The sequence below is a fragment of the Miscanthus floridulus genome, chromosome 1 (assembly GCF_019320115.1).
Source record: "Miscanthus floridulus cultivar M001 chromosome 1, ASM1932011v1, whole genome shotgun sequence".
NCBI classification, from domain to species: Eukaryota; Viridiplantae; Streptophyta; class Magnoliopsida; order Poales; family Poaceae; genus Miscanthus; species Miscanthus floridulus.
In genome coordinates, this window is record NC_089580.1 from 166,903,257 (window position 1) to 166,974,721 (window position 71,465).

At 45.3% G+C, this 71,465-nt stretch overlaps 4 protein-coding genes and 2 pseudogenes across 6 annotated transcripts; 5 read left to right on the plus strand and 1 right to left on the minus strand.

Moving 5' to 3' along the window:
- Positions 1-4,185: 4,185 nt before the first annotated feature.
- Positions 4,186-9,030, plus strand: LOC136500991 (cardiolipin synthase (CMP-forming), mitochondrial-like). The gene is made up of 7 exons (XM_066496484.1): positions 4,186-4,664; positions 6,171-6,268; positions 6,369-6,419; positions 6,538-6,651; positions 8,189-8,245; positions 8,327-8,412; positions 8,514-9,030. The coding sequence occupies exons 1-7, from the start codon at positions 4,226-4,228 to the stop codon at positions 8,632-8,634; spliced, it is 966 nt and encodes a 321-aa protein (XP_066352581.1). The 5' UTR covers positions 4,186-4,225; the 3' UTR covers positions 8,635-9,030.
- Positions 9,031-9,489: 459 nt separating this feature from the next.
- Positions 9,490-10,309, plus strand: LOC136547219 (pentatricopeptide repeat-containing protein At2g37310-like; annotated as a pseudogene).
- A 102-nt stretch (positions 10,310-10,411) lies between these two features.
- Positions 10,412-18,092, plus strand: LOC136547208 (uncharacterized). Its single transcript, XM_066539180.1, has 6 exons — positions 10,412-12,238; positions 12,370-12,718; positions 13,794-14,279; positions 14,503-14,650; positions 14,784-15,241; positions 17,549-18,092. The coding sequence occupies exons 3-6, from the start codon at positions 14,254-14,256 to the stop codon at positions 17,949-17,951; spliced, it is 1,035 nt and encodes a 344-aa protein (XP_066395277.1). The 5' UTR covers positions 10,412-12,238; positions 12,370-12,718; positions 13,794-14,253; the 3' UTR covers positions 17,952-18,092.
- A 752-nt stretch (positions 18,093-18,844) lies between these two features.
- LOC136501000 (protein MODIFIER OF SNC1 11-like) lies at positions 18,845-21,627 on the minus strand. Its single transcript, XM_066496491.1, has 6 exons — positions 21,276-21,627; positions 19,793-19,852; positions 19,570-19,695; positions 19,427-19,484; positions 19,247-19,300; positions 18,845-19,144 (listed from the first exon to the last, which is right to left on the minus strand). The coding sequence occupies exons 1-5, from the start codon at positions 21,506-21,508 to the stop codon at positions 19,271-19,273; spliced, it is 507 nt and encodes a 168-aa protein (XP_066352588.1). The 5' UTR covers positions 21,509-21,627; the 3' UTR covers positions 18,845-19,144; positions 19,247-19,270.
- Positions 21,628-59,588: 37,961 nt separating this feature from the next.
- On the plus strand, positions 59,589-62,678 carry LOC136501008 (ent-kaurenoic acid oxidase-like). Of its 3 annotated transcripts, none has more exons than XM_066496500.1 (8): positions 59,589-60,318; positions 60,426-60,575; positions 60,693-60,941; positions 61,221-61,304; positions 61,444-61,547; positions 61,626-61,746; positions 61,944-62,062; positions 62,265-62,678. In XM_066496500.1, exons 1-8 carry the CDS (start codon positions 59,713-59,715, stop codon positions 62,362-62,364), a joined length of 1,533 nt encoding a protein of 510 aa, XP_066352597.1. In that variant the 5' UTR covers positions 59,589-59,712; the 3' UTR covers positions 62,365-62,678. The 3 variants fall into 3 exon arrangements, 2 of the variants coding, with proteins under 2 accessions (XP_066352597.1, XP_066352604.1); XM_066496507.1 differs by having other exon boundaries at positions 61,444-61,522; positions 61,640-61,746; XR_010770151.1 differs by lacking the exon at positions 62,265-62,678 and having other exon boundaries at positions 61,640-61,746.
- Positions 62,679-65,840: 3,162 nt separating this feature from the next.
- Positions 65,841-69,741, plus strand: LOC136466781 (protein IN2-1-like; annotated as a pseudogene).
- Positions 69,742-71,465: the final 1,724 nt, after the last annotated feature.

Sequence of the window (71,465 nt, forward strand, 5' to 3'; positions counted from 1 at the left end):
ATTGAATCCTGGTGACAAGGCGTTGATGATTTTCTGCGCATGTACAAGAAAGAAACAAGCAAGCAAGAGCCGATATGCAAGTGACGTACATCTAGACGAGAAACATGTAGGCCTCGTACTCTAGAATCTACACGACTACACATGAGTAAAGAGAATGGCAAGAATAGCAAGGAAATGGCCCTGTTCGTTTGAACCTACGAGCCATATTATTTCATTAAAATTACAGTATTTTTTTCTCACAACAAATTAACATCTTTCAGTTAGCCGAACAGGATCAAAAGATCTCACACCATGTAATGATTATTTTAATAAAAAATATACCCAGGTTCAAAAAAAAAGAAGAAACGGACTTTGGATGGCCAAGTCTAACGATTGCATGTTGTTTGGTCGTTTGCGTGCACGTGGAAGGTCCCGACTCGGTTTAAATAACGTCGCAAAAAAAAAAAGACTCGGTTTAAATAAGCTTTTACCAAATTAGAGCCAATGTATATAGTTTATTTATGGCAGGAAATAGGAGTATTGGACACACCTTCGGTTCCACCGCACACGGAAATAGTTTGAGCACTGTATATACGGCTGCTATAAAACATGACTTCTGCCTTACGTTGTTAGGTTTTTCGGTATGTGACCTGGCCAAAAAAAAAAACTGTTAGCCTTTTGTATTTAGGTTAGAATTTCTATTCGCATTCTCATCGGATGGATCTATTTGGGTTAGGATTCTAACTATCCAAAACATATACTCAAGCGGTCGACACACGAATAGAAACAATTTTCACATTCACATATATATAATATATATATATATTTTTTTTTATTTGATTAAGATTCCTATTCAAATTACTCGGAATCGGAGAGATCTAATTGGATTATGATTCGTTAAAGGAAGGCCGGACGAAAAAAATGAGTGGAGAGAAATTTTGCCTCTTTAATATTAGGTATAGACTAGACTAGAAAATGCAGGGTGAAGAAAAGAAAATAGCTTTCATAGCTTGTAGTCCATTGTATTTTAAAAACAATAATAATATCTCCTTGCTACTGTGTATGTATGTATAATTAATACATCAAGAAGCTGAAACTGAAGTCGGCCAAAGCATCACCAAACGAGACTTTTTTTTTGTGTGTCACGATCCATGTATCAACATCCTGTTCGCATGATGTGGCTTATAAGCCAGCTGATATTGTTTTGTTGTGAGAGAAAAACACTATATCGATCATGCGAACAGGGCTGCTATCCAAGGCACTGCGATTTTGAGTCTTCCTTGTAAATTTCCATTGTTTCTCGTATTATGTTTGAGATTTTTCAAGTTAGTGAGATATTGTAAATTACCCACTAAAGAAAAATATAACTACTATATCGTTTGTTTTAGTTATTATCATGGCGTACTTTTGTTGTCTTGTCTTATCATCTCGTGCAATAGTACAACATATACGTCCTGTTCTGCGGTACTACTTTAGCTTTAGCAGTACTTTTTAATGAACGAATATTATTTTTCTCTCACCACGAATCAGCATAAGTATTAAGGAAACTGCAAATGGAGGCACAGTCGTCTGCTAGCATAGCTAGAAAATGTCAAGATCACCATCACCAAGAAGCCGAGAAAAGCGAGAGGAGCAAAACCTTGCCTTGTACAGCGGCGGACCCAGAAAATATTTCAGGGGGCTGAACAACACTGCTGTTCGATCTTAAGTCTTAGCTCCCTATACTATAGAATTTTGCCTAAAAATTCATAAGGGCTCCACAGGGAGTTCCACTGCTGCAATATGAGTAGGGGGGCTTGAGCCCCCGCCCCACCGCTGTGTCCGCCCCTGGCCGTGTAGGCGTGTACATGAGCTCCCATGACTTGTCACGTCTAGAAAAGTTTTCTATTGTACAGTACTATGTCCGTCCCTTAATAGCTATCGTTTTCGTTTTCTGAAAAACAACTTGACTGAATACATATATAAAATATTAATATTTATGATATAAAATTAATATCACTAGATAGATCGTTGAATATATTTTCATAATAAATTTATTTGGAGATACAAATAGTGCACATATTTATATAAATCTAGTTAAATTTACGGTACAGAGACCTACTCTTGAAGCCGTTAGTGCTGACTCAAGTTAATAAAATTTTGTCCGGAAGGAATTGCCGAATTGGCTAGCCTAAATCAGACATCACGTCGCAAGCACACACAGGTAGAGTAAACATTCGTCATATTCGTTTGGACTTATTTGACTGATAAGCCATGACTGAAAGTTCTATAGATTGATTTAGCGTGAGAAAAAATACTATTCATTAACTTAAAAAAAAAAGTACGGCCGACACATGCTCAGAATAGGGCGATCATGCAAACCAAGTCGTGCCGTCCGCGAACACGCGCACCTATGGAGTCGGTGGAGGTTAAAATAAGGGCTGTCATGTCGTCGTGTAACGGGCCACGTACCTCTCGCCGTCGACGTTCTGCCCAGGTCACTCCAACTGCACGACGTGGCCCACAGGCCACAACACAAGATACTTCCCCCGGTGCTAAGGATGGATCCGGATGTTCAGATATTCGAAACATCCGATATTCGTGTCTGTTTTATAGTAAATATGGTTATTCATATTCGTATTCAATTTAAATATGTATATGAAATGGATGTATCCGTATTCGGTTTTGAAGTTTATTCTCCATCCGATTCCATATCCGTATCCGACAAAAATATGAAATATCTGATAACATCTGTATCCGGGAAGTACAAATTATTTTAAAACCATTGAAATCTTACAATTATGACTAATTAACTATGTAAATGACAATAAATTCAATATAACAGATGATATTTATTATCATTTAAAAGTTATCTAAGGCTAATATAATTTTAATATTATTAACAATATATAAATCTCGAGTTAAATTAATTTTAACATGGCTAATCATATAATTAATATTTTATTTTATATTGTATCATTTTAAAATTTATTTTTATTTATCTAAATTCAATAATTAATGTATATAATCTTTAATTTTATTATATTTTATATATTTAATTATTAAAATATTGATTAAAATATTTTATTTTTAGTTGTTGTCTTTATCCACGGTGTTATATAGCTATATGTTAAATCCCTTCGTCCATAATGATTTTATTATACTATGAATCTATCAATAGGAAAATAGATACATGTGATCTTCAAAATCAAGTGGATATCCGAATCCGAATTCGAATTCAAGATATCTGTTTTGTATTAGTATCCGACAATATCCGTATCCATATTCGTATTTGAATTAAAATGTAGTAAATAGTACTATCCGAATCCGTATCCGTCCGGATAGTAAATAGTGCTATTCGAATCCGTATCTGTCCGGATCCGATCCAAATCCATCCTTGCTCCGGACGCCAAGCAGAAGCAGCAAAGGGTAGGGATGAAAACGGTACGGATATTTTCCGACCATATTTGAAACCGAATCCGTTTAGAGGGGTTGAGATATGTCCGTATCCGAGTTCGGATATCCAACATCCGATACCGTATCCGTATCTGAATACTCAAATCGCATATTTATGATGTCGATATCCAATCGTATCCTATCCGACATAGTTGACACTATATGTATTCGAATCCGAATCCGGACAAAAATATGAAAACAAATGTAATATCGGTGATATCGGTCCATATCCGATCCGTTTTCATCCTTAGCAAAGGGATAGAGGCAGCGACGAATCTAGACTAAACTGCTGCCGGGGTCGCATAGATTCATAAACTCAATTTGATGGGATCGTAGCTGGCCGGAATACACGGGTTTCACTGATTCGTACAAAGTTATCGGGGTCGCATGACCCCGACACATGCACTATGGCTTCGCCGCTGGATAGAGGTCCATATCTGATCCGTTTTCATCCTTAGCAAAGGAGAGAGCTGAGAGCCCAGAGCCCAGAGCCCAGATCCAGATCCCCGGCGGCCCCACGAGGCAAACGACCACGAGCACCTGCACCAGCACCCAAATGCTCGCTGCTCAGTGGGATCCAGCCGTCGGCCAGCCCACCGGCACCAATACCCGGACGAACCGAATCCGACGTATCGCCGTTCTCGCGCGACCCCCCCCGGATTTGGCCCTCCTCCCCTATCTCCCTCGTACACGACGAGACGAGGCCCCCCCGTCCCGACCCTCTACGCGCCTGCCTACGCACGCCTCCTTTCACCCCCCCAGCCCCAGCCCACCCACAAGAGTAGGAAAGTAGGAGGAATCAATCCGCCCCATGCCCACATCCGTCGCCACCCACGCATCCCTCCTCCTCAAAGCCGCAGCCGCCAAGCCCTTCTCCCCCCGCGCGGCGGCCCGGATCCCCGCCCCCGCCCCCGCCCCTTCTCCTCGCCCTCCCCCTCCGCCCGCCGGCCGCCGCCTGCCGACCACGGCGGCCGCTCTCGCCGCCGCAGCCCGCCGTTTCCGGTGGCCGTCGGCGGCGCGGGGGCTGTGCGCTTCGCCGCATTCCGGCGGCGAGGGGATGGGATCTGATGCGGGGGTCGGGGTCGGGGCCAGGAAGAGGCGGGTGCCGGCGGTGAACGGGCTCGCCAAGGACGTGCCGGTGGTGAACGGGATGACCAAGGAGGAACCCGCCACCGCGCCGCCCAGGCTGCTCACGCTGCCCACCGTGCTCACCATTGGCCGCGTCGCTGCCGTGCCGCTCCTGATCAGCAGTAAGCTAATCCTGTTTATTTTCTTTTACCCTTCTCTCTCTCTCTCTCTCTCTCTCTCTCTCTCTCTCTCTCTCTCTCTTTTCTGTTGGTCGGATCATGACGTCTTGAGGCGGGTGGATATGTTTCTTTCTTTTTGGCGCTTTTCGTTTGTATGTAGTAGGCTAGTAGCAATGGTGGAAGCCTGCCGGTGGTGATAAGGTCTTGGACTGAGTAGGAGAAAAACTATAACAAGTAAAGCTTAAAAGGCCACTTTCGTTGCAAGTTTGTTGCTGGAACAAATTCATCTAATTATTTATTCACTAAACAGAAACAGTGACAGATGCTGGAGGTGTTATATGAATGTTTTAACCTCCCTAATTCACTGTCTTAATCTTGAACTGCAAGTACATACGTGTAACCCGCACAAACAATTTATGTACGCCTTAACTACCTAGGAAAAGAGTTTATGATCCAAGTTGCAAATGACCTTGGGGGTTCTGGACTGTGGCACACAACTAAAGCCTTGGTGTTTCTGAAATTACACAATGGCCCACTCCTTAATAACCCCAACCTGCAGTACCTGGCCAGCACCTTCCACAACCTGCACATCAAACTGTATGAGGTGTTTGTGGAGGAAGAGATGCTGCCCAGATACTATAGTCTGTCCCTATACTGAGGTCTGTTGTAAGTTCTAACCTTAGGTCTTAGGATCAGAAAAACCATGGCTATGTGCTACAGCGCGTAAACGCCATGGATCTTTTATGCAGCTTGAACAGCAAAATTTGTGGTTACAGTAATTTTATCAATAAATTCATTGTGAAATGAGGCTGGTTGAAACATGTGTAGCCATTGCTAGTCTCCATAAGTCCAAGTGCCAAAACAATTACCCTTTCGTTTATCCTAACAGCCCAAAACTTTATTGAAATGACTTTGCACATGCATCTTTTTTTTTTTTGCTCTTGTTGATGCGCGGAGTCGGTGCAGCGATTAAATGGATTGACACGATACTTATCATTCATATAAAGTAAAGAAACATTACTTCACTATAGTTTGCTTTTGTATCCCAACAGCCCAAAGCTTTATTGAAATGACTTTGAACATGCATATTCTTTTAGCTCTTGTTGATGCGCGGATTCGGTGCATGGATTTGGATGGATATGATACTAATCATCCATATAAAGTAAAGAAACAATACGTGTTTGCTTACTGGAGTGTGAATTGTTTGCTATCCATAAAGGGTCCAAGAACTTCATTTTCATGCAGTTGGACTTGATCACGAACCTCGTTGAGCAACTTAGTCTTTTCTTCTGCTTGTGTAGCAGGATTAAACACCATGCACTATTGCTTCAAACAAAATATACTTCTGTTGGTTTCTGCTGGGCGCTGCTATTTATACACGCTTACAAGTTGTTTGGTTTGGTGCTTATGTTCAACCTAATAATATTTATTTGACTGCATTGTTTAATTGGTTTGTTTCTCTTATTTTTTTTAGCTTTAACCTTTTGTTATTATTTCTACCACCAACAGCTTTCTACATGGAGGGTCCATGGGCAGCTACAGCCACAACAGGCACCTTCCTTGCTGCTGCAGTCACTGATTGGCTAGATGGTTATATTGCTAGAAAGGTATGTCGAAAATATTATCTGAATAATATGCTAGACTGGGTTGCTGTTCCAGTGTTTTTTTACTCATTTTACGTTTCCTGATGATCTGGTTTATATACAGATGCAGCTAGGAACACCTTTTGGTGCATTTCTTGATCCTGTGGCTGACAAGGTTTCTTTCTCTCTCTGCTGCCCACCACTTTCTGGCATGTTTACAACTAAGACTATCAGTTCTCAAAAGATGAGCTATTCACAGGATCTAACTTAATTGCTCTAATTCTTTGTTGCAGCTTATGGTAGCCGCAACATTAGTTTTATTATGCACCAAACCTTTGGAAACATCACTGCTCAATGATGGGCCATGGCTTCTAACAGTCCCTTCCATTGCTATCATTGGGAGAGAGGTAGTTACTCTGCCAATCTGCATTGCCACTTCCAAAGCATTTAGTGAAACCATTTGTTAATTGTAATTTTTGTCTTGGCGGGGAATCATAGACCTGGAAATTTCAGAATGCTGTTGTGGTTTATGTTGATATATATGTTTATGAATTACTGTCTGCTTAGCTGACATTATCTCTATGTTCATCCCTCAATATTACAGTTACCATCCTGGTCATTAACTTGGTGCTTGTAGTATTGGGTGCATGCATTTATACATACAATCATACATGCTTATAACTTCACGGAATGGAAAAGTGTTTTGGAATCTTTACCACCTTTAGTGGAGCCGGTACAGCTTGCCTCTTAAGCAAGATGGAGTCATTTCATCATGCGGAGCCTCAGTTGAGTTAACTCTTTTGATACTCCAAGTGTTTTGAGAAGCTATATAAGGGGCCATTTATGAGTGTTCCCAGCTCCAGATTCTCCGTGGGAATCGCTCCTCGACACCTAGACACCCAACGGGTAAAACACAACTAGATTCTGGTGGGAATATGACAAGAATCGCTTCTCCATTTACATTGGGCGCTAAAAAAATGCTCCCCATTCAATCCCACGAAAATCACTCTAGAATTACTTCCCACCTGCTCCCCACCAGAATCACTCCATTAGAGAATCAGGGTGGAGCTCTACCAAACAGGCCCTATGTTGCCATAAAAGTTAAGCTAGGGAAATCATGAGATTGTCTGATAACCTTCCTATGAATGTGCTATCGTGAGTGGCTTTAGAGCATCTCTAGAAATCTCCTATCCATTTTCCCTTAAAACCTTCTATAGTGGGTATCTCTTTTAACATACATGGGATACGAGGGATGGGTTTTGCAGCAAATCCCTTTTAACATCATCCCTTTACCTCACATGTCAATTTATTTTTTCCTTACTCACCATTCTCCTTTTCCTCTCCCTCTCTTCTCTCTCACGGTCACCTGATCCCCTACCGAGAAACGCTCACACGCCTGGCACCGCGGCAGCATGGCACCCTATAATGTGGCCTGCTCGCCCACACTACTCTCTCTTCTCTCATGGTGTCACGTCACATAGCCTGGTGCGGTGGCATGTGCGGTCCTGGTGGCGTGGTGCAGGGGCATGTCCGTGATGAATGTGAACAGCTGTTGAGCACCTGGTGGGTTGAGTGAGGGAAGGAAAGGGGATGCAGAGCAGATCCCCTTTGCTTGAGGGAGGGAGAGTTTTTCTTAGTTGAGAACAAAATTTGGGAAAAGTGATTGTAAAGGGAAATTGCTGGACCCCCCCCCCCCCCCCCCCCCCTAGTTCCCTTTATCACCAGTTAAGGGAGAGAGGGGTCGCATTTTCTCAATCTGGTAGAGATGTTCTAGTTCGTAGACGTATCTGTTCATTTTCCTTGTATAAATGAATAAAAGTTGATTCTGCTGCTTTGTGGTATGAGTTATTTGCTGCTGCTATGTGCCTATGTGGTATGGGAGCGAGCTTGCTTGCCATGGGTTAAAAATCTGACATCACTTTTTCCCTGTCTGTTTGTATGTAGATTACAATGTCAGCCGTGAGAGAGTGGGCTGCATCTCAGAATAGCAAAGTTCTTGAGGTTCCTCTATCCTCTTACTCTTCTGTTCCATTGTATCGATAGAAGTTCAACAACTAAAGAAATTTCAACTTGCCACGACAGGCTGTTGCAGTTAACAACTTAGGGAAGTGGAAGACAGCAACACAGATGATAGCATTGACTCTGCTTCTCGCCAGCAGAGATCCAAGGTACATGAAATTTCATTTGTCCATGTTATTGTAGCTTTGCTATTGTTTCCTTTTTCCAACTGATACATGACATGGTTCGTGTTATGCACTCTGTTTTGCAGTCTACCTGCGCAAGGTGCTCTAGTTGCCCCTGGTGTTGCTCTACTTTACGTTTCCGCTGGACTCGCCATATGGTCCCTAGTGGTGTACATGAGAAAGATATGGCGGATACTTCTAAAATAGTATTAGCATATATATAGTGTAATAGAAGAAACAGAAGCAAGGCGAGGTTCCATTCGTGATCGTACAATTTTTGGAAGGCTGTTTAGTTGATTGGTGGCCTGGGCCCAAGCTGGTTGTGATCCTCATTCCTCAGTAACTTGTGCGTCATCTATTTTTGGTGGATTTGCCGCCAAATTTGCTGAAGCATGCCAGGATCCTATTAGATTCTTAGAAACAAGATATGATGTGATGTGTCCTGCGTGCGTAATGGGATATTAGTCTGCAATTGCAATGCAGAAGATTGTAACCTTATACAAACACAAAACCTGGAGGTTTGTGCGTGTGGAGTTCTACCATTGTAATCTACACATAATATCATATGCTAGGAGCATACAATTATTCTTTTCAGGGGTGACAGTTCCCGTCTCTAATGTGTACTCTCTCCGTCCAGAAAAAAACGTAATTCTAGCTTTGAACCTGGACATTCAATGTCTAGGTTTAAATATGTTTTTTTCTTGACGGAGGGAGTAGCTCGCTAGCTCTTTTGAATCTGTTTTGTTGACTGGCAATTGATACAGTTATTTGGCTGAAACCTTAACAGCCCGCAATCTAAATCTGGCGGTCAATCACTAGCTCTTTTGAATCTGTCTTGTTTACTGGCAATTGATGACTGAAACCTTAACAGCTCGCACATCTGGCGGTCAAAGACTGATTAAAATGTGACATTTTTTATTCATTAGAATTAGAAAGTGAACTGTTTCTTATAGAAATCTTATAAAAAAATCAGTTTCTTTAATTTATATGGAATTTATGTCATGAAAGGACTAGTCTAACCCACTCCCTGCCTTTAATCGAGTAGCCGTTCAGGAAGAGCGAATGAAGCTCCCGTCATGGCTCACCGCCGGACCCTCGGGCGTACGGCCACCTCATCCAGCTCTGCGCGGACACCGGCCACCTCGCCGCCGGCCAGCTCCACGCCCGCCTCGTCGCTCTCTCAGTTACGCCGTCCAACTTTCTCGCCTCCAAGCTCATCTCCCTCTACTCCCGCGCAGCCCGCCTTGACGACGCACGCAGGGTGTTCGACGCCATCCCGCGGCCCAGCGTCTTCGCCTGGAACGCCATCCTCATTGCACTCTCGCTCCACTCTCCCGATCCCTCCGCCGCGGTCCGCCTCTTCGCCGCCTCCGGCATCTCTCCCGACGAGATCACGCTCTCTGCGCTCCTCAAGTCGCTGGCCGAGTCCGAACCGAGGCTGTCTGCACTCGTCGCCGCGGAGTTTCACGCCGTCGCGGTCCAGCGCGGCTTCCGGGACGACTTGTTCGTGTCCAATGGTCTCATCACCGCGTACGCGAACGCCGGAGATTCGCGCTCTGCTCGGGCGGTGTTTGACGAAATGCTACGGCGAGACGTGGTGTCCTGGAACTCGTTGATATCGGCGTACGCTCGTGCAGGGTGGTACCGGGAGTGCCTGGAGCTGTTTCAGGAGTTAGCGCGTGTTCATGCTGGTGGCGGTGTTGGACCAAACAGTGTCACTGTGGCAAGCGTATTGCATGCCATTTGAACCAAATGCAAAGGTCTGGGGTCCATTGCTTAATGGAGCAGCAGAATTCGGTGATGTTGAGCTTGGTAGATTTGTATTCGATCAACTATTTATGATTGAGCCTAAGAACACCGGTAATTACATTGTGATGGCTAATTTGTACTCAAATGCTGGCAAATGGGAAGAAGCTGAGATCATAAGGAGCATGATGTGGGGAGTTGGGCTCGAGAAGGTTCCTGGGTGTAGTTGGAATTGAGGGGTTTCAATGGTCTGCATGTTTTGTTGCTGCATATACATCAAGCAAGCGAGCCATAAAAACAATGTGGTTGTTGATGGATTGATTGATCTGAATTGTGGAAAATAGCTTGTTCTCAACCAGTGCTAGACGAAGACAAGTTATATTGATGGCGTTCAAAAGATCTAATAGTTGAGATGTGATTATCATGCTTGAGAGCACACCTGATTTGTAGAGCTATTTGGACCACATCATTTCACTCTCAACTGTGTGGCCGGTCTTGATTTGAGTGATTAACTAACGTAGGCCCAATACGCATAAGAGTTCAAACCAATGAGAGCAACATTCCATGACCTTCTTATCTTTACAAGGTGATAGATACCGAAACCTGTGAATGTAAAAACTTTGGAAGCAGTAGCAATCTAATTTGGATTTTCAGGATCTGCAGGCATCAGCTGAATCCCAACCCTGGATGGAGCACCAAATAAGCTACATGCAGAAGGCTATTCACTGCATCAACATAAGTTGCTCTAGTGACAGATGCAATGAATGAAGTTTCTAATTTGCAACGTTATCCTGCTGTTTTCAATCTCTACAGTATGGGAACACCATAGCTTTTATGTAACGATGTAGAATACAATGCATATTTCTACAGTCTATCATGCTTTTCTGAGCATATTGTTCTCTCAATCAAATCAAATGCACAGACTACTTTGCTTGTCCCTTAGACCCCACCGTATTCTGGCATTAGAAGCAGAACTGCATGGAGCTAGTACAACAAGATCTGTCTTTTAGTGCCCTTGTGTGTGTGTGTGTGTGGATCAGGGTTCACATGCTTAGATCATTCTACTTCGCTACTTCCCAGCTCATGAACTCCAAAAAGGAAAAGCACACATGTAGTTCTCTGATTTTCACCATAACTTGTTCTGGCCTCACTGCTAGATATCCATGACTCTTATTTCGTTGTTCCCAGGTTCACATGCTCATCACAGGCTGCGCAGATGTGGCAATATGATAATGTTTCTGGTGGCGTCTTTGATGAGACGATGTGAAGCATTCAGCCTTACAATCTTGATGTGTGGTGGTCCAGCTCACCCTGGAGCCTTGGAGTTCAAGTGAAGCTAAGTCAGTATAACCACTGCATCTCTTTAATCATAGCATAGCAACTCTGCATTCCCATCTGAGCAGACGTATATGGAAAAAAGAAACATAGCTCCAAAGGTGGAATATTTCATAATTAGGATTTAGGATCACAGAGTGCCTAAAAATTCCGAATGAATTCGAAGAGTGCCTAGGCGCCGTCACAGGCTAGGCTACCACAAACAAAACACACAGCAAGACAGGCCAGGAGAAGCTTTTGTCACTCCATTTCCCTTTTGGCACGACCTCTGCTGTCAGTATATTTGTAGGAAAATGGTTGGGGTCGAAACCTGGCTAATTATGTCCAATTGTCCGTTCCTATGTCTGGATCCATATAGGTTTCAAAATGTTTTGAATAGATTGATAGTGTTATGCCTGCTGATACTGATGATACCTTTGTGCACGTGACACGCCTACTCGGCAGGTCACGGTGCTAACCAGCGGCAGAGGTGGACAAGGACGCGGTGTCGTCTGTGCATTGGCTTTGGCTGGCCTGCACGGACGCCGAGCACCAGCATGGGCTATGTGTGCTTGCATTCACTTGCCGGAGAAGCGCCGCGGCCATCATCGTTCGTCGCTCTCCCAGATCAGCAATGATGGTCGTCGGTACCGCGCGCTGTAATCATGTGGGAAAAAAAAAGACGTGGACCCCCAGTAGAAGGATACTTCTGCACTGCAGTACCTAGAAGTTACTGTTCCCAGTGGAACTGGTACAGTCCCCATCTCGTCATCTTTGTCATTCTACTTTGGTCCCTTTACACTTTCTTCTACCTGTTGCTTTTCAACGCATAGTTTTTTGACCGGTCGAAGCTCTAGTCTAACCATGGCTTCAACCTTCAAGAGACCCAAGACCTTGGCAGCAGCCCGAGGAGCGCGAGGACCCAATACTTTGGACCGTACGAGGCCTGGCATGATCCCAGGGGGAAATGTTGCAGCTTACTGTCGGTTCTCCTCGTGCCAATTATTCGCGCATTATTCATGATTTCTTGGTTGTTAAGCTCGTGGGTGAAGGAATTTTCGTACGGTACAAGAACGGCAGCAGCAGCTCATGCGGCACGAGGAGAATCTCAACTGTCAAGTAGGTTCACAAAAGGCTCACGCTTCACAGGGTTGGGCGGTGCCGAACGCCAATAATCCCTCCAGGCTCCAGCACCTCTCCAGCCAACTCCTCTCTGCATTTGACATGGCAGGTCAGTTCCGGTTAGTCTATATGCTTTGTTTCACCAAACTTTGCGTGCTTATACTGTTCGTTAGCACATTATTCTTTAGAGAAGAGAATATTTGATAGTATATTTGAGAATCCACATGAGAGCACGGACAGCTCAACTGTCATTGTTATCGCTGCGCCATCTTGTCGGTTCTCTCCCCGATTCAGGTCACTTCAGTTCGGTTCAAATCGCGGGAAGCAGCACAGGAAGCTCGTGAGGCAGCCCGACAAGGACGCTCGACGCCATTTTTGTCCTGGTATCATGGTACATGCTACGTGCACTCGTCTAGTGTACTGTATTTTTCTGTAAAAGAAAACAAATGAGAAGTCGATGGCTGCCAGGGATTCTTTTTCAGGCGCTGCTAAAAACCACGAGGAAAAGAAAATTCAGCAAGAGGACAGCAGGGCCGGGCGGCCGGCTGGGGTCGAAGTCGAACAGCAGCAAGCGGGTTGAATGAATGAATGAGCCAGACAGCCAGCAGGAGGATCGGGCTGTCACGTGGCTTCCCTTTCTGCCGTCCGCTGTCCTCCCTTGCTCACACACACGATGACAGGAACCAGGATTGCAGTTTGCAAGGCCCAAGGCGGTTGCCCCACATGTCCCCTGGGACCATCTCCTTTGTTAATAGCTGTATTAGCATTATTATTACGGGTAAATACAGCGTTGCTTTTAGTATCGTTAGCATTCTTATCTGTACCATCTACAGTGATATGCAGGATCAGTTTTTTTTTTGTTTAGGTTAGGGCTTGTGCCTTGCACTTGCAGCTGCCAAGGAGTATCAGCCTGTTCGGTTGGCTAGTTCGTATCATTGCTGGTTCGTGAAGAAGTACTGTTGGCTGGTTTATGTGAGAAAAAAATATTGTTCCGGCTGGAAATTTACGTCGTTTACGACAAGCCACCGCCAAACGAACAGGCTGTATATTTTTGAGCTCAACACACAGTCACAGATCCTCATGTGATGTGACTGCTACAACGTTGCATTTAGGACCTTGTTTGCATTCTGTCTTCTGTGACGGGGAGAAAAACCTCACGTATTCTCATATCCATAATTTTTCAGTGATGAAAAAAGAAACAAGAACAGAAAATGCGGTGCCTGCAGAATGTACTGCAGTGTAGTGAAAAGAGAGGGGATGTTTCCGGTGACGCCAGTAATGCACCTCACGGGTGGCGTTCACGGTCTCGCGGACAAAACCGGCGGCCCCTGTGGTCATCAAATCCCATGCTTCTTTTCGAGGCCTTGGCGCTGGTACCACTCCTCCGATCCAGACCCACTCCCACAGGGAGAGCGTGCTGTGTGCCTGTGGCTCACGCCCCGAACTGAGGCGTCGGACACCTTCCGCCTCAAGCCTCCTCCAGTTCAGCAGCCCGCTGCGCCGTCCCCTGCCCGCGAGCTCAAAAGTCAGAGCCGCACGCAAGAAGCGCCCAGGGCTGCCGCCAAACGCTGCAGATTAGTTCCCAGAGCCCGAGCACCATCCGGTATCATATCACACGCCAAGCTTGGGTAAAAGGATCGGAGAATGGCTGCGCAGGCGGTGCAATGCAGGTTGCCGAATTTCCCCGAGTTGGTTCATTCTTTCTTGCATTCGTGGATGGTTTCTTGGCTCCCAGCATCGTTTCTTTTCTTTTCTTTCTTTTGGAAACTCTAGCATCATTCCTTTTTCTTTTCTTTTCTTTCTTGCATTGAGCTGCATGTTGGTTGCTTCATGGGATCCTAGGATCAATCTCTGACCTGTCTGTGAATTTGTGTTTCGTTGCATTGATTGCAGGGTGAGCGGTGGGGGTGGGGATGGTGGTGGCGGTGGCGGTGGCGGTGGAGGTGGCATGAGGACGGTGGAGTGCCTGAGGGGGAGGCTTCTCGCAGAGAGGGTGGCATCCAAGGCTGCAAAGGAGGAGGCCGACCAACTGTCCAAAAGGGTACATTACATCTTATCCCATCTTCTGCAGCACATTCCGTACCGCTCCATCCTCTTTTAATTCCTATTGGCTCACATACTAATTGAACTCTCTTTCTCTTTTCTGTCGATTTCATGGTCGGTTTGGGTCACAGCTGGACGAGCTAGAGAAGAAGCTCGCCGACGAGGTCAAGGTGAGGAACAAGGCGGAGAGGAGGCTCAGGAGGGCCATCAAGAAGCTGGAATCCCTCAAGATTCTGGACGTCGAGCTCTCGGACGGCTCCATTGGGTCGCTCTCCTCCAATGGCCGCTCCGGTCACCAGGCGCCGGAGGTGGAGGTGGAGACGGTGGAGGAGAGGAACAGCCCTGGCTCGTTGACCACTGATGGTTCTGTGCCATCCGGTCCTTCCGGAGACGCCGACGCCGACGCCGACAGGGACATCGCCAGGGAATCATCGGAGGGATCATGCACTCAGGTGAATTCGTCCTCCCAGGACGGGAGCTGGTGCTTCGTTGTGTCAGAGCAATCCCGGCCTGGTTCTTGCACATGTCTTGCCGGAAACACCACCCACTGCAGTTCAGAGGGGAGTGGCGGTGACCATGATTCAGAGAGGTACGCGTGCAGATCGACTCAATGCCAACCGGTAGTTAATTTTCTTGTTGATAAAAAAACACTTTCTTAATTTAAGGATTTGTTTTTGTTTTCATCATAGTTACTGGATTTTAGCTTTCTTATTACTATCTTTGTCCAGAAGAATTGCATTCTTCCAGACTTCCAGCGAGAATTATGTCAGCATTCCTCCTCTTAAATGTTTGCCTTTTTGGAGCTCCTGGATGCTAGCTCCAATAGGCATCTTTCACCATGCTAGGTACAGAGGAAACAATTAGTGCTTCCCTTTGCCTTAGAACAGAATGATTGCCTTTTAGTATAGCATGCCTGCATGGGAGGTGGACTGACATTGCACATGCTAGGGCACCCGCAATAATCAGAACTGCTTACTATTGCTCTAAACTAATTTCTTGAATAGTACTGACTTTTAGCATATAGTTTTTAACATGGATTAAGTCCATTTTTGGCAACTCAACTATTGGGTTCGTCTAATTTTGACAATCAACTATAAAAACGTCTAATGCTAGTACCCCAACTATCAAAACCGTCCACTTTTAACACCTGGACACGGGTGAGGTTGTTTTGTCCCACGTAGAGCGGTTTTGATCACGCCACGCTGGCATTGACCTCCATCTTAGTGACATGTGGGGTCCACACGTCATCAACTCAACCCCTCTCTCTCCATCCACACGCCCATGCCTCCTCTCTCCGCGCGCGGCGGGGCGAGCCCTGCTCCCTCGGGGGCGCTACTCCCTCCGACGCGGCGGTGCTGGCCTCGGCATTGACCGTGCCACGCTGGCCCCTCTCTTTCCTCCCGTCACCGGCAGCGAGCAGGCTACTGCGGCAGCGTGCAAGCAGCATGGCGGTACGCGAGCAAGCTGCTGCGGCGGCGCGCGAGCAGGGCGGTGGCGCTCGAGCAAGTGGCGGCGGCGGCGGCGCGCAAGCAGGCTACGGCGGCTGCCGCCTACCTGCGCCGCAGCCGAGCTCGCCACGGACACCGCCTCCATGCGCCGCAGCCGAGCGCGCCGGTTCCGCCTCCAAAATTGGTCACCTACACTCGACCTCTCTTCAATTCCTCTTACACGTAGCCTCCCGAGGTTCCTAGCTACCTTGTGGACGCGGTCGCACCGGCTTTCGTGCATCAGAGAGCTCTCCCTGGCTATCTGACGCGGCGGAACCGCGACAACGGCGTCGCGTGCACGCGCAGATGATGGCTCGGTATGGGCGAGACGGGGCGCAGCGTTGTGCCCAACCAGGCACGCAGTGGCGGCAGGGCTCTCAGCCATGGCGCGGACGTGGCAGACACACAGCTCGGCGTGGTAGAGCCAGCGTGCAGCAGAGGCACGCCTGGCAGCGGGTCAGCCGCCCAGCCGTCGAGCGTTGCGACGACAAGGGCACGGTCGGGTGTGGCAGTGAGGTGGCAGCGCGGGCGCAGCAGGTCAGCAGGACCGGCTAGGGCAGCGACCGGAGAAGCGGCGACGACAGGGAGAGGCTAGAGCGGCTCAGCCACGGCACGGGCGCGACAGTGGGTCGACCAGGCGAACTGCTATGATAGCGCGGCGAGGCAGCATGGTGCAGGGCGAGCAGGCGCTCGGCCCTCGACGACCAGACGCGGTGACAGCGGACACCGGCCGAAACAGAGTGCTGCACGATTTTTGGCGTGCGCGTTTCTTAGATTTCACTGTGACACTCTGGCCCGTTCAAGTTAGTAGCCCCAAGCTTGCACTTAGAACTACAACCTTTATTTAGGCACTTTCCAGTGTCGAGCAACTGGCAGGGAAGAATAGAGGCCTCAACATCGGTTTATCAGGCTGTGCAGCGTGGAGAGGGATGCGTAGTCAAAACCGCTCAACGTCGTCAAAACAGTCTTGCCACCGCCCAGGTGCTAAAAGTGAACAACACAATAGTTGAAGTGTCAAAAATGGACTTAATCCTTTTAACATAGATGACCCCACATGACATTCACACATAACCTTGAAATATGTGTAAGAACTTAGTTCTTGATTAAGAGCTAGTTTTTTCTTTCTTTTCTATTAAAATATGACAAAAATACTTAGAGCTAACTTAAAAGCCCATTGCTGGAGCTGACCTGATAACTTCCTTTATCACACCGGACACCGGTGGATGCTACATAGCTTCCCAAACGAATGAAAGATTGTGCATTTGCAAAGCGCATGACCACAAGTGACAACAAACGATAATAAGCAAATCTACTCCAATTTTCGCCTGCTATATTTGCGGTTTAGTATTTTTTTTCCTCACACGTACTAGTACTGCATATATGACTCGTGTGATGTGTTATTGTGTCAGGCAACACCTTGATGCATCCAGTGGCTGTGGCTCAACAAAATCCGAAGAGGCGTTCTACGAAAGCGACGACAGGCTAGCGCTTGTGCTAGTAGACCCCCAGCTCGTTGCAGCAGCAGCAGACGACGGTCCAAGAACGCAGGACAACGAGACGCAGGCAGGAGAGGTCCGTGCCAGGAGTCACGAGGAAGAACAGCAGGTAGAAGAGGAGAGCAACAAGCTTGCGATCGTTCTAGCCGACCCCCAGCCTCAACCGGCAGCGGCCGCCGCTCAAACGGGGCCGCCGAAGCCACACGGCGACGTGGAGTCCGTTCTCCTGGCGCTGCGGCGGGTGAAGGAGCAGCTGCGCTACACCATCGAGCGGCGGTCGCAGCTCGTCGCCCACCAGGAACTCTATGGCCACTGAGGCCACCGAGCGTGCATCTGTTCATTTTCAACTGCAGTGATTTTATACATAGTTGTTTAGTGGAGTACCTGTAGAGAATGGAATAAGATCGCTCACGTGGAGACACTTTTTTACAAAGAATGAATTTCTAGGTGTACTTTATTTGTTTCTGTTTGCTGATGAGTTTATCGAACAGAATGAAATACGGTTGTCAGAGGAAATGCCAACGGCATTTTGCTGGATCCATACGATACGACCATACCGTCCCGGTAGCTTTTCACAAATGGACCATTTATCCACTGGACGAGCATCGCACCTGCACCACATGCGTTATCTGTTACTCCCAGACGCCATGCTCCGTGATTATGGATTTCCATATCCCGTTTTTCTAGCATTGTAGCAACAGAAACACGGGGCACACACAATAAAAGAGGGCCACCTTGTTGTCTTCTAACAGTTAACTGTTAATCTCCACCGGTTGACCCAACGGTCAATTGGTCCGCGCCTTGATCGGAAGCACCCAACTGTTTTCCTAGCTGATAGGCCCCCGTCGCGCATCGCTATAAAGAGGAAGGTAGAGACCGGTGCGAAGATACGAGATTCACTGTTGCCGCCAGTTTTCCACCAAGTCTAACCCTAGTCCTATCAAGACAGGAGTGCTATGAGCAACGGGAAGCTCCATCGGTGTCGCTACTGGACCGCGCCCCACTATGATGCTACTTCTACTCCGACATCAGTGGCAACATCACGGCGGCACCATAGCCGCCACTGCATGCGGCAAGGTACATCACCAAGTCCTTATCTAAATTATGTTTTACCCACTAGATCTACACCTAGATAGTCCTAGAGATCTATCATTGGTATCAAAGCCAAGTTCTAGTGAGTAGATCCAGTTTGAGGTATAAACAGGAAAGAAATCAAGAAAGAAGTGATTCAAATCGGATCAGAAACCCCAACCCTAACCCTTAACATTAACTAGTCCAACTGGGGTACATGGAAACGAAATCATCCACCAAATGGTATCGGCAACCGAAGGTACATGACCATCCACAAACCAGGCAGCAAATCTAGCTACACTGCCAGTGCCCAGCAACTAAGAAAGTCATACACAGTAAACATCACTTCAGCATGACTGGGAAACACGTGACCCCGTTCATGCAGTTAGTGGTGTACAAGCTATGGCTTCACCAAAAGTCTCCTAGGATATCTGAGACCTGCAGGAGACGAGGTTGATTTTTTTTTCATGTTAGGGAAACTACAGCAGCAAGTCTTGGCAAGGAAAACGTTGTTCTGGGAGGGTAACGGCGTTGTCTAACCTCATCAAAGGCGGAGTGCTGAAATCAAGCTGTGCCTGTAACAGCGGCTGCGTCCTGTGTCAATCAAATACAAACAGATGAAGACAAGAGCCAAATAAAAACCAATTGGAGGTGAAAGTTCTGAACAAAATCATGTGGGCCAGGTGCCCAAAGTTCTTCACATAACCATGTAAAACATACCGCCTTGGAGCTGTCTTTGCCATTTTCCCGAGCTGATCCACTAGATGTATCTCCAAATCTGATGAAGTTGTGAAGAGATGAGCTGGTTTCTAGGTTCCACAGAGAATAATCAGGAATGATATGACACTGTTGCATTCACTAACCTTGCTGCTCTGGCCTTTCTTTTTTCTTCTTCCGCCTTGTCAACATTTGTGCCCTGACCAAATCGTTCCAGACGGGCCTTTTTCTTAGCTTCCTCATCTGAAGAAGAGGATGAGGCAAGGCCAAACCTGGCAATTCCATCCATTTAACCAAGCATCAGTTCACTACCTGGGAGCATATAAAAAACCTAGAACGAAATTAGAGGATTTTCTAAGATTAACACACCTCTCAGCCCTGGACTTCTTCTTCTCTTCCTCCTTTACACTTGAAGATCCAGTCCCAAATCTTGTAGACAAGACAAGTGAAATGCAATTTACTTAGTAATTGTAATATATATCATATGGAAAGTTGATCAGCCAAACAGGAATGATCAAAGTTTGGAGTATGCTCAAACAAACACAAAAGAGCAGAGGCTCTACTAAGCTTGGCCCTTGAGTGGATTGAAAAGTGAAGTCGTGCTTGGTTTTAAGCAGCAACTCAACTTTATCTAGAACTTACATGAAACACTAAACAAATGAATAGATTATATATCTGTATGAGACTATTTCAGTGTAAGCACCCCAAAAGCATACAGGGCATATTTAACATTGTATAATGAAGTTAAACACGTCATATGCAATTAAGAGTTCAATAACACCACATCATCATTTTATTAGCTATATAATCTTACCACTTAAGTAACAAAACTAAGGGCCCTTTTGGCACAGTTCCGTTGGCTCTGGCTTGCCATTCTCAGGTGAAGACAGTTTTCCCTCTTGCTAAAATGAACTAGTAGCCAATGGAACTGTAGCAGGAGCTTGAGCCAATGGAAACCATGCCAGACGGGCACTAATCTAGCACACTCGGATCTGACTATACTGAGTTAGAACATCAAACCCAAAGTTAAAAACTAGAAGTAGGCCATAGGCTTGATGGCTCAAATCTACACACTTATAGCTTAATTAGATAGGCAATATACCAAGAAAGCTCCATACCTAGAAACGAAATAGACTGATATATTCTGAATTTTATTTACTAGATCTTGCATCTAAATGTCCACAATCTTGTATGGTCATCTAAAGACTGGGCACCGATGAATTAAACTAAGTACCTAAATCTTTTGAACTCCTAACTGCCTATCCTACACAACAAACACAGAAACGATGGATGCAAATCTAGGGTGAAAATTCAATACATAGGCAGTATCAACAATCAAGTAACTTAGTTATAAACTGCATGAAACACTTAAAACAATAAAACATCATTCATGCAGGGAGCTAGCTGCTTAGGTCCTGAAATGCACTGAAATCTCTATGAACAACAGAATTGGACACCTCATTGAATAACGCAGAGCACAGAATTGCTGCAACATCACCCCCACGTGCCTTGCAACATCATGAATAACTGCAACCTCAGAAGAACACAGGTAGAGAACTGAAATGTATGGAGCTAGACCTTGTCCAAGTACTTTATAGTACCCTAAAAGCCTAAAGTGTTGGAGCTAGACCTTATCTTAAGTACTTTAGTACCCTAAAAGCCTACAGTGTTGCAATTCAATACACACCCAATGACCAAAACATGCATGCTGCAATACCGCACATCTATTTTGTTAGGAGATTAGTGACAATGTGACATATTGTGCTTGAATAAGCACTTTCCAACATGAACTTCGGGATTTGTTAGGACAAATCCTCTAAACCCTAGTAAAGGGGATCCACAGAACACTTACCTCTCGGCGCGACTGCTGCGCTTTTCCTCCTCTGACATGACCACTGGCGTCCCAAACCGCTCCGCGCGGCGCATCTTCTTCTCCAGATCTGTGGCCCCGGCGACCGCGGTTGCAGCAGCGGTAGGGTTTTGTGCCGGTGTTGAGGAAGCAGCGCTCGGAGCCGCCTCTCCGGTGGCTGCGGCCTCCGGGGCAGGCGCGGCGGTGTCCGCGGTCTTGGAGCTCTGAGTTGCCATCACCGACGGAGAGGGTGAGAGCTCGGCGGGGAGCTCGCGGTGACGAGAGGAATTTCTTTTTGCCTTTCTGTGTGTACGCGTCGCTACTGCTCTTTCTTTTTCCCTTTTCCAAAATTACAATTACAGGACACGAAAGCATGCGGTTCGTTATTACGGGTTCAATCGTTGAGTTTGCTAATACTGCTCTTGAAAGGTTGGCACCTGGTTATCCATGACATTTGATCTTTTTAATTATTTTTCTCAACTAATATCATCATATTGTCCTTAGGGCTTCAATTGACATGGGATAGGCCGCTGACAGCTCGCCTTGCCTGCCTGGCTGGGAGCGGTCTGGGCTGGCTGGCCAGCCGCGCCTAGGCATAGCTAGCCACACCCTTGGCTGGCTGGCCGCCGCCTAGACATGGCTGGTCGACGCCTGAGCTGGCTGGCCACCATGTACAATTTAACATGTAATATAAATTATCAAAGATAATTCATACACAATTACAAGTAAGAGATAAAACCATGAATTTAGCACAAACGAGCCCATCTCATAAAACCATGATTCTAGCATAAATAAGTTTATCTTAGAAGACCATAATTTAGTTCCAAACGAGATCCAAGTCATATGAAATAAAGCATGAGTTTACATCTCATCACAACTAAAATAATTCATCCAATGTGTAGCTCTCTTTTTGGAGTCATCGTTTTTTTGGTGCTGTCGCGGTAGACATCCTCACAGGACTAGTGGTGTTGGTTTGTAAAAATATGTCCTCTCCTAATAATATCGTAAGCTTGCTACACATAATATGATATGACAATTATATGTATGGAAAAATCAATGTACAGTAAATATATTAATATTCCTTACCTTCTGGTGACCATTCCTAGAGTATCCCGTTGGATTTCTTCTTTAGTCGGCCTTCGTGGGGTGCTAGGTTCTGTTGGCGCAGCTTTTGTAACATTCTTTCTAGGTTGTCTACGCTTCCTACAAGTAATCAAATAAATTAATATTGACATTTTCATTTAAGTTTCTTAATAAAGAAAATCAGTTCTTACCTCTTTTTTGCTGTCCCATTTAGTGGGCGCTTGGCACTAGCTTGCCTGCGACCTTTTTCTCCATATTTTTTGCAAGTCATAGGTCCTCTAATCATCTTCTTTCCCTTTCCATTTGTTAGAGTAGTATCATTGTTCTACATTTGGGAATACATTCTTCACTGCATTTTCCAAGCCCTTGCAAGCAGCAGAACAAACAACAAGGAGTGAAGGATCACCTATAGCCTTCTTTAATTGTTCTATGAACCAAATCCAGTTGTCTATTATTTCCGAAGCTATGAAGCCATAAGCGAGTGGATACATCCAATTGTGACCATCAACTGCTATAGCTCCTGCCAAGTGACCATTCCACCTTCCATTAAGTGATGTAGCATCTATGCTCAAACGAGGCCTACAACCTTCTAAGAAACCATCAATGCATGGTTTAAGAGCATAGAAAAAAACGATGGAAATATACTTGACCATCCACCTGAAGTACCTCAATCTCAACGACACTCCCGAAGCACCGCTTCATTACCTCGGCCTTCCACCTAAATAAGAGCTCAAAACTCTCTTCCCATTTGCCATAAACCTCATCAAGAGCTCTTTCTTTACCCCGCCATACAGTGTCATATGTAATTTGACACTTGTGATATGTCTGCAACTTCTTTTGTAATTCCTTAGCACCAATATTTGGATCATCTCTAAGGATACTCACAGCCTTGCTTGCTACCCACTTCAGATTTGGAGTTGTAGTTATCTGCCTCATGCTAGACACACATGTATGGTTATCGACTAAGACGGTTACCTACAAAACAAAAAATCAATGAGTGTTGACATAGAATTTCATCCCGTGCCGAGGGCACACGAGCAAGCTGAAAGGGTCTGCTCGATGGAGCTGGAGATCCGCCTAGCTTTAGTGCAGGGATGGTCGATCCTGCACACTCCTCCCGAGATGTGCCAATTAATTTGACCCTATAATTGATAAAGAGAGAAAGTTTATCAGTAATTAAGGGTGAAATATGCTGGTGTTGCCAGATAGTCCCGAATGTGCGGCTCTGAGAGCCGATATGAAAGGAGATCGACTAAATAGTCAATTCTAGCATATCCATAAGAATAAATCGGTTAAAACTCATAGGGTTGTGTAAGAAGAATCGATTATCGTTCAAGATGAATATCATTCTTTGGACAAATATTAGTCAATGGCAATAAGATATCAGCAATAATTAATTCATGCTAAACCAATGACTACAAAATCAACCAAACTCCTTTATAAAAGAAATAGTTCATCATCATTCAACCATTTAATAGAAATAAATCTAATGAACATGTTAGATCTCATCTATCGCTATAACCAGTGTGGCATGAGACAGAATCATGTAGGCCGTAGAAACAACAATAGACTTGACGACCCTAACTTATTACTAATATCAATGGGGCATGAGGCAGAATCATGCAGGCCGTAATACAATAATAAGATCATGGGGCTAACACATCTTTCAACCTATCGCTACTTCAATGATCTCGTGATACAAACTGTTCGTGAAAGCGCTTGATATCGACTAAAACAACCGATTTAGGCATAGCGCACAGTTAAGATCATGCCCTCTTAGGAATAGATCTACCAAATAATGATCCCCACTCCATGGTGCTAACAGTGGGGTATGAGGCAGAATCACACAGGCCATGATAACGAGCTATGGAACAGTTTTCGCTAGCCAATAGATCTACTCAAGATCAAACATGCCTTAATCGCACGCTATACACGATCAAGATTGATGTAAAATAGCCGATAGAACATAACTCATTATTTAAAATGCAGATTATATCAGTTTAGATTAACAAACAATGGATTAAAAAAGATGTAAGGCCGATCTAGATCAATCTCAATCAGGTAAAGTGATATTGCTATAATTAGATAAATAATGGAAGCAATAAGCAATATCGATAACTTAATGAATCTATCCGAAAAGAACGCCACCCTTAGATAGAGCTGATAACTTGACCTTAATCTAGTTCGAGCAGTGGAGGTCGACTGAATCAATGCAGCCATACTTGAACTAGACAAAAGTTGATAACTAACTTATACCAGAGTCGCAGTGGAGGTCGACCGGATCAATACAGCAGTATGAACAGAGGTATAAGCCATGACGGTACTTACAGACAAGTAGTGGAGGTCGACCAGATTGATGTAGCCATACTTGCTGAAAAACTCACCGAGATTTACTCTACTCCTACTCCTAAGGGGTGACTAGAGCCAAAAAAGTAAATAACTGGTATTTAATTGATTGTGTGTCCTTTACAATAGTCGAGGTTTGATATTTATACCCGGGACCTGCACATGACTCCTTTCTAAGCATGACTCATCATAATTTTTGACCCTAGAGAAAACATTTCTAATTTAAGATAACTTAGACTCTAATCTTTTCCTTTTTGTAGAGTCCAACATGTCTTGTCCTGGCGTCGATCATAGCCTTCGTTGTTATCCACTGGTGCTATCTGAAGAAAGCCGATTCCAGTTTCGCATTTGAATCAGCTGGTTCTGATATGCACGTAATTGATTCCTTGATGACATGATCTTTGAAGTTTTCGATTCCCTGTGACTCTTCTTCCAAATTTTGGTGTAAACACATGCCCTCCAATTTTGAAATAAAAGTAATTTTATTTCAAAATTATCACGTCTGTGCCCCCGATAGGTCCATAGTCACGGGTAAAGATGTCATAGAACTGACCAATTTATAAGAGTACAAGTACAATGGCAGCCCGCAAGCGGTCGCACTGTCATACTTGAACCCATATAAACCCGGTAGTCCGTCGAGTACCACGATGGGTCTCGATAAACGATTTACAACAACCAAGATCGTACATAGTTCAACATACATGCCACATATTACATAAAGTTCACAGATACATTTCATCATTAGAGTACAAATAAAAGTTATTACAAACCGAGTTTGATAAATAAAGCGGAAGCAATTAAGTTTGAAAATAAAGTTTCCAACATAGTTTGATATAGTGCCAAGTAGGATCACGGTCCACAAAAGCAAAGATAGGGATTAATAAAGAAGCCTGCCCAAGGCTTACTCCTCATCCACGGCGGGATAGAAGCAACTCTTGCAATAACCATGATACACAGTGCCATCTACAACAGTGGGAAATAAAACCTTGAGTACGAGAAGGTACTCAGCTAGACTTACCCGTCATAAACCAAAAATAAATGACTCCAAGGATTATGCAAGGCTGTATAAATGGAGATAGCTTGACAATATTTTGCATAAAGGCAATTAACTTAGTCGTACAATTCGAATTCCTTTAATAAGTTAATTTTAACTATCCATTTCTATATTAGCAACTATCCTATGCTAAACACGTGGTATATCATTTAAAAGCATATAATAGTAACCATAGCAGGTATTGTACTTCTATATTCATTCGAACCATCATGTTCCATAACACAGTTACTACGATATTGGGACTAGCCAAGTTTCTCACTATCCGGGAGAGACGGTGATTCGAATCGATTTCAACCAGCTAGGAATTTATTCCTAACACAAACCAAGGCATACCACGCGAAGACAGCCTTAGGTCACCTTTGGTACAACTCAGGTCTACATTTCGTGGGTTCGTACTACGCTGCACAATCTGGAACACCAGATGCTAGGACATTCAGGCCTAGCCTGCCCTTGGGCTTAGTCTGATCGTTCCCTAGAAGGAGCACACAACAAAACGGGTCTCGGCCTGAGTTGAATTACTCAGCTTCACGGTCGGAACGAGTTATTCGGCCAGCTAAGTGAGAGGCATGCGTTCAATCTTGTCAGAAACGCCAACAACGGTACGGTCCTTAATCGACATAGACGGGGATAGATCCACACCCAAGACCTCCATGTCTTGTTGCTCCTCTATCGACTTCCCGCTCGGTCTCGATTTTCTTTTACCCCATGGTTCTGTTCCACGATAGTAAATATAGTCAACCGTGCTTCGGTATCCACCTATATCTCTCAGGTGATAGGACATCACCCGACTTCTACCGATCTAAGTATGGCTAAGCATATATTCGATCCTAGACCTATACCGGTTAAAGGTGTAATATCTAGACAAGGAATGTATATGCATCAAGTGGTTCCATTCAACTCTTATAACCTAATACATCAATCATAAATACGCAAGTAATTATTTGTAAAATACTGGGAGACTTAGAATGCTCTGGGGCTTGCCTCGCAGAAAAGAAGTAGGACGGTGGTCAGGACACTCTGGAAGCTCTTCAGGATTCTGCTCCACGCCTTCAGGAGCTGCGACTTGAGGATTCTCCCGCTGGTCCCCTTCCTCTGCTTCTTCGAAGTCCAGCAACGTTATCTCTTCCTCTGATTCTAGATGCATGAATATGGCATAAGGTATTACGAATGCATACATGTGTACAAGTATAGCATGATGACACATGATGAATGCATTCATATAAGTATTCGTAACAGTATGGTGTTAACAAGTGCATCATGTTTATTGAGTAGGTGCATATCTCTTCTCTATTATTTAATTAACTACTTCCACAATGCATCCACTATATCACAAAATAACAGCTACTTGTTTTACTCATAACTGGAGTTCTATTAATCCAAATATAGCGATCCTAGACTTTCTAGAAAGCTTATAAAATTACCTACAACTTTGTTATTAACCATTTTTACAGCAAACATCATTTTTAATATGCAACTTATCCAACTCCAGAATCTGTCCGGAATCCTTTTAAATTTGCATTTTAAAGCAACAATACTTCTACTTCATGTAATCACTCAAAGTTTGACAACATAAAGCCTACCAACAGTTTAAGCATACCAAATACATTCAAAACAATATAATGGTGAAGCCTAAACTATTTCTTTATATGCCTTTATTATTTTATTTGGATACATAGGTTAAATAATAAACATAAACCAGATGTACTTCATAAATTCTCAAAAATTTACAGTGCTTTACTAAGGTTACTAAAAGACTACTGTAAAAGTTTCATGCCATTTTATATAGTAAAACATTCTATACAAAAATGACAAGATAGAAAGGCTTAAAGTAGCATAAATAGAAAACCCTAGTGAAAAGTGTCAAGCAATAGATTTACTATTTTTCTTAGCATCCTCATGGTACTAGGATTACCCCCAACAAATTTCATGAATTTTGGATTCATAAATAATTTATAAAAATTCATACAAGGATTAACTATTTATAAAAGAAAAATCTATAACTATAAATCTACCCATGCACTGATCCTCAAATTTTTACCAGAGCTCATACATGACAAGAATAGCTTACCACAAAAATTTCATAATTTTTGGAGCAAAAGAACTCTAGATATAAAATAAACAAATTTGCATGCATTCAAAAACACATTTCAAACTTCCATTTAAATCTTCCAAAAATTCTATTGTAAGTGCCAAGAATATATTTTTCCTAAATACTACACTTCCTAAGGAACATAACCAAATTTATTTCACAATTTTTGAAGCTACCAAACTAGAGATATAAAAATCACAAAACAATTCAAAATCTGGAATCAAATGACCTATCCTATCTCCTGCTGTCGCTGACCGGTGGGACCCGTCGGTCAGAGGACCCCACATGTCATCGAGACAAGAACAGAGTCGCTACGCTGCGCTACAGTGGCGCGGCTAAAGTTCGCCGACGGCGAACTTGCCGGTGGTGACATCATCACACGATGATCTACTCAACCTGGCGCATCGATTGAGCTACGTGGGTGGCCTTCTCATCGGTGCTAGCAGCGGTAGCCATGGCGGGGTGGAGGTGCGGGTCAACGGCATTACGCCGATGGAAGCTACGATGACTCGATCAAATGCTACACCAAGCATCATAGAGCTACGACGAACCTAGCTAGTGCTCTAGCGTGGCCTAGGGTGGTCTGGTTAGGTGGGACCACGGCGACGGAGGTGACGGCGGAGCTCCGGTGAGGCGGTGGGCGGGGCTGGAGCTTACTGAACACCGGTAGCGGGCACTGGGAGGAGCAGTGGGGTGCTCGGGAGGCGGTGGTGCTGTTGCGGTGATGGAGAAGCGACTAGGCTAGCCGGTGACTAGCAATGGTGATGGTGGCGAGCGGTGCTGCCAGCGACGAGGGAGAAGGTGAAATGCGAAACTGGAGGCACAGCTAGGAGCGGGCGGGTGCTAGGGTGATAACATCGGGCTCAGGCGCATCGTGGCCTGCGTGGTCAGGGCAACGGCGACACGTGGCCAACGCGACCTCCACATGGCGGCTCTGTCCTGATGCCAGTCGGCCACCGAACGGTGTCGATCAGTTCGTCAGTTAACCCCGATACGAGCCTAACAGCGAGTTTTCATGACGATTCATTAGCTAATCCGTGGCTCTAACGTGCAAACACTCTAAACCGAAATGGTAAACCTATGTACCAGCTACAATTCTCTTTTAGTGAACTCGTGCTAAATCGCAACCAAGACTGAGTAAAATCACCCCCAAAGTCAGCCTGTCAGTCGGTCAGTGAACACGACTTAGAAAAATTTGTATAAGTGTTGAAATGTTGATTTTGCTGATTCTTGTGAGACCAATTCAAGCATGTTAGAAGCTAAATCAGTCAATGACCCAAAAATAAAAGTTGTTCCTTATAGCAAATACTACAACTTTGCTTTAGTGATCTCCTCCATGCAAGGTCTCTAACACCTAGTTCAAAATTGGTCAAACATGTCACATTTAAAGAGTGGTGTGCTTCAAACCATGGCTTAATGACCTATTTACCCCTAACCATGAACATCAAAGTTTTTCATAATGATACTCTAAACATGTTTAAGCAATTTGCAAGGTCATTCAATCATTTCATGTATTAGTCACTCATAGAGCTATTTAGTGTAATCACATGAAATATGACTTAAGTCTTGATCATGGGAAATGACATTCATAAACTATGTTCCATTTGCTAACCTAAGTGTTGCCAATATATTTTTGTGACTCAAATCAACCATCTACATGTATACACTCATGATCATATGCATAAACACATGGAGACATGAAATCATGAGAAAAGTTGCATATGTTCAAAGAAACATGCGATAACAGGCAAATGTTGCAGATGTTTCAATCCAATGTTTCAATTGTAAATGCTTGTTTATGAATGCTTGATGATCATGCTCATGTTATGCAAGTCAAGTTATGCAAGGCTAACACCTGAGGTGTTACAGCCCCTCCCCCTTATAAAAATCTCGTCCCGAGATTTGCAAGGCCTACCATTCTTAGAAAAAGGCGGGATAAACTTCTCGTAGATAATCTTCTCTTTCCCACGTAGCATCTTGTTCACTATGATTGTTCCACACCACCTTATAGAACTTAATAATCTTACTCCGTGTTACTCTCTCCATCTCCTCTAATACTTGAATTGGCTTTTCTTCATAGGTCAAATCCGATTGAAGCTGCATGTTGGTGGGTGCAATAGCTTTCTTAGGTACTCGAAGACATTTCTTCAACTGAGAAACATGGAAGACATCAAATATTGCACTCATCTCTGGTGGAAGTTGTAACTTATATGCAACATTTCCCTTTCATTCCAAAACCTTGTATGGCCCTACATATCTTGGCGAAAGCTTCTTTTTCATCCCAAATCTCTTCACACCTTTCATGGGCGATACTTTCAAGTATACATAGTCACCCACTTCAAAAGTCAGTGGTCTCCTTCTTCTATCGGCATAACACTTTTGCCTTGATTGAGCTGCCTTCATATGTTGTTGGATGATATGTACTTGCTCTTCGGCTTCATTGACAAAGTCAATACCAAAGTATCTCCTTTCATCGGGCTCAATCCAATCCAATGGAGTTCTACATTTTCTGCCATACAATGCTTCAAATGGAGCCATTTTGATACTCGCTTGAAAACTGTTGTTATAGGAGAACTCAGCTAAAGGTAACCATTTCTCCCATAAACCTTTTGAAGATATAACACAAGCTCTAAGCAAATCTTCTAGGATTTGGTTCACTCGCTCCGTCTGTCCTGAAGTTTGCGGATGGTATGCCGAACTTCTGATTAGCTTGGTTCCCAAAGCTTGGTGTAAGTGCTCCCAGAAATGAGCTATGAACTGTGGTCCTCAATCTGAGATTATAGTCCTGGGTACTCCATGTAGTCTCATGATCTAGGAAACATATATCTCAGCGTATTTACCAACTATATACCGTGTGTTCACGGATATAAAATGTGCTGACTTGGTGAGACGATCAACAATAACCCATATTGAATCGTGACCTTGTGGTGTCATTGGAAGGCCTCTGATAAAGTCCATGCTGATTTCCTCCCATTTCCATCCTGGAATAGGCAATGGTTGAAGTAATCTGGTAGTTTTCATATAGATAGCTTTTACTCTACTGTAGTTATCACACCTAGCAACATAGGCTGCGATCTCTTTCTTCATCTTAGTCCACCAAAAATGGATTTTCAAATCTTGATATATCTTACTACTACCCAGATAGATAGACAATTTGGACAAGTGAGCTTCATCTAAAATTTGATTCCTTAGTTCATGGTCTTTTGGTACCACAAGTCGATCCTCAAACCATAATACACCTCTTTCGTCCAATCTAAAATGTTTGGTTTCTTGCTCTTGCATTTTTCTCTTGATGTGACTTATTCCTACATCTGTCTACTGTAGCTCTATGATTTTGCTCTCAAGTGAACAACTGATCATGATATTGTGTAGTACAATAGGATGTAACAAGTTGAATCCATCTTCCAATAATGCTTCCACAGTGTTGCAATGAGACTTCCGACTAAGTGCATCGGCTACTATATTTACTTTACTCGGATGGTAATGCACTTCTAAATTGTAGTCCTTAATCAATTCTAACCATCTTCTTTGTCTCATGTTCAGCTCTGGTTGGGTAAAGATATACTTGAGACTTTTGTGGTCAGTATATATATGACATACATTGCCCAATAAATAATATCTCCATATCTTTAATGCATGAATAACTGCTGTAAGTTCTAAATTATGTGTAGGGTAGTTGACTTCATGTTTTCTCAATTACCGAGAAGCATATGCAATAACTCTTCCTTCTTGCATAAGCACACATCCCAAACCTATTCCTGATGCATCACAAAATACATCGAAAGGCTTTTTAATGTCTGGTTGTGCTAGCACAAGTGCTGTAGTCAACAAAGTTCTGAGGGTGTGAAAAGCTGCTTCACATTCTAGTGTCCATTTGTACTTCTCATCTTTCTGAAGTAGTCTGGTCATAGGCTTAGCTATCTTTGAGAAATCTAGAATGAAACGACGATAATATCCTGCTAACCCTAGAAAACTCTAAACTTCATGAACCAAAGTTGGGGCTTTCCAATCCATGACCTCTTGTACTTTTGATGGGTCTACAGAGATTCCATCTCGTGATAAGATGTGACCTAAGAAAGGTACTTTGCTCAACCAAAATTCACACTTGCTAAATTTCGCATGTAGCTTATGCTCCCTCAATCTGGATAAAACAATCCTCGGATGCTCTTCATGATCTGACTCATTTTCTGAATAAATCAATATATCATCGATAAACATGACCACGAACTTGTTGAGCTCGGGCATGAATACCAAGTTCATCAGGTACATGAAGTAGGCTGGAGCATTTATTAGTCCAAAAGACATAACCAAATACTCATATAAGTCGTACCTAGTAGAGAAAGCAGTTTTAGGTATATCCTCTGGTCTGATCTTTATCTGATGGTAGCTTGATCTCAAGTCAATTTTAGAGAATACCTTTGCCTTCACTAGCTGATCGAACAAGATGTTGATGTGAGGCAATGGATATTTGTTCTTGATGGTCATAGCATTGAGTGGTCTATAATCTACACACATTCTCAGTGACTTGTCCTTCTTTTTCACAAACAAGGCTAGACATCCCCACAGAGATGAGCTAGGTTGGATTACCAATACCAAATTTGAACTATAGGTCCATTACATGAATAAAGGTAATACATTAAGTACTTATACTAAGTACTACGTGATCTAATCCTAGTCATGATCACTATCGAGGTCAGAGATAGGATCATCTCCTTCCTCAGGCTCCTCATCATCATCTTCTTCCATATCTGGACCATCCTCTTGATCCATCTCTGCGGTTCTAGGTGAAACATAAGGGTGGAGCTAGTTATTCAGCTGATGAACCTCCTCATGTAGGTTGTCGTTGTACTCTTCCGCATTGGCCAGCTGCTACTCCAGCTCAAACTATCAAGCTCTCAGAACATCTTCTGCGGACCAGGCTACATTCCTCTGGTGAGTTAACTAAGCCATCTCTGCATTGAGCCTCTCAATCTCGACGTCGTGCTCCCTCTGAAGCTGATGTCGGTCCTCGCGGGCATGACCAAGAGCACCAGACACACGTCTTAGGCTACCTTCTACTCCATCTAACACCTTCATCACTATGAACATGGCGCTCATGGCAGGGTTATCACTGTTCTGCCCTTCTGCTGCACCAATCTCTAAAGATCTTCCTCTTGCCTGCTGCCATAAGTCAGTGGAGGGGTTGCCCCTCGGAAAGACTCCAACCAAAGCGGCTGCCAGCTCCTGAGGAAAACGATCCATGATATCTCTTAGTATCCCAAAGGCTGCCCTGCCAGCTGCTTCTTCAGCAGTCCTACTAGTTGACTCATAACACCAACCTGTCCACTTAGAACTGTCACCTCGGGGATGAACAACGGCCTCCACAGTAACCAAGAGACCCTCCCCCAACTGCTCATTCGCCCAGAAGTAGCGGGGCTCCATTCCATTAGGATAACCTACATAGCTGAGCACTCTCCACAAGAGTGTAGGCATCCCAAACTCTCCAAGAAACGTGTGGCATTGACGGGTATGTGGAGCAAGCTGACGGCGGGGAGCTCTACCTCCGGTGGACTTGTGAGCGGTCTGCTTGGTGCGTGCCATCTGCACCATTAACATGTACCACTTGGTGAGAGACTAGGCCATAATGGAGAAGAGTTACATATCCGAGTAAGAATTTTATAAAGGAAGAACAATTTAATTATGGGAATGGTAATTATCATGATGCATGCTCGTTCCGTACGTCCTCACAAACTTAGGAAAAATTTGTTTCTAACGGTAGACATGGTGGCATACACACGTTCTCTCATAAATAGCGTAACTAATCGAGCTACATGGTTCATTGTTAGCGTACTTGCATAAAATTTCATTTCAGCCCTAAACCCATAATGAAATATGCAGAATGTAATTGTAAATACTTCCATATATGTATACCCATACATATACTTCCGTATCAATCTACCCGACCATAATTTAAACCTACAATTAAATACGTACCATATACACATGAAAGCATGCATACATAGCCGTACCAAAGCTAACTCTCCCCGACCGCACGCTCACATCTTGCAGTCATATACTCATCATCTTACCTTGGCATAGAGGCATTTGATCCATACATTACCACTCAAGTGAATGGCATCCATACAATAGCACGTCGTATGGACGACGAAGTAAAAACCCCCATATTAGTACTTAAATAGCCACATAATAGTCCTTAATTTGGGTATAAGGAAAGTGATCATTGGCACACTTTAGATTTCAAATACCTATTATATAACTATTAGTTGCTAGTGAAGGGTTTTTGGAAACAAAAAATTTTGTTTTAAATACACATGTGACAATTAACGTTGAATCTTGCTCTGATACCAGCTGTCGTAGAACCGACCAATTTATAAGAGTATAAGTACAATGGCAGCCCACAAGCGGTCGCACTGTCATACTTGAACCCATATAAACCCGGTAGTCCATCGAGTACCACGACAGGTCTCGATAAATGATTTACAACAACCAAGATCGTACAAGATTCAACATACATGCCACATATTACATAAAGTTCATAGATATATTTCATCATCAGAGTACGAATAAAAGTTATTACAAATCGAGTTTGATAAATAAAGCAGAAGCAATTAAGTTCGAAAATAAAGTTTCCAACATAGTTTGATACAGTGCCAAGTAGGATCACGGTCCACAAAAGCAAAGATAGGGATTAATAAAGAAGCCTGCCCAAGGCTTACTCCTCATCCACGATGGGATAGAAGCAACTCTTGCAATAACCATGATACATAGTGTCATCTACCACAATGGGAAATAAAACCCTGAGTACAAGAAGGTACTCAGCTAGACTTACCCATCATAAACCAGAAATAAATGACTCCAAGGATTATGCAAGGCTGTATAAGTGGAGATAGCTTGACAACATTTAGCATAAAGGCAATTAACTTAGTCATACAATTCGAATTCCTTTAACAAGTTAATTATAACTATCCATTTCTAGATTAACAACTATCCTGTGCCAAACACGTGGTATATCATTTAAAAGCATACAATAGTAACCATAGCAGGTATTGTACTTTCATATTCATTCGAACCATCATATTCCATAACACAGTTACTACGATGTTGGGACTAGCCAAGTTTCTCACTATCCGGGAGAGACGGCGATTCAAATCGATTTCAACCAGCTGGGAATTTATTCCTAACACAAACCTAGGCATACCGCGCGAAGGCAGCCTTAGGTCACCTTTGGTACAACTCAGGTCTACATTTCATGGGTCTGTACTGTGCCACATAATCTGGAACACCAGATGCCAGGACGTTTAGGCCTAGCCTGCCCTTGGGCTTAGTCTGATCGTTCCTCGGAAGGAGCACACAACAAAATGGGTCCCGGCTTGAGTTGAATTACTCAGCTTCGCGGTCGAAACGAGTTATCTGGCTAGCTAAGTGAGAGGCATGTGTTCAATCTTGTCAGAAGCGCCAATAACGGTATGGTCCTTAATCGACACAGACAAGGATAGATCCATACCCAAGACCTCCATGTCTTGTTGCTCCTCTATCGACTTCCCACGCGGTCTCAATTTTCTTTTACTCCATGGTTCTGTTCCACGATAGCAAATATAGCCAACCATGCTCCGGTATCCACCTATATCTCTCAGGTGACAGGACATCACCTGACTTCTACTGGTCTAAGCATGGCTAAGCATATATTCGATCCTAGACCTATACCGGTTAAAGGTGTAATATCTAGACAAGGAATGTATATGCATCAAGTGGTTCCATTCAACTCTTATAACCTAATGCATCAATCATAAATACACAAGTAATCATTTGTAAAATACTAGGAGACTTAGAATGCTCCGGGGCTTGCCTCGTAGAAAGGAAGTAGGGCGGTGGTCAGGACACTCTGGAAGCTCTTCAAGATTCTGCTCCACACCTTCGGGAGCTACGACTTGAGGATTCTCCTGCTGGTCCTCTTCCTCTGCTTCTTCGAAGTCCAGCAACGTTATCTCTTCCTCCGATCCTAGATGCATGAATATGGCATAAGGTATTGTGAATGCATACATGCGTACAAGTATAGCATGATGACACATGATGAATGCAATCATATAAGTATTCGTAATAGCATGGTGTTAACAAGTGCATCATGTTTATTGAGTAGGTGCATATCTCTTCTCTATTATTTAATTAACTACTTCCACAATGCATCCACTATATTACAAAACAACAGCTACTTGTTTCACTCATAACTGAAGTTCTATTAGTCCAAATATAGTGATCCTAAACTTTCTGGAAAGCTTATAAAATTACCTACAACTTTGTTATTAACCATTTTTACAGCAAACATCATTTTTAATATGCAACTTATCCAACTCCAGAATCTGTCCGGAATCCTTTTAAATTTGCATTTTAAAGCAACAATACTTCTACTTCATGTAATCACTCAAAGTTTGACAACATAAAGCCTACCAATAGTTTAAGCATACCAAATACATTCAAGACAATATAATGGTGAAGCCCAAACTATTTCTTTATATGCCTTTATTATTTTATTTGGATACATAGGTTAAATAATAAACATAAACCAGATGTACTTCATAAATTCTCAAAAATTTATAGTGCTTTACTAAGGTTACTAAAAGACTACTTTAAAAGTTTTATGTTATTTTATACAGTAAAACATTCTATACAAAAATGACAAGACAGAAAGGCTTAAAGTAGCATAAATGGAAAACCCTAGTGACAAGTGTCAAGCAATAGATTTCCTATTTTTCTTAGCATCCTCATGGTACTAGGATTACCCCCAACAAATTTAATGAATTTTGGATTCATAAATAATTTATAAAAATTCTTACAAGGATTAACTATTTATAAAAGAAAAATCTATAACTATAAATCTACCCATGCACTAATCCTCAAATTTTTACCAGAGCTCATACATGACAAGAATAGCTTACCACAAAAATTTCATAATTTTTGGAGCACAGGAACTCTAGATATAAAATAAACAAATTTGCATGCATTCAAAAACACATTTCAAACTTCCATTTAAATCTTCCAAAAATTCTACTGTAAGTGCCAAGAATATATTTTTCCTAAATACTACACTTCCTAAGGAACATAACCAAATTTATTTCACAATTTTTGAAGCTATCAAACTAGAGATATAAAAATCATAAAACAATTCAAAATCTAGAATCAAATGACCTATCCTATCTCCTGCTATCGTTGACCGGTGGGACCCGTCGGTCAGAGGACCCCACATGTCATCGAGACAAGAACAGAGTCGCTACACTGCGCTACGGTGGCGCGGCCAAAGCTCGCCGATGACGAACTTGCCGGTGGTGACATCATCACACGATGATCTACTCAACCTGGCGCATCGATTGAGCTATGTGGGTGGCCTTCTCATCGGTGCTAGCAACGGCGGCGACGGCCATGGCGGGGCGGAGGTGCGGGTCGATGGCGTTACGCCGGTGGAAGCTACGGTGACTTGATCAAATGCTACACCGAGCATCACAGAGCTACGACGAACCTAGCTAGCGCTCTAGCATGGCATGGGTGGTCTAGTTAGGTGGGACCATGGCGACGGAGGTGACGGCGGAGCTCCGGTGAGGCGGTGGGCGAGGCTAGAGCTTACCGAACACCGGCAGCGGGCACTAGGAGGAGCAGTGGGGTGCTGGGGAGGCGGTGGTGCTGTTGCGGTGATGGAGAAGCGACTAGGCTAGCCGGTGACTGGCAATGGCGATGGCGGCGAGCGGCGCTGCTGCTGCGGGCGCTGCCAGCGACGAGGGAGAAGGCGAAATGCAAAACTAGAGGCACGGCCAGGAGCGGGTGGGTGCTGGGGTGATAACATCGGGCTCAGGCGCATCGTGGCCTGTGTGGTTAGGGCAACGGCGATGCCCGGCCAATGCGACCTCCATGTGGCAGCTCTGTCCTAATGCCAGTCGGCCACCGAACGGCATCGATTAGTTCGTCAGTTAACCCTGATACGAGCCTGACAGCGAGTTTTCATGACGATTCATTTGCTAATCCGTGGCTCTAACGTGCAAACACTCTAAACCAAAATGGTAAACCTATGTACCAGCTACAATTCTCTTTCAGTGAACTCATGCTAAATCGCAACCGAGACTGAGTAAAATCACCCCCAAAGTCAGCCTGTCAGTCAGTCAGTGAACACGACTTAGAAAAATTTGTATAAGTGTTGAAATGTTGATTTTGCTGATTCTTGTGAGACCAATTCAAGCATGTTAGAAGCTAAATCAGTCAATGACCCAAAAATAAAAGTTGTTCCTTATAGCAAATACTACAACTTTGCTTTAGTGATCTCCTCCATGCAAGGTCTCTAACACCTAGTTCAAAATTGGTCAAACATGTCACATTTAAAGAGTGGTGTGCTTCAAACCATGGCTTAATGACCTATTTACCCCTAACCATGAATATCAAAGTTGTTCATAATGATACTCTAAACATGTTTAAGCAATTTGCAAGGTCATTCAATCATTTCATGTATTAGTCACTCATAGAGCTATTTAGTGTAATCACATGAAATATGACTTAAGTCTTGATCATGGGAAATGACATTCATGAACTATGTTCCATTTGCTAACCTAAGTGTTGCCAATATATTTTTGTGACTCAAATCAACCATCTACATGTATACACTCATGATCATACGCATAAACACATGGAGACATGAAATCATGAGAAAAGTTGCATATGTTGAAAGAAACATGCGATAACAGGCAAATGTTGCAGATGTTTCAATCCAATGTTTCAATTGTAAATGCTTGTTTATGAATGCTTGATGATCATGCTCATGTTATGCAAGTCAAGTTATGCAAGGCTAACACCCGAGGTGTTACAAAAGAATCTTGATCTAGGGTCTACTATTTGTTGCCGTCTATGTTAGCTCATGAGCCCATGCTTCAAAACTTTTATGAGAGCATCATTGCTTCACGGGCTCTTGGATTCATCCTTCCAGGCCAGCTATAAAAATGTCTATCCGACCTTGGCAAGAGCAACTCGATAATTCAGCCATGTTTCTCTTCTATCTTCCTCCTTAAGTGCTCCCGACTCCACTGGACCCTCCATGGTCTATCCTTTTGCTATGAAGATCTCGAGCGGTTAGAAGAATTCTTGTGCATAGGGTGATTGTGTCTCCCATCTTAGTACCTTATCGAGCAAGAGAATCAGCTACTGCGGTTAAAATAATCCTTGTGATATCGCCTGGGTCTTCTCTCTATGCTCGCATAGCTGTTCTAGTGTTTGCAAGGGCCAAAATGCGTGGACACTTTCCCCTTGTCTACTTAATCAAATGCCCATCGAGAAAGCTACAAGCTTCTTTCTAGCGGCTTTCCAATCACCGAGAAATCAGCTAGGCATCTGTTAGATAGGCGGCTTTCTTCTTCTATCGTGATTTTATCAATGGGCTGATGTGACTCGGTTTATGATGACTTTTGGCCATGTGGGGATTCAAACTCGCTTCAATCCAAAGAAACTTTGGTGGGCTGATTGCTAGTCAATGTAAATCTTTTGTATCTATCTCATGACATTCTATAACTTGGGAAAGCAATAAGTCTGAATCTGTTATCTCTTCATTATCTATTCCCTGAATTCTTGGAGCATTGATCCTTTTACGTATCTGATTTCAATTTCACACCGCTGGCGAAATCTACCTCTTTAGCTTCCTAGGCTATATATACAGGCCACGGCTAGGGATTGAAAAACAACTCGCTTCACCTTAAACCTTCTGCATCCTTAATATAGTTCTTGCTCTTCCATAGGTTTGAGATCATAGAGAACAACAAGAAGTTTGCCGAGGAGGCCCTCAACGGACCTGCATCATCACGTCAGTGCCTTCATCGTCAGGAGGGTACAACTCATGGTGCTCCCATTGCCTTGGGGGATAGGACCAACTCCGTTCGGCCTTTAGGGTCCTCTTCATTAACAGCTCATCGCCAGCTCCCTTGTTATCAAAGGAGGCGGATTGACAATGATGATCTATTTGCATCCATTGATTGGCATGGTCAGAGTCTTGCTGAATGTCTCTCCCTCGTAGAATCAACCCTGGCCATGGTTCGATGTCGATCACCTCCTAAGGTCGATTCAGTGGAGGATAAGTTGGCCAAGGCCGAGGCTAGAATTATAGGTGAGATATCTGTCAAAACCTTTACTTCCTTTTAATTTCATCTTCAAGACTCTGATCATCTCCCCTTTGAATCTTTTTAGATCTATCTGCCCAATTGGAGAGCCTCCAATCGGTTATAGGGCACGCGGTCGGATTCATCAATGCTAGAGGCGCCATCCCAGTGGTTTGCCTACATGACATCTTGAACCGTGTTAGAGAGGTCGCTTTGCATGGCATTTGCCATGGTGCTGCCATTGCGTTGGCTTCTATGCAAGTTTATTCTAGCCACAAGCTTCGATTCCTTCCCCATGGTTTCCTAGCCGTGGTGCACCCTGAGGATTATGAACGCCTGATTAAGGATTTCCTCAGTGCTGCTAACTCCGTAGCCTTTATCTCTTAGGCCGATGATATAGTAGCCAAAGTGTTTTCTGGCCCGTAGTTTGTAATAGGTGATATTAGTAGATAATTTCTCTGTCTTGAGTGATTTTCCTTTTGTTTTGTACTTCATACTATATGCATCACTTTGTCCATGTTTGCTTTGCTCCTACGGGCGATACACATTGTACTGGCTTTTACCTCTCTGGGTTTTATCTTCGCACTAGAAGCGATACCCTTCTGGAATCGGCTATTAGAGCTGACAACCAAGCAAATTGGTTGTCAAGTGTTTATCCAAATGTTAGGGTAATATTCCTTTAAATATTCCCTATTTGATTGCTCTACCAAATTCTTCTTCTCCTTTCAGTGCTTCCAAAATATAAGTATTACCAGGCGCACAACGCTTGATCCGATAAGGTCCTTCCCAATTAGGTGACCACTTTATCGGATTTGCTATCCTTTGACCTGATCAGCAATTTTACTCTCTAGACCAAATCTCTCCCAGAGAATTGCTCATTCTTGACCTTTTAATTGTAATATTTTGTAATCCTTGGTTTATGGGCTTCAATATTTTTCAAGAGCATGCAGTCGAAGGCAACTCAAGTCTTCTAAATTATTCATCACAAAATTTCTTGTAGACTTCGGCTGATAAATCGCTCTGCAACATAACACGCCTTGATCTAGTTTGAACTTCCCAAGGAGGGACTGTATTATGGATATACACGAGTTCATAAGGCAACTCTATTTGCTCTTTTGCTCTCCATTTTTGAAGATCAGGTCCTGAAGGTGACACAGGCTTTAGGGGAGTCTTTTGATCGTGAAATTCTTTTGGCCAAGGGGAACTCGAACAGGCATGAGGCTAAAGGACTGTCACAGTTGATTGATCACCTTTGTTCCGGCTAAAGAGCCAATTTTGAAAATAGCCGATTCTAGACTCTTGGTTTAAATCCTATCTGGGTCTAAAAACACGGCCTTTATTAAGAGAGCCCTTCGAGCTTCTATCCTTAGTCATCCGGCACCTTATTCTCTTCAGTACCAATGAGGTGACGCTTCACCTCCTATTAATTGCGGTTGCCTTTTACATGACCCGACATGTTCACCCCTTCGTCCTGTGGCTTTAAATACCGACCGAGGGCTTCGATCTTGAACACATTCGAACTTGTAACCATTCCTATTTCTCTACCTTTCTCCGCCCTCGCAAAACTCTGTAGCAGCCTTTCTCTCTTCTTGTAGATTCAATCAACTTCTTGGCCGGCGAGGAGAACTGCAGCAAGCGCATGGCAGAGGAGGTCCTAGAGGAGAACATGACAATGAACCAGCGCCTCTAACGCATGAGGTAAGATTTATATCCTCTATTCATCATGATGATCTTTTCCGACTCGCCTATAGGTTCATCGTGAATGACAATCTTCATCTCCTCCCTAGGGTCGGCAAGCCCTCTTATGCTGCATCTTTCGCGTTGGCTTCGTCATCGGACTCTTCCAACTTGTATGATGGTGACGATGTCTGGCGCTTCTTCTGAGAATAGAGGGTGGTGGAGGACCGCTATTTTGAAGTGATTTGGAAAAATGGCTAGCTTGAGATTTGTCTAGGGGTCTTTCAAGTGGCCCTTAATGTGGCTGAGGAGGAGGCCAGCGCCGTTCGAGCGCGGCTGGCTATCTGACACCGTGGTGGCAGGTAAGATGAGTTCCATGAACACTTCTATTCTGGTTTCCACTGCCTTTGTCTTGATAGTCTTCTGTAATTGCTAGCCTAAACAGTGCAGTTGGAGTCTCTCCAACTGGCGGCGAACGTGGCCATAGACGCCATCAATGCTCGAGGTTTCCTTATTGATGCTCGTCTCCAAGACATCCTGGCCTGCATTTAGGAGATTGCCCTCCACAACATTTGTCACAGCGCGTCATTGGTGTTAACCGCAATGTAGGTCTGGATCGGGCATGACCTCCATGCCATGGAGGTTGGCTTCCTGATTGGTGATGGCCATGAGGGACATGAGGACTTGATAGAAGAATTCATCGTAGCGGCGGAGGCCATCGTGGACATCACATCCGCTCAGGATGTAGCGAATAAGGCCTTTAATTAGTTTGTAGTTAGGGTAAATCGATGAACAAAGACTCCTGTTCTTTCATGAATGTGTCTTAGTGCAATACCCTTGTGTATGACTATTTTTGTTTTTACTTCTTGCTCTGGAGGCGATATGTATCGTATCTGCTTTTATGTCTTTGAAGATTTTCATCTTAGATCTCATTTTTTGAACTAGAGGCGATACCCTTCTGGTACCGGCTATTAGAGCCGGCGACTAAATAAATCGGCTTTCGAGTATTGATCAAATGCCAGGATAACGTCCCGCAGAACCTTTCATACTAAAGGTCAAACGATTAATCAACCCAGGTCAAGCATTTCATTAAGTGCACAAAACTTCATTTAAGAAATCCATTGATTCTGACCCGCACTTAGGATTCCATTTAGCATTCATACGTCGGCCTAAACCCATACTCGAAACTAATGCTTCCTTAATCCAATGGCCAACGTGAATCCATGACTATTCACTAAAATAAACTCTCAGAGCCGATCGCTTGCAATGGCTGTTGGCTTTCATTATTGATTTTAATGAAGCCTCCTTCCCATAACTTGCTAGAAAAGCACTCAAAGTCTCCTAGTTCCTAGAAGACTGGATCAGCTGTTGCGATGCTCACAGACTCATCTATGCGAACCAGTTTAACATCATCTCCATGCCATTGAATCAAACATTGATGCATGGTCGATGGCACACAATAGTTCACATGAATCCAATCATGATTGAGGAGCAAACTATATGACCCTTTTCCATTGATGACGAAGAATGTGGTGAGCAGAGTCTTGCTCCCGATTGTTAGTTCGACGTTTATTGCCCCTCGGGTCTTAGATGCATTACCTCCAAAATCCTTAAGCATCATGTCAGTCTCCATCAGATCTTCTGGTCCCTTGCCAAGTTTACAAAAAGTGCTGTAAGGCATAAGATTGACAGAAGCACCTCCATCCACCAACATCTTGTTCATCGGCTTCCCATCAACCAAACCTTTCATATATAAAGCCTTTAAGTGCCGATGCTTGACTAGTTTATCAAATATTGCTTGTTGTACAACTATCAACTTGGCAACTATTTCTTCATACTCTAATTCATCAAAATCTAAATACACTTCTTGATTTGTTAGAGCTCTGAATTCTGATGGCAACAGAAAAGCCATTTGGATATTAGCCGATAGTTGCTTTTTATCGGCTATTTGCTTAATACACCATACTTGAGGTTTACCGGGTGCCTAAGCCTGTTCCAACTCTTTATTCCTTAAGCATTGCACCCTTCTCTTCTGGCTTCTTGTTAAACCTCCTAGACACCATTGACCTTCTTGCCAAACGTATTTTCTTTTGTTGCCTTCTTCATAATTAGCCTAGTCTTGGTCAACAACTCGTTTTCCAAGCCGATCATGAACACTTTTATTTTTTAAGCGCTGATCCATGTTATTACGATGATATGCGTCTTGAGCATGGATAGACCGGTGGTTAGTTTGAGATTGCCTAAACTCCTAATATTGCTTGCTGCATTTTGGACAGTCATGTCTGGTAGATAACTTCAAACCTTCATTCCAGCAATGTCTAAAGAAAGGATAATTCCAATGTGATTCGGCTTGCTTCCTTTTATACCTCTCTTTTTTCAGTTGACGCTGGTATTCTTAATCCTTTAACCAACGCTGACAATCCTTTTCTTTCTACCACTGCCACTTATTCAATAGAATCCAAGATGTAACTCGTGGCCTTGTCGCCCTTGCTTTTGATGTTTCCCCCTACTCATATCGGCTCTTTTCCTCATCGCGACGTCTCTTAATTTCTCTATACTCGTCAGCCGATATTTATATCTTGGGATCAACTATTCTAGCTTCTCTTGATTTGGCTTCTGTTAGGACCTTAGCCTTTCCTTTGATCAGCCTAGCATCAACCATGTTTTGATCTCCTAGGAAAGGATTATCATCAACTTTTATTTTTTGAGGTGTATCAAATTTGAGCCTTCCTTGCTGAATTGCTCTCTGTATATGCTATCGGAAGATTCTGCATTTATTAGTGGAATGAGAAGTAGTGTTATGGAACTTGCAGAACTTTTTATTCTTCAACTGTTGTAGGGGCAACTTGATCTACCTCTTCTCAAGCAAGAAATCGAAGAGCTTGTCTAATTTTGTGACATCAAAGTCACAGCTCTCCTCGACTCCTCTTTCCTAAGGATTTGGCACCATTACTGTCTTTTTGCCCCAATTCCATTCAGCTATGATAACCTCTTCTTCTTTATCTTCATAGCCATCATCAACTGAGTATGGATTATAAGCTTTAGCTACTGTGGTACTCTTCTAGAATTGGATATCTCTACGCATACTCTGGAATCAAATTCTTGTCCCAGTGATTTCTCTTTCCACATTGGCAGCATTCCTTAAACAACTAAAGCAGCTAGTTGATCATCAGTCAAGTTTAAGGAGAAGCACAAGTTCCTAGTTTCTTAGAACCTCTAAAGAAACTCAGTGCTCGATTCATTAGTCTTCTGCCTTATAGTTATTAGATCAGTAATTTTCTTTTCTCCAGTCCTAGTGTAAAAATATGTATGAAACTTCTTCTCTAGGTCAGCTCAATTGGTAATAGAATTGACTGGTAGTGATAAAAACCAAGTGAAAGCTAGCCCTGACAGGGACAAGGAGAAGAAATGAACTCGATGGGCATCCTCAATTGATGCTTCGATCAATTGCGTAAGATGACGACTGACATATTCTATCGTGCTTGTATTATCTTGGCTAGTGAACTTAGCGAACTCTGGAAGCCTGTAATTTGTGTGAAGAGCGACCAAATTATACCATTCTAGATATGGGTGTTTGTACGAGAAGGTCAGCCCTTTTGGCCTTAGATCGAACTGATTCTTCATCATCTTGGTCACCTTTAGCAGCAACTCATCAGCATTTGAATTTGGATTTCTCTGTACTTACTGACCCATCTATGGATTGAAATCTCATGTGCCTTGATACCCTGGATTTAGAATCATATGAAGGGTATTATAATCTAATCCATAGTGATATCCTTGTGGAATCTCTATCTGCTGGGTCCTTTGCTGGCTTGTTGTTTGAAGTCTCTGATTATAGACATAAGGATCTATGTCTCTACAGATCCTTTGAATTGATGGTGCTATTTTTTGAGCCGATGACGATATGTGGCCTGATGTGCAAAATTGATCACCTGATTCTAACCTTGCCCCACCAGCTGTTGCACATGTTGTACTGGTGGTCTAGGATTATATTATATCTGATTTGTAGTAGTTCCTTGAGTCTGTTCAGATGAACCCTTAACTATCTGGACATCACCATTACCAGCTAGTGCTACTTCTTGATGGCTGGTACCGACTTAATTAGTTCTTTGGGTCGATGGATCTGGAATGTTGTAATAAGCCGGCCCAACTTGACCAACAGGAAACCCATGAATTGCTTCTTTTATGGCGTTGTGGAATATGTCCAAGAAAGCTTTATTTTGGCTTGATATGGCATCATGAACAGATTTATCTATAACTTCTGTAAAGAAACGCCTGTCTTTAGCTTCACTTGTATCTATCTACCTATATAATAGAACTCTTGGTAGTGGAAATTTTTGAACAACTGTGTTGTCACGTGTTTTGGTGTAGGACAACAAACATTTGCTCTAAAACTCTTCTGTAGCTTTACCGATGACATCTTTATCTCCAGTAGGTATATCTTCATAATGTAGCATAAGGATGTCTTTGTTGTTGTGAACCGCCATCAAAGGATTATGATGTCCCATCAAGCGTGCCAGAAATGTGTGTCGACATATAATTTTGTCCCGTGCCGAGGGCATATGAGCATGCCGGAAGGGTCCGTTCGATGGAGCTAGAGATCTGCCTAGCTTTAGCGTAGGGATGGTCGATCCCGTGCACTCCTCCTGAGATGTGCTAGTCAATTTAACCCTGCAATTGACAAGGAGAGAAAGTTTATCAGTAATTAAGGGCGGAACATGCCGGTGTTGCCAGACAGTCTCGAATGTGTGGCTTTGAGAGCCAATTTGAAAGGAGATCGACTAAATAGTTGATTCCAGCATATCCATAAGAATCAATTGGTTAAATCTCATGGGGTTGTGTAAGAAGAATTGGTTATCGTTCAGGATGAATATCATTCTTTGGACAAATATTAGTCAATGGCAATAAGATGTCAACAATAATTAATTCATGCTAAGCCAATGATTGCAAGCAACCAAACTCCTTTATAAAAGAAACAGGTCATCAACATTCAACCATTTAATATAAATAAATCTAATGAACATGTTAGATCTCATCTATCACTATAACTAGTGGGGCATGAGGCAGAATCATGCAGGCATAGAAACAACAATAGACTCGATGACCCTAACTTATTACTAATATCAGTGGGGCATGAGGCAGAATCATACAGGCCATAATACAATAATGAGATCATGGGGCTAACACATCCATCAACCTATCGCTACTTCAACGATCTCATGATGCGAACTGTTCGTGAAAGCACTTGATATCGGCTAAAATAGCCGATTCAGGCATAGCGCACAGTTAAGGTCATGCCCTCTCAGAAATAGATCTACCAAATAACGATCCCCACTCTATGGTGCTAATAGTGGGGTGTGAGGCAGAATCGCATAGGCCGTGATAATAGGCCATGGAACAGTTTTCGCTAGCCAATAGATCTACTCAAGATCAAACATGCCTTAACCGCACGCTATGCATGATCAAGATTGATGTAAAATAGCCGATAGAACATAACTCATCATTTAAAGTGCAGATTAGATCAGTTTATATTAACAAATGATGGGTTAAAAAGATGTAAGGCAGATCTAGATCAATCCCAATTGCATGAAATGATATTGCTGTAATTAGATAAATAATAGAAGCAATAAGCAATATTGATAACTTAATAAATCTATCTAAAGGAACGCCACCCTTAGATAGAGCCGATAACTTGACCTTAATCTGGTTCAAGCAGTGGAGGTCGACCGGATCGATGCAGCCATACTTGCTAAAGAACTCACCGAGATCTACTCTACTCCTACTCCTAAGGGGTGGCTGGAGCCAAAAAAAGTAAATAACTGGTATTTGATTGATTGTGTGTCCTTTACAATAGCCGGGGTTTGATATTTATACCTAGGACCTATGCATGACTCATTTCTAAGCACGACTCATCACAATTTTTGACCCTAGAGAAAACATTCCTAATTTAAGATAACTTAGACTCTAATCTTTCTCTTTTTGTAGAGTCCAACATGTCTTGTCCTGGCATCGATCATAGCCTTTGTCGTTATCCGCTGGCGCTATTTTAAGAAAGCCGACTCCAGTTTCGCATTCAAATTAGCTAGTTCTGATCTGCACGCAACTGATTCCTTGATGATATGATCTTGGGAGTTTTCGAGTCCCTATGACTCTTCTTCCATATTTTGGTATAAACAATGAGATTCATATTAATTTCCATAAAAAGTAGAATTAATGAAAGAAAAAAATTACTCACCTCCACGGTGCTTTGGCCTTTATGTTTGGTGCCATTTATCCTTCATGGGCAAGGGCAATCTTCATCATCGGACTTGCAAAAAGCCCTAAATCTCGTCTTACATGACTTCTCTGTTCCTAAATCAAACTCCTTATTGATGGCAAATTGCCGCACTGCTAACTTGAACTCCTCCATTGTTGGGTACACTATTCCTAAATCCATTGATGGGTTGTTCTTATCATATGAAATGACCATCTCACCCGGTACCTCATCACTAGTAGGAATGGCAGCACCATCATTATTTTGCCCAAGCTCATTATCATGCCCCTGTTCATCCATTCGGCAATAAAATCCCTATGCAGGTATATTTGTTGTGTCCTCCTCTGTCAAGCCTAAAAGCTCACAAATCCGCGACTCACTCATAAGTGCAATATGACCTTCTTCATCATGTGTCTCCACTATTTGTATGTTATTCCAATCAACTCTTTCCATATTTTCCACATGATCTACTTGGGACCTAAACAAGTGAAATCAAGTTCTACTGTCTACTGCTATCATGGTAAAAAAATAGAAATTTAGTGCAGCCAATACCTTTGCACTTCAAGAATAGGAAGGTTGTACTGTATTGCCAAAAGAGGAGCTGTGGGCAGCAATATTCTGGCTAGGGCTAGAGCACTAGCAACGGTAGGGGCCTCCACTGCCGGTTGTACATGGCCATCAGCTATCGCGGCCTGCGCGTCCAGGCCACCAGGCGGTGCGGCCATGGCACCAGGCGATGCGCCTAGGCCACCAGGTGCCACAATTAGGGTACCAGGCACCGCGGCTAGGCCATGACCCCAAGTGGCTAGGGAAGAGGCCGCCAGGGCTTCGGCTGCTTGGCCGTCCATGGCGATCGGGCATCCATCATCTTCGGGCGGCGGTTCTCCATCCATGGGAGCCGAGGATGGGAAGGGAACAACAGCGTGGAGAGGGAAGGAGGAACAGTGGCATTGGGCAAGAGGAACGGCGTGTCGGGCGTCGCGAGGGAGAGATGAAATGTTGGGAGATGAAAAGATACGATCGATCAAGGATACAAAAGTCAGAAGGGCAATACAGTCGCATCATGGCAAAATACATGTATTTTAGTTGAGAAAAGTGATTAAAAAGACCAAATGTCATGTATAACAAAGTGCCAATGTTTCATGGGTTGTTTTAGCGAAGTCGACGTTTGGGGTCCTATAATAGCGAAGTGCATTGTTTCACGTCCTATAATTGCAATTTTCTCTTTCCTTTGTGGACTTGTCTTTGGTCGATCATGGCTCACCTCTTCACGGCAACTGGGCTTTTGGGATGGGATAGTACACATAGATATATGGGCCAAGGCCATGGTTTGTGGCCTCTATGACGTTGTTAAATAAAAAAGTTCATTTAACATCCACAATGATCCACTTCTCTGGTCTCCCATGCTAAATTTTTTGTTTTTAGCCCTTTTTTGAAAAAAATTCACAAATATGTCCCTAGAGGTATGCTTTCAAAATCTAGACCCTTAGCTCGATGCCAAGCTTATACGTCTTGGCACCATATATTTTGGTGCCTAGGTCTTGGGCTTGGTGCAGACATGGCGGTGACTTGGTAGGCACCTTGGCGTCGAGCTTAGTGTCGTGGTTGTTGGCGCCAAGTTAGCACCATGGTTATTGGCGCCGAGAACGGGGGCTCATCATATAGAGGCCACTCTCTAGGGTCCTAGAAAGGCATGAAGCAGGGGCTCCATGTGTGCACAAGTGTGTCAACACTGAACTCGTGAGGTATCCTGCTCTCGATATTAAAATTGCGATGCCTTGCTGCTGCCACTAAATGAGAACATAGAAAGTGGTACTACCTTTGTTTACCACAAGTGCATGTGAAATCTTGGAGGATTACCACATGCATCCTCGACTCTCGAACCTCGTCATTGGATGTTGTACCGTCCCTATGCTCAACCTGATAAGTCCCTATGGCATGGCCAAAACATGTAACCTCATGTGTGCTAGCCCTTTCATTTGCCTTCTCTAGGTGTGCCTTTGGTTTTGGAGCCCATATCTCTCCATCACTCCGCAACTTCAATGCATGGGCATGTCTATCGTTGAACCAGGCAACAAGCTTATAGAAGGTGAATTGAACAATTAATTCATGAGCATACCACGTATCCCCAATAGCAACTTATTGAATGACTCTGCCATGTTGCTACATTGAAACAAATACCTCTATCAACCGACATCGTGAGATCTTATCCATTTCTCCAAATCCCTCTTCAAACCTATGAGCCATTGTCTACCTTCTACATTTTATGCAGTTCTGACCTACTGCAACTTTTTTTGAAAGTACTTGTCCTCAAGCTGTCGAGCAGCCTCCTAGAACAGATCAAAGTTATCCTTCACACCATCCTTTCGGAGTAGATTCTCGGCAAGGTGCCAAGTACACCAACAATGGTGCAAAGGTGCATACCACTTTATATGCTCTCGCAAGGCATTAAATATGCCCTGGTGCCTATCAGATATGACGCCAACCTCTCTGCCAGGCCCAACCACATGTATCCGGACTAGCCTCAAGAACCATCCCCAACTATCATTGTTCTCCTTCTCAACCAAAGCAAATGCCAAAGGAACCAACTTGTTATTTGCGTCATAGGATATGGCTATAAGAAGTGTGCCCTAGTATTTACCAATCAAGAATGTACCATCAATGGAGAAGATGGGACGACAGTGCCTAAAGGCCTCGACACACTGAGGGAAGCACCAAAAAGCATGAAAGAATACTGTCCCCCATCCTTCCATGCATTTGGTTTTGAGATGTACTCATAATGCATGCCTAGATTCACCGCTTTGATTGCATTGAAAAGTACTGGCAGCTGCTCATACCCATCCTCCCAGTCCCATATATTATCTTCCATGCTCACTGCTTAGCCCTTCAAGCTTTACCATAAGGTATCACATAACGACCATACAATGCCTCAATGGTCCTGATAATTGTCCTAACCTTCATGTTGGGTTCTCCCTGCAATATTCCCATCAACCGCTTGGCAATGAGGGTAGATGTCAACTACTGATGCTTTAGTATTAGCACATGGTCAGTATAATTGTGTGGCCCAATAACTTTTGTGATCTTCCACTTTTCGATGACCTTTTGCTTCCTTGCACAAACCCTCCATGGACAGCATTCCTTGTCATACACAACTGTGTAATAGCGCTCTGCATATGAATACAAGACCTTGTAAGGTCTCTTTCGTATCACTGCAGACGCCTGCAACCTCCTCTTTAATGCAGGGAGGTCCTTGAATACCCTACCCTTCTCAATTACCATGTTAGGGCCGGCCTTAGGAGCTTCTAGGAGCTCATCATCACGTCCTTCTACACACGTCTAATCGAAATGAGCAAGATTACTAAACTCGTGAACTCTTGGATCACGGTGGCCGAGAAAGATACACCTCAGCATCTCAACATCACTCTCTATCAGCTCTTGTCGATAGAATATCATCGACAGTCTTCCGAGGGGTATCCCATGAAGGTAGATTGATCGGTAGAGGTGTGCATAATCAAGAACAAGAAGGTAATAGAGACACAAGAGTTAGACGGGTCCGGGCCATCATCACGACGTAATATCCTACTTCTATGGTCTGTTGGTTTGTATTGGCTATCGTATGATATTACGTGTGTGATTAGATGTGGGATAGGTCATGCCGACTAGGGGACCCCTGCCCCTCCTTAGATACTCGAGAGGGGTAGGGTTACAAGGAAAGTATCCTAGTCGGTTATATGGCAAGTATTAGATTACAATATTTGTAGTATCCGATCAAATCTTCTAGATGCCTTGCAGTGTATGCCAAGCAGTGCCATGCGCCGCAAGTCTTGAATCTTGTGGGCTGGACCATCCTTGACCGTGTGGCCCATGTCCCTTGCCATGGGTACCTAGGGTTATACCCCCCACAGCTAGTCCCCAAGCGCCTTGTATCCTTTGAGCAACGCCATCTTGAACAAGTCCGACCAGTTTGACGTGAAGCCGACTAGTTTAACTAGTGATCTGAGCAGTGGAAGTCGAAGCTGACTAGTTTAACTGGTGACCTAGGCTGTGAAAATTAAAGCCAACCAGTTTAACTGGTGACCTTGGCGGTAAAAGTCAATGTCAACCAGTTTAACTGGTTAGGAGACCTCGGACTTAGCCAAGTAAGGCTTGCTAGAAGGATGTAAGGGGCTCAAGATAAAATTTGAAAATTCTTTCCCTTAGGAGAAGTGTAGCCACTTAGACTCCATCAATAAGGAGGGTAAATCAAGAAATAAGCACTACATTCACTGCCAGGTGAAGTGTAGCCACTTAGTCCCTGAGCCTGCTGGAAGATGAAGAATGAATCTTGAAGTAGGGTCAAAGAAAAGAAGTCTAAAAGCTTGCCGACATCATCTGACATGCACATATCAAGATCCTAGATGTGCTGCCTAAGATCAGCACCCTGATCCGAACAATATGGAGCAGCTTGATAGCACACTGATGAGACGTAGCAAGACCCGGTCGCTAAGGGAGTCCCTAGCCTTAGCTAGAAACCCTTGCATAAAGAATCCAAACACCGAGGAATCCCTAGCTTAGGTGGTGAGCCCCCAACGTAGCTGGCGATGAAGCACGAGTGACAAATAGTTTGGCCAAGTGGTTGGTGGCGAAGTGAGCATTAAGTAGAAGTGATCGACAAACAGTCTGATCAACTGGTCGGCGACGAAGTCCATAAACCTTGCGGTCTGACCAGTTGATCGGTGGGGAAGTCCGAGTACCAGGTGGTCCGACCACCTAGACGATGATCTTGCAATACAAATATGTAGAACGGGTAGTATATGATGTAAAAATAAAATATATGAACTCAACGGTGAAGAAAATAGAGCGGAGTAGATAAACATTATGTTTGTTTGAAGTGATCATATTTTAAATATAAGTACTTCCTTCTAGTTGGTTCTATATCGCGTCACCAGCCCTAACTAGCCCAAGCTCTATAGCATGGAGTGGCCGACACCCATGTACACGTAAGAGAGAGAGAGAGCGTCGTCAAGGAGTCCCTGCTGACTATCCATAATGCAGAGCGTGGCTCATGCATGTGTAGGAGCAAAGTCAAGGTCAGGGCCGTTTCTAGGAGCCACGAGTAAGAATGTGATTGGTCGACAAGTCGAGTGGAGAATATCTTAAAGATAATTCGCATGTAGAACAAATGGAGATTATTGGAGACAATAATCATGGAGGCATATTGAAGAAATAACAATAGGAGAAAACATGGCAAAATTTGGAGAAAATTGTATTAAATTTAGATATAGGAAGGGTACTTATCTTTAGTGAGAACGTTTGATCGACGACGTATGATGTTATCTGGTCGGGTTTGGAGCTCTTCGGCCTATTGTCATGGCGGCGGTCGTGGTCGTCAAAGAATAGTTCTATGCGGCGATCATTGTTACGATGTAGCTGGCGTCGGAACGAGTAGTCCAGGCGATGTTGTCCTTATGGTGCTAGTCAACCTTAGGCAGATCCGTTTTGGGGAGATTGTTGATGTAGCCACATTCGATCTGGTCGAAGAAGCAATACTGCATGGCGCTTTGATAGATGGTCGAGTAGAGCAGTCGGCGTGTAACGATGTTCGAGTAGGTGAATGTTGTGTGGATGGCTTAATTGATGGCTCGAGCGGCTCGCTTAGCAGCTAGCTTGATGGCTTAGGCGGTTCACTTAGTGGCTCACGATCGACGATGGTGTAGGAGCAGTAGGAATGTCCCTAATCCTAGCAGATCTCATTGACCTGGCAGTGTACAACTTTAAGCATTACGGCGACCTTGGTGACCCTAGCATTTGTTCAAGCCAAGTGAGCTCGTTAGTGGCCACGGCCAAGTTGGCACTTGGGGTCTTGTAGACATCGTGGCCGTCAACACGGACAATTTCGTCATCGAGGTTGCGGTGGAGTGGGTGTGGCCTCCCTTACGAGTCGAGTTGTTCTCTGTTGTGAACAGCCTTGGCTAACACAATGGCGGCCTCATTCGCTCGGTGCTGCACACGGTTGGTGTTTCTGTTGACATGAGCTGTGTGGTCCTCATCGGTTTCTCTATCCCGTGGAGGGTTGTCGATGCTGACATTAAAAATCCTGCCTCCTCAGATGGGTGGAAAAGGAGGTTGGACGGTAGTGGTTTCGGCGACAATCTTCATAGAGCCCTAGGACTTAGAGTCTGGATTTTCCTCTAGGATGGTGTGGAGGGATTCTTCAGGACGTTGGCCAATTTGCAGCATATTAATAGTCGGCGAGAGCGGTCGACGATTAGGTCGGTGAGAGGATAGATGTCTCCGTCAGTGAATTTGTCTCTTAGGGCATCCTGATGGATGGTGGGCGTATCCCCTAGAGTTTCTTGATCGGCTTCTGATAGATCAGAACTGGAAGGTGGTCGGCGCCAAACCGGAGTGGTTAGAGCTAATTTCATGAGGGAGAGGTAGTCGGCGAGCTTAGTCGACCTGATCGATGGATATGATCAGATCGTCATTGCTGACCTGCTTCCTCGAGTAGTGGGGTAGCAGGTGGCAAGTTGTTGGTGAAGATGACCTCAGAGGTGGTTTCGAGATCGGATCTGCTGTCATAGGCGTTGGTGTAGTTGGCGCAGAATCGATGTGCACCGGCTTGAAGATCTCTCTGTCTTAGTCAGTATTGATGACCCAAGAGATCGATCCTACCATAAAGATCTGGCCGGGCTCTAGAGAGGACAAAGAGCTTGAAAAGTGTACCATCTTGTTCGTCATGGAAACAGCACACACACCCCTACCTGGCATGACAATTGTCGATAGAATATCATTGGTAGTCCTCCAAGGGGTATCCCACGAAGACAGATTGATTGGTAGAGGTGCGTGTAATCAAGAATAACAAGGCAACAGAGACAAAAGAGTTAGACAGATTCAGGCCAACAACACGATGTAATACCCTACTCCTATGGTCTATTGGTTTGTATTGGCTATCGTATGATATCGCGTGTGTGATTGGATGTGGGATGGGGCATGCCGACTAGGGGACCCTTGCCCCTCCTTATATACTCTAGAGGGGTAGGGTTATAAGGAAAGTATCCTAGTCGGTTACATGGCAAGTATTAGATTACAATATCTGTAGTATCCGATCAAATCTTCTAGATGTCTTGCAGTGTACGCCAAGCAGTGCCGTGCGCCGCAAGTCTTGAATCTTGTGGACTGGACCGTCCTTGACCGTGCGGCCCATGTCCCTTGCCGTGGGTACCTAGGGTTATACCCCCACAGCTCTCTAACAGGACAATCATCATCAGAATCATGAGCCCTTGCCATCTCATATGGCTCTGAGTCATTCATAATTTCAACACTATTGGAGCCACGGAATCCATGTCCATAGTACACTTTCGCAGCAATAGTGGGCACATCCACATTATCAGAAATGTCTCCTGCAACATAAGTAGAAAAATGAGAAAAGAATGAAAAATGAATGTAAGGAAGGGGGTAAGCTCCCAATAACCATGCGGATAAGACACTTACTCGGATGATTCTGTGTCAAGGGGATCTCATGAGGAGGATCTGCCACAACATCATGAGTCTAACAAGCATCTCCAACTAGCTCATTGGGGACAGATTGAGCATCGAGAATTGTAGGTGCAACCTCCACATCCATATCAGGTTCCAGGATGGGAGGGTCGAAGTGTGCCTGCTGACCCATTAGTGGGGAAAACTCATGAGGGATGGGATCAACTAACACCCGACGCACAACCACGTCCAAACTTTGGAACTGGCACTTCATAGCCGATCTCATATAGTTCTCCCACTGGTCTGCACATCCAATTAGGATCATCTTCCATAGGGTGTTGGGAGGAGAACCTAGGTGAAGTACACCCTCCACTACGATACCATCATCATCATCAGCTTCATGGCAATGTAGCTCCTCCCAAGCCCTTGCAACCAACTCACTAAATAAAGGTTTCTTATTGAATAACACAGGCACGCTTTGTATCTCAACAAACTCAACATATCCATAACAATCTCTTTCCACAGTGCCTTCATGATATATGCTCACTAGGTTGTCCATCTAGTTCATACACATAAGGACGCACAATTCCTTTAGTCCAATATAAATGAAGCATACTAAGTACAAGGTCTCTAGTATGTAATAACTAACTAAATAGATACTATCAATTCACTACTAAGTACTACTAACTAACTATGTCAAGTAACTATCTAACTAACTATGTAACTAAGTATATAACTATTTAACTAACTATCTTACTAACTATATAACTATGTAACTAACTATATATCTAACTATGTAAAGTATCCATCAATCAACCTATCAGTCTAAATATCTTTCTACCTATCTAAATCACTACCATACTAACCAACTAATAACCACTGTTAAATAAAAAAATTTAAAAACTAATGTACCTCGAGTGCAGGGGAGGCGTAGCCGGTCGACAAGAGGCAGAGATGGCTGGCAGGGAAGGTGTCATGTGCCCACGCATGCACCCGGCCAGCAACCGGAGTGGCCAAGTGGTCGGGGGCGGGTGGCCACAGGAGGCCGGCAAATGGCACCCCACTACCGGCCTATGGCCCTCGCTGCCCTTGTGGAGCAGGCAAGGGAGGGCGGCGTAGTAGGGGCCGGCGCGGTCGCTCCCGTCTAGGTTTGACGACGGGTAGGGCAGCGCAGCAGTCGTGGCTGGGGCACCACACCTCGCGGCTCGACGCGCGGGGTGTGGATGGGCATGGTCGGGCACTCTCGGCCGGCGCGGCGTAGCATGGCGCGCGGGGCTTGGTGGCCCGAGACGCGCGGGGCGGGGCGTGGCTGGCCGACGTGTGGGACGGGGCGCGACTGGCCGACACGTGGGATAGGGCATGGGATGCGGACGGCGTGGGGGCGGGGCCTGGGACGGCGCGTGGCCGGCCAACGCGCGGGATGGTACGGGGTGGGGCGCATGGCCGGCGCGGGCGGGGCGCGATGGCCACATTGGGGAGGCTGGCCGGAGCGGGCGGGGCGTGGCGGCCGCGGCGGGGGTCGCCGAGGTGGGCTGGGCACAGCGGCTGCGGCGAGGCGGCGGGTCGGCGAGGCGGTCGGCTGGCGCTCGGCGTCTGGGGATGGGGGAGTGGGGCGTGGCCGCGCCGGCCCACGCGGGACGGGGCGCCTTACCGATGGTCGGGGCGGGGGACGGCGAGGACGAGCGGCGCCGACGGCGGGAGGTGTCGAGCGAGAGAGAGAGAGAGAGTGGGAGAGAAAGGAAGAGAGAAAGAAAACGGACCCACCTATAAGACCGGCTCGGCGCCAGGATCTTTGGCGCCAAGCTCGACGCCAAGATCTACGGCATCAAGATCCATGGCGCTGAGTTGGCTACCATGTCACCCCTGCTCTACTTTGATGCCGACGTGGCCCCTCGACCTAGGCGCCAAACCCTTTGGCGCCGAGACGTATAATCTCGGCGCCACCAACGATGACGCGAGCTTAGGGTCCAGATTTTAAAAGCATACCTTTAGGGATATATTTGTGAAAAACTTTTAAAAAAAAGAACAAAAAAATTAAAAAATTTGATCTCCCGTGCAAGCCTAGGAGGGGGATTGAAGGAGTTTGATAGGAATTATATCTCCTGCAAGTAAAAAATTCTCAATCCCTCAAGTAGAATCGAACAAGGACTGAACGTGCACAAGGTGCACGTGTCCATCAGCAGAAACACGCACCTAAAGGTAACAATGTACTTAGGGCATGTACAACGGGTCTTCAGAAGCTGTCCCTACAATGTATATTTTACAAAAAGCACCCCACCGATACGAGGAGACGGAGTCGGTGTCGTCTCATGAGACGACGGGGAAGTCCTGTTGCCCGAGGCCGAAACGCCGACTCTGGCAGCGTTGTATGGATCGCATCCCCTACTCGACCGCGTGCGGATCCCGTCTGCACGCGGGGGGTTCAGTTTGGCCGCGCGCGGGAGGGAAGTCTCACGCCAAAATCGTTCCCATCTCGCTGCTTCCCTGTTGTTCGCCGCCGCCTGGGACGCTTCCTTCGATCGGTGCCTCGACGACGCTCAGCGCTGCTTCCGGGCGTCCGCCGGCACCAGCTTGCCGCCGCCGCTGCACACCTCGACTCGGAGCTCGGCGCGTCCGTCCCGCTTGTCAAGCGCTGGGTGCCCTCGCCGCCGCCCCGCACTTGAGTCAACACCGCACTCTGCGCTGCTGGCTGGGAGCTGCTGGGCTCGAGGATGAGGCGGAGCTCTTGTAGCCCCTGTTCTGGGAGTTCGTCGTCAAGATGTTCAGGGAGGCCGTGCTGGGCTGCTCGCCGGAGCTCGCGACTGGTGTACGCGCTGGTGGAGACGGGGCCGGGGGGCAAGAAGTGGGGGATCGAGGAACAAGAAAATGCGCTAGTGGCTCAGGTTCAATACGCGCCAGCTCGCAGGCAACATGAACGAGAAGATCAGCTCCTTGCTTCCTTCCTTTGTTTTTGATGAATCTGCAGTCAATTGCTTTTGTCATGCCGTAGTTGGTGTGAGTCTGTGATCTTTACTGATTACTTCTTGATAAGTTAAGGTAAAAATCAGGAAAACCAATGTTTGGATCATATGTCAAGCATTAGCAAAATTGTTTTCTTCTTGGCTATTGCAATATCATATTAAACCAAGATCACTGCAGATGATATATCATTGTTTTTTTCTTGGCTATTGCAATATTCTTCTGTCACATTAAACCTAGCTGTGATGATTTAAAAAATATTGTAATTATGTTGCTCTTATTTATCCTTGATACATTTTCTATCAAATAGCCACACAATGTTATACAAATATTTATTTATAGTTGATCTTAGCTACATGCAGAGCATTAAATAGCTTAGAGATATAACTCTGTCTGTGGGTTGTATGATCGGTCTTTATACTTGCCTGTATGATAGATTCGAGGCACTTAGAGACAGATCCCTGTCTGTGAGTTGTACATAGGCTATAGCCATAGATAATACCCCATTGGAGTAAGCATCAACTAGACAAGTATAACCATTTTTAGTTTGTCCACGTTCGGACATAAGGTTGAAGCATCTACCGATCGGAATCATCCAAATCCAACCCAATTATAGACAATTATACTGCTAAAGAATAAGCAACTACAGCTGGATAAGGCCGGTCGAGAGTACATCTAATAATATAGTCATCTACACATGTTGTTGCCATCTCATTTATTAGTAGAGGCATCATCATTGATCACTTATATAATACGGTGACTATTACCTTGGTCATCCTTTTCTATTTCATTTGTATTCTTCTGCTCGATACATGTGGCGTTCTTGCATGGATAGAGGGAAAAAATGTGCAAACTGTATCCACGGTACTCCTGCGTATACATAACCTAGATGCTTGCCACCTGTACAACCAGATGATCCAACAGCGCGCCGGCACCTGTGGCCCACGGAGGCGGCACGTAGGAGGCCCTCGCCCAAAATTCGCACCGCTCGGATGGAGCACACGCCTGTAGGCTGTTGGATCATCTGGTTGTACACGTGGCAAGCATCTAGGGGTATGTATACACAGAAGTATCGTGGATATAGTTACTACAGAATTTTTTCCCTGAATAGACATGTAAGCTAGCGATAAACGTTTATTATACTTGCTCTAATTGATACGAATACAGCTCATTCAATTCGTTGGGGGGGGGGGGGGGGGGGGGGGGGGGGGATTTGTTTGGGAAAAAAAAGGAGTATACACAGGTGCCATCTGCTGCTGCTCCTATATATGAAACGCCAAACGCGTAGCTAATGGCACAGGCAACACAGCAGTCCACTAGTCTAGTCCCGCCAGCGCGCGAACCGAGCATACCTGCTAGCTGACTGTTGGAGTGTACTGAGTGATAGAGTCCACTTAGTGTCGATGCATGCACAGGTGACGGCGGTGGACTGGGCGTGGTGGATCGGCCTCCTCCTCGGCGCCGTTCCGCTGCTCGCGCTCGCTGTGTGGCACAGCAACGACGTCTGCCACTGCGCCTTCTTCGCGCTGAAGCGTTGGCGCCGTCGTGTGAGGCTCCCACCGGGCCACATGGGCCTCCCATTTGTGGGCGAGAGCCTCTGGCTGCTCTGGTACTACAAGCTCGCGCGCCGCCCCGACGGCTTCGTCCACGCCAGGAGGAGGCGCTACTACGCCGGGGGCCACGCGGGCGACGTGGGCGTGTACCGGACGCACCTCTTTGGCTCGCCGACCGTCCTCGTCTGCTCGCCGGCGGCCAACAAGTTCGTCCTCAAGTCCTCCCAGGACGGCACCTTCGGCATCCGCTGGCCCGCGCCGGAGCTCGTGGGCCTCTCCTGCGTGGTCAACGTCGAGGGCAGCCAGCACGCCAGGCTCCGTGGGTTCATCCTCGCCGCCATCAACCGCCCCGCCTCGCTCCGGGCCATCGCGGAGGTCGTCCAGCCGCGTCTCGTGGCGGCGCTGCGGTCGTGGGCGGACAAGGGCACCATCTCCGCCGCCACTGAGATCAAGAAAGTACGCATGCATGCTCCTTAATTAGCTATATATTCCGGCGCACAGTGATGCATGCTAATGCGTTTATTTGAAGCCATAAATCGAATAACTAATGCATGCGCTTGCAGGTGACGTTCGAGAACATATGCAAGATGTTCGTGAGCAGGGATCCGTCGCCTCTCACCGACAAGATGGACGGGTGGTTCGCCGGCCTGGTTGCTGGATTCAGGGCGTTCCCGTTAGACTTCCCCGGAACGGCCTACCGTCACGCTCGCGCTGTACGTGCATGAGAAGATGCTTTCATGCCGCTCTTATAATTTTGCCATGCTTATATTAATAAATTACCTCTAATCTGAATTTATTTTTTTGCACGATGACTCATCATATACATGCAGTGCCGCAAAAAGCTAGACACGATGTTCAGGGAGGAGGTCCAGAGGAGGAGGAGAGAGGACACTGCCAGCAACGACTTGATGAGCGGGCTGATGGAGATGGAAGACGAGCAAGGGAAGAAGCTCTGCGACGACGAGGTGGTTGACAACATCGTCTCCCTCGTCGTGGCGGGCTACGAGTCCACTTCCAACGCCATTATGTGGGCGGCCTATCACCTAGCTAAATCTCCCCATGCTCTTCGCAAGCTGAGGGTAAGCTAGCTACTTGTACACAATTCTCTCTTGAATAAGCTAGTTTGTTGCGGCACTGCTTATGCGTCGTCGTGCAAAAGAGTCAGATCGATCAGAGGTAATTAAGCACCGTAAATCCACGAAGAGCCCGATTGCTGAATAAGGTAGTCTAGATTATTATATATTCAAGAATTGTAATCCAAGCGGAATTAATGGTACTTAATTAATTGAATATACATGTAAGTGCCGCGCAGTTATATATATGATGTTTATCTGAACTTGGCAACCTGCACATGTCAGGAGGAGAACGGCGCTGTAAGTAGAGACAAGACTGGTGGCTTCATTTCCCTGGATGACATCCCTAGCATGAAGTATACTGCCAAGGTACATATATACGACGATGCATATCGATCACAAGTCACACAATACAACTATATACAACAAGTGCCGCTTTTGAACTAGCTCAAGGATATGGATATGCATGCAATTTATTATGAGAATCTGAGCCCTTCGTCTTTCGCAGGTGGTAGAAGAAACAATTCGAGTAGCCAACGTAGCTCCAATGGTCCATCGCGTGGCACATAGAGATGTCGAGTACAGAGGCAATTATATTAAGCAGTCACTTTTCTATAATTCAGTCCTACTTCTCACTATATGCTTTAGAATGAAGAATTAATGGACAAGCCAATGATTAAATTCCTTAAGTACATGTGTACTAGGTTATACGATTCCTAAAGGGTGGAGGGTCGTGGTGTGGCTGCGCTCCTTGCATACCGACGCCAACTACTATGATGATCCACTCAGCTTCAACCCAGACAGATGGGACGTAAGTCTCTACTAAGTTCATTCAGCAGTAATCTGTTGCTTTTTCGTTAATTTAATTCCCTTATTATTAGAGATCAGGGGCTCAGAGTGTATAACTGTATATACAAAGCTAAGCTAGTTCACCTCATATATAGTACTGTCGATTGGGACTTGCACTGACGATTCAACATCGGACATTATTACTGATCACTCTATCAGAAACCGCCAAAGCCAGGCACGTACCAGGTGTTCGGTGGAGGGCCCAGGATCTGCGCTGGGAACATGTTGGCAAGGCTGCAGCTCACTATCATGCTCCATCATCTAGCTGTTGGATACAAGTACGTAATTAATTATCTAAATACCATAGTGCAAATTAATTGTTTTCATTTTCTCATATATGTCCTAGCTAGATAGCACGTCCTACAGTATAACAGTACTAGTGTAAATAGAGCTTGCTTGTTACGCCAAGTTATACTGACAATTTCAAATTTGAATAATCTTCGATTAATCCTGTACGTTTGTTGGCTTCAACTCTTTCAGATGGGAGCTGCTTAATCCTAATGCTGAGGTCACATACCTTCCCCACTCGAAACCGGTAGATGGGGCCGCCATGTCATTTAGCAAATTGAGCTCTGTTTAACATGCGGGCAAGACGACGTGCTCGATCGTGTCCAGATCAAAGAACAATTGTCGACAGCACGTTGCAATTTACAAAAGCCTACTCCGTATGCTACATAGTCCAACAGGCAACAGCGCAAGGATTGGTCAGAATTCAGAAAGCAGAGAGAGTGCATGCCCCGGGCCCCCGGCTACATGTACTGCTTGTCTGCGTATCATTACCTCCATCCCGTATGATGCGCTCTGTACGTGGATCAACTGTGTGTGTCTATCTATCTATCTATCTATGTATCTATCTATAACTACTACCCTGGCTATAAAATAATATATTCTATAGCCACTTTGAGTTACGATAATTACTATATTAATTTACGAGATTATAGTAACTCCTTACTAAGTGGTTTACTATAACGTTATGGTAAATATCCTCATGTGTTATAGTAACCCAACTATCGTAAATATGTATTGATATTATTGTAAATTAGTATATAAAATTATCGTAAATGGAGGTGGCTACGGAATAACTTATTTTGTAGCTGGCTACTGAATATATATATATATATATATATATATATATATATATATATATATATATATATATATATATATATATATATATATAAAACTTAGCTGGCTACAAAATAACTTATTCTATAGCCACTTTGAGTTGCGATAATTACTATGTTAATTTACGAGATTATAGTAACTCCTTACTAAGTGGTTTACTATAACATTATGGTAAATATTCCTAAGTGTTATAGTAACTCAACTATCGTAAATATATATTGACATTATCGTAAATGGAGGTGGCTACCGAATAACTTATTTTATAGCTGGCTAATATATATATATATATATATATATATATATATATATATATATATATATATATATATATATATATATATATATATATATATATATATATATATATATATATATATATAGAACTACTATCCTGTAGCTGGCTACAGAATAACTTATTCTGTAGCCACTTTGAGTTATGATAATTACTATGTTAATTTATGAGATTATAGTAACTCCTTACTAAGTTGTTTAATATAATGTTATGGTAAATATCCCCATGTGTTATAGTAACCCAACTATCGTAAATATGTATTGACATTATGATAAATTAGTATATAAAATTATAGTAAATGGAGGTGGCTACAGAATAACTTATTTTATAGCCGGCTATTGAATAGCCTCTCCCTATATATATATATATATATATATATATATATATATATATATATATATATATATATATATAGTTTTGAGTAATAATGTAATGTACTCCGGACATCAACTTAGAGGCGCCTCTACAGATCTTTGCCTTAGTAGTGTCCCTCATAATTTTTTCTCGATCGGACATATAGCCCGTTTTTCATTAAAAGGAAGTAGAAATAGTGAAACAGTTATAACAAAAGGCATCCCGATAATTCCAAGGTCACCAAGACCCCCAAGCACCAGATAGAAGGAAACAAGAAAACACGCAAGAAAGGCGGAAGGGAGAGGACCCTCCACCACAGCCCTAATCGGTTGGACCTGCAGTAAAAAATCAATTCAACACAAAGGCTGCCCACTCAGAAGACGAAGCCACGGTGGCAAAGCATCCACCGATAAAGAAGAAACGGTAGCAAAGCATCCGCCAAGAGAGCAACAACGACCAGGTAGCCGTTGTGAACAAGCGAGCGACTGCATTGGCAACATCAACAGCGACCAGGTAACCGCTGTGAACCGATTGACTGTAGCGGCAACATCAATAGCGACTAGGTAGCCACTGTGAACCGTGCGACTGCGGCAGCAACATTCACAACGACCAGGTAGCCGCTGTGAACAGCCGAGCGACTGCAGTGGCAGCATCAACTAAGGCAGGGCAGGCCGATGCGAAGAATGGCATGAAGCACAATCAGGTACAGCACAGTAAGGAGCAACTCCAGGCAAAGAAGTGGAAGGAGCTGAGGCATGGCCGCAAGAGCGCTCCAAGGAAGCCTTCATAAAGGAACTGACATCCACAAGCACCATCTTCGTTGACAAAAAGCACACGGGACTTTCATCCAGAACCCACCCCCGCGACACGCACGGTGAAGACAAGCTTCGACGACGCCTTCAGAAAGGAACATGACGCAGACTGCGCCACCGCCGCCGGCCCGAGCAAGAAGACGGACAGGGTAGACACCCAAGCAATTCAACACCGTGGGTCTGGGAGGGGCTGCAGTCGTGCCAAGGGCGCCTGAAGGAATCCGGCAGCAAAAGCAGCTAGGCCGGCAACCACCACACCATGCCCCGCTTAGAACGACTACCATAGCAGCGGACATCGAAGCCGGAGCGACCAAGCCGCGGCGCCAGCCCGCATGCCAAGGCCCCGCCCACCGCGGAGCGGGCTGCCAGCCTACATGTGGCCAGATCCGGCCCAGGGGCATGCCCAGCCAGATCCGGCCATGCCTTGGCCGGCCGACCAGCCTTGGTTGCTTAGAACGTTGCGGGAGGATACGACGCGACTGAGACGGAACCGCTCGGCCACACCGCTCGTGGCCCCGCGAAGGCCAAGCAGTCGCGGTGCCCGACGGCGAGGAGGAGGCCAGATCCGGCCTCGAGGAGCCCGGGTCCGGCCTGCTGGCCGGCGAGCCCGCTCCCCCGCGAAGGCCAACCCGCCGCTGTGCCCGAAGTGCCTGCATCGCTCCAGCACGAGCAGCCCCGCCACAACCGGACGCGATGTCGCAGATCGGCGAGGATGAGGCCGGATCCGGCCCCGAGGAGCCCGGATCTGACCTGCCGGCCGGCGAGCCCGCCGGAGAAGCTCCGGGAAGAGTCATGGTGGAGGAGGGGTGAGAGGGAGTGGGGGGAGGAGGAAGGGGCTGCGATGGGCGCCTTTTTTCGGGCCGTCGCCACCGCACGTCGGAGGGCGGCGACGGCGGCCGGAGGGGAGGCTGGGAGGGGGCCCGACGGGCGCGGGCGAGGTTGCCCCCGAGTCGCCCCTTGGAGCACTCGGGAGAGGCGAGGGTTATTGTGTTAATTGGGTGTCAGCAAGGGTTTCATGCAATCCTTGCTCCCTGCAGTTAGGACATAGATGACGACATGCAAGCACCTGAACGTGGGCAATACGGATCGATCAAGCATCACAAAGAGGCAAAGATGATCCAATCAATTACGTCATCTAACTCTTCAACTCCAACAATAAGCGCCCTGTTCGCTTGGCTTATATAAGTCGTATTTTTTCAACCAACGAATAATATTTTTCTCTCACAATAAATCAAACAACAGTACTTTCAGCCATAGTTTATCGGCCAAAGTCCTCACAAGTGGAGTGCCACCGCAATTTAGCAGACGGCGACGACAGCGATCACTAGAACACCATTAGCCCATCCACTCGTATAAAAACGTGGGCCGATCACGATCATGTCACCACCGCACTCGCGCGCCCACCGCTCGCCAATCAACCACTGCCGCTGCCGGTGTCGCGTCTCCAACACGTCCCAGTCCCATCCCGTCGACATGGCCGCAGCCGCAGGGCCCTCCAGCTCCAGGTGGGTGATTGGTCGTCGTCGTCGTACGACGAGTCGAGGAGGATGCATGCTATGCTGTGCTGTGATTGCCGTTTTGTGCGCGTCCCTAGCTAATGGAATCGGACGTCTGTGTCTGTGGGCAGCTCTGTGAAGGAGACGCTCCCGCCGGCCCTCGGCTCCACCTCCCATTTTCGATGGCACCACCAGGCAATTCACCGTCCGATTCAATACCACGCTTCCTTTCTTTTTGTTTCCCATAAGAAAAGAAAACCTTTGCGCTGGTCAGACGGTAAATCAGTGAGTGACTTTTCCTCATATTTTGCTGGCACGAAGGCTCTACATTTGCTACTTCTGCCCGTTCGCTCAGCGCGCCTGGGTTACCAGGAACTTCAAGGTTTCTGCTACTTTCGGTTTTACTGCGTCTTCACAAGTGAAAATTTACTGCAAAAAAATAATAGCCTCGTTTCGTTTGCTTCCTCCTCAGGGTTTGCAGGACACGATGGAGCTGGTGGCCATTGATCTGCAGGACAAACCAGCTTGGTACAAGGAGAAGGTTTACCCACAGGGCACGGTATGTTGGGTCTACAGTTGTAGTACATGTCCACCATCTTGAGCATCTTCTTCGTGAAACACTTTAGACAACATCTGTTTCTCGGTAGGTGCCTTCCCTGGAGCACGACAACGAGGTCAGGGGCGAGAGCCTGGACCTGATCAAGTACTCGCTCCGTCAAAAAAGATAGGATTCTTGTTTTTCGATAAGTCAATCGGTTTAAATTTTGATCAAAATTATATTAAAAGATATTAACATTCTTAATATAAAATTAGTATCATTAGATTAGTTATATAATATATTTTCATAATAAATTTATTTAAAGACATAAATATTAATACTACTCTGTATTTACTATAAATTTAGTTAAATTTGAGCTACTTTAATTGATATGGACCCCATAATTACATTCTGTACGGAGGGAGTACATCGACAGCAACTTCGACGGCCCTGCGCTGCTCCCAGAGGTACCTGTCAAGTGTCACCTTCAGTGCAGCGGAACACTCGCAACGTTGCAGCGATTTCTGATCGTCTCAGAGCAGAGGATGAGGATGTGTGTGTTGGTTTCCTGCAGGATGCTGCAAAAAGGCAGTTTGCTGACGAGCTGATCGCATATGCCAATGCGTTCACCAAGGTCCTCTACTCGCCGTTGATGGCCCACGCAGCCGTTTCAGATGAAGTTGGTAAGGCCATTGCTTAGACCGAAAGGATTGCAATTTGGACTCGTTGACAACTTGACATGTTGCATCGCTCAAACTGTATGTTCCCATCATCAGTTGCTGCTCTGGATAAACTCGAAGCTGAGCTGACAAAGTTCAAGGACGGCTCGTTCTTCCCAGGCCAATTTAGCTTGGGTGGTGTTTAAATCTAGGGGTAAAGTTTAGAGGTGTCATATCGGTTGTCATATGAGGGTGTCACATGTAAGTGTTCGGATAATAATAAAATAAATTACACAAGTTCTCAGTAATCCGCGAGACGAATTTATTAAGTCTAGGTAATCCATCATTAGCATATGTTTACTGTAGCACCGCATTGTCCAATTATGAACTAATTAAGCTTAAAAAATTCATCTCGCAAAGTAGTCGCAATCTATACAATTAGTTATTTTTTAATCTATATTTAATACTTCGTTCATGTGTTTAAATATCGATGTGATAGGAACTGATCAAGGCCTCGGTAACTCACTGCCTTTACGACCTGAAATGTGGTTTGCTTTTTCTCCTTTCATTTGGATTGTCCAAATTTTTTACTCTTTCTAATGCTCGATTTCCTTTCAGGCGGATATAGCGTATGTTACAATTTTGGAAAGGGTTCAGATATACTATTCTCATCTTATGAACTATGACATCACCAAAGGCAGGCCGAACCTTGAGAAATTCATTGTGGAGATGTACAAGATCGAAGCATGTACGCAGACTAAATACTCTTTTTTTTTTTGCTTGATCTTGCCAAGAATCATCTTAAGGTTAGTGTCGGGTTCATAAACCTGTGGTTCCTCATGGACCGATTTTCCAACAAAGGTTCGGCCCAGCAGATAACATTATGAATGACGCGTAACTCCTGGGCTGGCTCAAATACCTAAACAACAGGCCAGAAGGGCGATCCAATCTCCGATCGAAAGGCCTCTCTAAGGAAGAACAACGCTCGCTTCCGACTCCGGCCCGCCTCTCCGACCGGTATGCCTGGCCAAAAAGGAACAACGCTCGCTTCCGGCTCCAGCCCGCCTATCCGACCGGAAGGCCTGGCCAAACACCGCTTCCGACTTCGACCCGCGTCACCGACCGGGGATACACCGAACCTCTGCTTACAGCTCTTCTCCGACTGGGACCAACCAACCGGGGACGCTCGCTCGGTGAGGACCAGAAAACGGGTGGAGCAAGTAAAGCAGGACGCTCAAAGTCAACAGCAATACCAAAGACCGTACCCTGCACACCTGCAGGACAGTATCAACATGACATATCAGAAGAGTGCCCTGCAACATTCTAGGCATGTTAGAACCCAAGCAGTGTTGTGGGCACCAGCAAACTCCCATACCAGACGAACACGGTAAAACCCCTTACAAGCCTCTAGGCATCAACAGTGTAGCAGGCACCGACATCTACCATACCGAAAGAAGACGATGTAACCTCCCACATATATCTGACATTAACAGTGCTATGGGCGCCTACAATTATCTTGTACCCAACGGCGTGGACAACAAGACTTAGCATACGTACTCTCTCTCTCTCTTGTAAGGCCATCCCCTTCATCTATAAAAGGGGATGCGCTTTCTCCCAAAAGGGAGAATCAGTTCACTCACACACAACAACAGAACCGCTAGGTTCAAACCTCGAGCACACACTCAAAACACTCAGCGCACGTAGGAGCTCCCATCACTTTCGGCCCTTCAGGCCAGAGTCCAACCGGACCTCTTGCACCCCCATCTTTCTTCCTTCCATTTGTAACCCCACAACAAACTTCGAGCACCTAGGCTCAGGAATAAAGTCACCGACCGACTCAAACTGGACGTAGGGCACGTTGCTTGAACCAGTATAAACCCTATGTCATTGAGTGCTAGGTCACATCTGATCACAACTTATGGCAAAACTATAAATATTTATGTGTTGGTCACTTTCTGCACCGATAGTTGGCGTTGTCAGTGGGGAAGACGTTGTACGTTCACACTTTTGGTCATCGGATGTCCCACTTTTCCGCCACCTTCACCATGGCGGGCTCAGGCGATACGACTCGCTTTGGTTCACTAGGGTTCCCCGTACTCCCACCTATTGGGATGCAGGGGCCTCCCACCTTCGAGCCGTCCCAGGCCTTCCTCTTCGAAAGCCTGGACTTCGTCGCCGACCGGCTCGGCGTACTACACCTCTGCGAGGAGGCACTTGTTCCGGCGCCCGTCGGAGGGGCGCCCTCCATCGGCTCTAGGACACCCGACGACTTCAATGACGAGGTGCCTACGCTTCATTCTGAACAAACGCTCTGCCTAAACCCCGCTGTGAGTAATATACATGCTATTATTTACTCGCTATTTACTATCTTCTGCCGATTCTCTAAAGGGACCCCGCTGTCCCTACCGCAACTGCCATTCGACCGGTCCACCTATAGCATCGCGTCCCCCACGGACGCGTACGCCCGGGGGCTCCAAAAGATGCTGACACCGCCTCCTCTCATATCTAAATTCATGGGGATGGCGAGCTATGCTCCCACCTATTTCTATGAACTCATAGATGACAAGGTTATGAGTGACGGCTCCAACATCAACAACGTGGCACCTAGCCATCGTCCGTCCTGGGAGTGCGCTATGACAGATGTTCTGAGACAGCCGCTGGTGGTAGCGGAGTCCTTGTAGACTCACACCCCTTCGCCCCCTCGTGCAGGGGCCCTTGCGCTCACACAAGAGCACGGCAAGGAGCTACAACAACGGTGGCAGAACCAGCCACCACCTGTGTCAGCGCGCTCGGCGCACCACGCCATGCCCTGTGCATGTAACCTGGCGAGCGGTGCTCGGGGTCACGCCCGCCAGGTCCAGCACAACATCATAGACAAGGGGAATGATTCCCAATAGTTCACCGCTGCGGCAATGCTTTTGCACGGTCTTCCCGAGCCGAACGATCCCCACGAACAGATGATCCACCGGAACCTCCGGGCATTGGTGGAAACCACTGCCGTTCAGTAGGCAGAGAGCTCCGCATCACGACACCGACTCGCGGCCTCTCTCCCCAGCAGGGGAGTAGGGACGCACCAGACGAATCACTCCATCCGCTCACCCCTACAGCCACTGAGCATGGCGTAGGAGGCCGCAGCCACGCCACGGTCTGACCTGGCGCCCGCTCCACACCGCCCCCCTGTGCGCGAGCGGCTCAGGTCGAACCAAGACGCTCACAACGTCATCAGTAACCGGCGTCGGGCCCAACATGATGATGATGTCCATTGAGTGGTAGTGAGGGCAGGCGACACAGACCCCGGGTGAACCATCGCGGAGAGTGGTGAAACGCACTCCAGGCATGGTCACCGCCCGGACGACCGGGGTCCTAGCCCAGATGGTTTGGGACCATGGGCCTTTGGCCGACGCATCCAGAGAGCGCCGTTCCCATAGCACTTCTGACCGCCTACCAACATCGCTAAGTATACCAGGGAGATGAACCCTGGTATATGGCTTGAAGACTTCCGGCTCGCCCACCGAGCCGGTGGAGTGGATGATGACCACTTCATCATTCAGTACCTCCCTATCTATGTAGGGGAACATGTTCGAGCTTGGCTCAAATTCCACCAGCGCGACAGCATCCGCGACTGGGCAAACCTCAAGAGGGTCTTTGTCGGCAACTTTTAGGAGACATATGTCCGCCCTAGGAACTCCTGGGACCTCAGAGATGCCAGTAGGAGCCCAAGTCCCTGTGGGATTACATCCGTAGGTTCTCGAAGCGGTGCAACTTCCTTCCTAATGTCATCGATGTTGACATCATCAGCGCATTCCTCTCTGGGACAACCTGTGAGTCCCTGATATGGATGTAGAGTAGCCCATCGGTGATGAGGGCCCGAACCTTATCCGGAACTTCTGCCAGTTGGATGGTGGGCGCGCTGGTACTTGGCGCTGACCTAAAGGCCTCCGAGATGATGAGCTAGGCAACGTTGCGTATCTGGTCAAGTTCCCCCTCGAGAGCATGTCGCTCTTTAAGGGACTTGGCCAGCGCCTCCGCATTCCGGCTAATCATCGCCTTGGCCGTCTCCAGGTCCCGCTCCAATGACTCCACCTATCCACCCAGCTCTGGAAGAAGGGGGACAAGCTTAGAAGCAAGCTAAAGGAAGAAACCAACACGTCAAAAAGCGGAAAAGGTATGTACCAAGGTGGGTGTTCTCAAGGATGGAGAGTCCCTCCTCCTACCGAGTCACCTGCTCTCACAGCCAGGCGTTCGCCTCCTCTATCCCCATCACCCGACCCTGAAGCACGAGCACTTCCTGGTCGGCCTCTGACCAGGCCTTCCGCTCTGACTCTAGGGCCTTCCGCTCTGTCTCTAGGGTCTCCAGGGAACTTTGGAGCACCACCTCGGTGTCTGCCAGGGACTTCTACAGTGT

Coding starts and splice junctions, on each gene's coding strand:
- LOC136500991 (XM_066496484.1), top strand. CDS start 4,226: ATGCCCACATCCGTCGCCACCCACGCATCCCTCCTCCTCAAAGCCGCA. Junction 4,665..6,170: donor CGTGCCGCTCCTGATCAGCA/GTAAGCTAATCC, acceptor TACCACCAACAG/CTTTCTACATGGAGGGTCCA. Junction 6,269..6,368: donor ATGGTTATATTGCTAGAAAG/GTATGTCGAAAA, acceptor GTTTATATACAG/ATGCAGCTAGGAACACCTTT.
- LOC136547208 (XM_066539180.1), top strand. CDS start 14,254: ATGGCTGCGCAGGCGGTGCAATGCAG. Junction 14,651..14,783: donor CCGACCAACTGTCCAAAAGG/GTACATTACATC, acceptor TTTGGGTCACAG/CTGGACGAGCTAGAGAAGAA. Junction 15,242..17,548: donor GGTGACCATGATTCAGAGAG/GTACGCGTGCAG, acceptor TTATTGTGTCAG/GCAACACCTTGATGCATCCA.
- LOC136501000 (XM_066496491.1), bottom strand. CDS start 21,508: ATGGCAACTCAGAGCTCCAAGACCGCGGACACCGCCGCGCCTGCCCCG. Junction 19,853..21,275: donor CGCAGCAGTCGCGCCGAGAG/GTAAGTGTTCTG, acceptor CTTGTCTACAAG/ATTTGGGACTGGATCTTCAA. Junction 19,301..19,426: donor GCAAAGACAGCTCCAAGGCG/GTATGTTTTACA, acceptor TGATTGACACAG/GACGCAGCCGCTGTTACAGG.
- LOC136501008 (XM_066496500.1), top strand. CDS start 59,713: ATGCATGCACAGGTGACGGCGGTGGACTGGGCGTGGTGGATCGGCCTC. Junction 60,576..60,692: donor CCTACCGTCACGCTCGCGCT/GTACGTGCATGA, acceptor ATATACATGCAG/TGCCGCAAAAAGCTAGACAC. Junction 62,063..62,264: donor CATCTAGCTGTTGGATACAA/GTACGTAATTAA, acceptor CAACTCTTTCAG/ATGGGAGCTGCTTAATCCTA.